The 65,895-nt window shown below is 46.2% G+C and overlaps 1 long non-coding RNA gene and 4 other non-coding genes across 5 annotated transcripts; 3 read left to right on the forward strand and 2 right to left on the reverse strand.

Moving 5' to 3' along the window:
- Nucleotides 1–10,196: 10,196 nt before the first annotated feature.
- Nucleotides 10,197–10,270, reverse strand: TRNAN-GUU (transfer RNA asparagine (anticodon GUU)). The gene has a single exon. It is a non-coding gene; the product is annotated as a tRNA-Asn (tRNA).
- A 29,626-nt stretch (nucleotides 10,271–39,896) lies between these two features.
- Nucleotides 39,897–39,968, reverse strand: TRNAH-GUG (transfer RNA histidin (anticodon GUG)). The gene has a single exon. It is a non-coding gene; the product is annotated as a tRNA-His (tRNA).
- Nucleotides 39,969–40,370: 402 nt separating this feature from the next.
- Nucleotides 40,371–44,202, forward strand: LOC131280874 (uncharacterized). Its single transcript, XR_009188527.2, has 2 exons — nucleotides 40,371–40,632; nucleotides 41,443–44,202. It is a non-coding gene; the product is annotated as an uncharacterized lncRNA (long non-coding RNA).
- On the forward strand, nucleotides 40,615–40,688 carry TRNAN-GUU (transfer RNA asparagine (anticodon GUU)). The gene has a single exon. It is a non-coding gene; the product is annotated as a tRNA-Asn (tRNA).
- A 4,123-nt stretch (nucleotides 44,203–48,325) lies between the features above and the next one.
- Nucleotides 48,326–48,487, forward strand: LOC111761145 (U1 spliceosomal RNA). The gene has a single exon (XR_002794597.2). It is a non-coding gene; the product is annotated as a U1 spliceosomal RNA (small nuclear RNA).
- Nucleotides 48,488–65,895: the final 17,408 nt, after the last annotated feature.

Below are 65,895 nucleotides of genomic sequence, written 5' to 3' on the forward strand. Positions count from 1 at the left end.
GGCAGTTGGCTTTCCCCCCTGCCCTCTGAGGTGTCTCCCTTGTCTGTTTCCTCATTGTTTTTACTCATTTGTGCTCATTGTATGATTGATGTTTTTGCTTGTTGTCTGCTCGTTGTCTACTCATTTTCTGCTTTATATGAGAGGTGGGCACCCAACTGCTTGAGTCATATCTGCTCTCTGCTTGTTGTATCTGCTCATTGTGTCTGCTCATTCATCAGCTCATAGCATCAGTTTGTCGCATCTGCTTATGTTCTTTAGCAGGCAACCAGAACCGTATCCAGGTCCTCCCATATAGGAGGCAGATATCCAACTGCTTGAGCCACATCCACTCCCGGGGAGTTGTGTTTTGACAATGGTGCTAGTCAAGTCAATGAGGAAAAAAATAGTCTCCAGCAGATGATGCTAAGACAACTGGAAATCCACATGCAAAAGAATGAATTTGGACCACCACCTCTCACCACATACACAATGTAACGAAAATGGATAAATGACCTACTTAAATATAAGAGCTAAAATCACAAAATTTGTAGAAGAAAACATAAGGGAGAATATCCAGGACTTGTCTTAGGCAATGGATTCTTAGATTGGGCATGAAAAACATGAGCCATGAAAGAGATAAACTGGATTTCATGAAAATTGAAAATGTGCATGAGAGGACATTATCAAGGAAGTGAAAAGACAACTTTAGAATGGAAGAAAATATTTGCAAACCGTATATATGACAAGGGAACTTCATAGCCAGAATATGTAAAGAACTCCTACAACTCAACAGAAAAAAGACAACTCAAATAAAACATGGGCAAAGGGCCTGAATAAACATTTCTCCAAAGAAGATATACAAATAGCCAGCGAGCACATGAAAAGGTGCTCAACAGGTGGCAGACTTTGCCCAGTGGTTAGGACTTCCGTCTACCACATGGGAGGTCCGCGGATAAAACCCCGGGCCTACTTGACCCGTGTGGAGCTGGCCCATGCGCAGTGCTGATGCGCGCAAGGAGTGCCCTGCCACGCAGGGGTGTCCCCCGTGTAGGGGAGCCCCACGCGCAAGGAGTGTGCCCCGTAAGGAGAGCCGCCCATGGCGAAAGAAAGTACAGCCTGCCCAGGAATGGCGCCACACACACGGAGAGCTGACACAACAAGATGACACAACAAAAAGAAACACAGATTCCCGTGCCGCTGACAACAACAGAAGCGGACAAAGAAGACTCAGCAAATAGACACAGAGAACAGACAACCAGGGTGGGGGGGGAGGGGGAGAGAAATAAATAAATAAATAAATCTTAAAAAAAAAAAGAGGCTCAACAGTGAGAGACCAGTTCACATCCACTGAGATAGCGTGGCAGTTTGATATTATTTATGAATTCCAAAAAGAGATATTGATTATGTTTGTAAATTGATCTGTTCCTCTGGGTATGATACTCTTTGATTTTATTAGATTCAGCTGTGATACCTTTGATTAAATTATGTTAAGATTAGGACTTTGATTCCACCATCTCAATAGGGCGACTCAATTTGAGTCCCTGCTCCCTTTGTGGGCTATATATATATACAAAGACTCTCACTCAAGGAGGACACAAAAGTAGATACACAGAACTTCTTATATTTTTAAATGTAATATTTTGCGTGATCTATGTATCTTTAAAAAAAAGACAATAAAAATTTGCTTAAAAAAAAAGTAGATGCACAGAGAAGATACACAGAGGAAGAGAGACAGCTCCATTGACACGGCAGAGGTCTGGGGAAGAGAGATGAGTCATTCACCTGATAGTTTACAGCTGACCTTTTGAAGTGAGCAGAGCAGCTGAGGCCAGAAAGAAATGAGTCCTGGGTAGAGAGACAAGCCCTATGCCAGCCTACAATAGAGGTCAGAAGAAGCTGGACACATGGAGCCTTAAGAGGGAAGAGCAAGGCTGAACCCTCGCAGATGTTACCTGCCGTCTTTCTTCAGTACGTGGCAACAGAGTTTGGTAAGGAAGTAACTTGAGTTTGACTCTTTAGAGCCTTATAACTGTAAGCTTTTACCCCAAATAAATACCCTTTATAAAAGCCAACAGATTTCTGATACTTTGCATCAGCACCCCTTTAGCTGACTAATACAGATGACTATTACCAGAAAAACAAAGTAAAAAGTATTGGTGAGGATGGGAGAAACTGGAACCTGCATGCATCATTGGTGGGAATGTAAGACAGTGCCACTGCTATTGGAAACAGTTTTGCGATTCCTGTAAAAAAGTGACATAGACTTATCGTGTGGCCCAGCAATTCCACTTCTATGTATATACCCAAAAGAATTGAAAGCAGAGATTCAAGTAGGTATTTGTATGCCAGTACTACTCCAGCATTATTCACATTCCAAGTGTCCATCAACAGATGAATAGATAAACAAAATGTGGCATAAGCATACAATGGTGGTGGGCGGGATGCTTTTACAAGCAGCAGGGGAGAAGTTCAACCACTACCTGGACTCCACTAAGCACTAAGAACCAAACCTTGCTTGATTACTCTGACTCATATTGCATACCAGGCTACACCTTATTGCCGCATAGATGACAGCCTACCATCCATCTGTTCAGTCTGTAGAGAACCTTCAGGCAGAGCTTTATTCAGATTTCCCTCAGAGCCCACTGGCCAGGTCAGCCCTGATATGCTATGGACAGGATTAGTTTGTTGTTCCCCCAGCACTGATTCCTGGCTGCTTGGTGGGCAGGCACGTACCTTGCTCACTTGAGCAGCAGAGCTACCCACGCAGGGAGAGATTCTTCTGGGAAGTGCAGCTGCCCTCCCTGCTCCTGCCTGGCTCTGTGTGCCAAGTGTCCTTACCCAAGGGAAAGTTAATGAAGCTCTCCTGTGGTGGGAAAGCAAAGGAAGCAGTTGGAAAATTGATCCAAGGTGAGAGAAAATTCCCTAGGAGCTTTCTAGAATTGTCTGGATAGGTGCTGTCAGTAGTGACTGTGCTGTGATGATTGTGCTTAGGCTTGTCTTGACCTGGCCTTGACTTGACTTGGTCCTGGCTCCAGGCTGAGCAAAAGCAGTCAGACATCCTGATGTGGTGCAGATTCAATGGTGGGATAGGAATTGAGCTTCTATTTCCAGGATTCCAGTGTAGTCCAAGGATACTACTGATTTTTTGAAAGCACTTTTATTGAGATACATTCACATACCATATAATCTATCCAAAGTGCATAATCGATGGATTTGAGTATAATCGCAATGTTGTATAATACATTCATCATCTCTAGAATTTTAGAACAATTTCATTACTCCAAAATGAAGGACTACACACCTCTTAGCATTCCCCTTTCAGCCCCACATATCCACTAATCTAATTTCATCTTTATAAATTGATTTATATTTGCTTTTTATAGAAATGGTTCATACAATATGTAGTACTCTGTGTCTGGTCTCCTTCACTTAATATGCTTTTTTTTTTTTGTCTGATATTAACATTTTGTAGTATTATCCTACATTTGTTCAGCTTCGAAGAAAAACGCTCTTATACATACAGTTTTACCCACATTCATGACACTGGCAGACAAGCATTTGGTTCTGTGAGAGAGGCACTCTTTTTAATAGAAAAGAAGCTACTACATGGTGTATAAAAAGCCCCTAATTAATAACCACAATGCTCAGCTGCAGTTTCACTGCGGGTGAGGTCGCAGCACACGTCGCTCCTGCAAGGGTTCACCAGCCGCTGGAGGGCCGGGCCCCGCTGGAAACGGGCAGTGCCAGCCCGCCGCGCTGCTCAGGCGCCGGCGCCCGCTGCTGCCCGCGGCCGGCGAGGCTGGCGTGAATTCGGGCATCGGCCCCGCCTCGTCCTTCCTGAGCGCCCGGGCATTTTCCGAGCTCGCCGCCGCCAGGCAAGCAGCGCGGCCTCCGCGTCGGGGCGCAAGGGCCGAGCTCCGGGGGAGCGCCCTGAGGCAGGGCCCGGGGAAGCCTCCGGCGGCCGCGCGGGAGCCGCCCCGGCCTCGACTCCCCGCCCTCGGTCCGCCCCCGAGCCCCCGCGCCCGCGGCCCCGCAGCCCCACCCTCGGCGCCTGCGCCCAATGCTCGGCTGCGCTCCCACTCCCACTATTGACGTTTTATTTTTTTCCTTCACTTCCAGAGAAACCCTTCAGAAAAGGGCTGTATGGAGATCTTGAACACGTGGGGACTGTTTCTGCCTGGTTTCTGTCTAGGAAACGTTCCTGTGAGAGGAACCAAGTGATTCTAAGGGAAAAAAACGGTGGATTAAATTTAAGGATGCTTCTCTGTCTTTAATGCTTTCCTTAATTCTGGGTAAAATTCCTCTCCTACTAACCTAGAGGTAAAAGGCAAGGAAATACAAGGGCAGGTTTCTGAAAGGGAAGAAGCACAACTGTCACTTGCAGAGGATATTGTCATCTCTGTAGTAAAACAAATGATCATAAGACATACCACAGAAAGAAGGAAAGGAAGGAGGAAGGAAGGAAGGAAGGAGAAAAGAAAAAGAAAAGAAAAACCTAGAGCACAACACGTGTGGCCTGGACATGGGTGCTGAACTAGGAGGTGATCCTGTGATGCAAGCAGTTAGTATTTGGTCTCATGGCCTGGTCTTCCGTCCAATGCAAGCGTGTAACCGAGGACTGACTTGGGGTGAATGTTGAACATTTTAAAACAGCCAAATGCCCTGAGATCTTCGGCCATGGCTATGAAACTGGTAGAAACATGAAGGCCTGATTCAAATATTAGACTTGAAATTTGTCCATAGAGAACATAGGAAAGTGGCAGGAGCCAGAGGCCTAAATCTGGGGGCAAGGTAGCAAAGAGACCTGGAAACTTAAGTGGCTGGAGAGGAATATCCTGTCAAGGCAAATGCAATGAAAGAGAAGGATAGTGGGGCTGGGGCTTTCCAGGGCTCCTGACTTGCAGGGAGCACTATCTCATGCCCCAGACCTGTGTAGGCGCTCCAGAGTCCAAGGGATGAAAACTTTCATTTAGTGCTTTGTTTTGGAGTTGAGAATCCTGACTGAGATGCGGGATCCTGAATGCAGGATGTTAAAATCCTGGTCCTGACTTCCAGGAGAAGACAATGGCCTTTAAGCATGGGCCTATGGCCTGCTGAGGTCTCATTTGGCTAAAGCATGCTCCTCATTCTTTTGGAAGATGGCTTCTGCTATGTAATGCAGAAGAATTTTGCATAGTACAAATTCTAAATTTGGGCACAGCAGAAAGTACTGTATTCAGAAAGGGATAGTGAGAAATGTCTGTTCACAGACTGGATAGAATCATCTTTTTTTTTTTTTTTTTTTCACTGAAAGACTTTAATAAACTCTTCTCTGATGGGTCTTGCTTGAAAATGTAAGAAATATAAGAGACTTCAGCTGTATCGTTGAACTCCAAATTTCACTGAGATAAGCAAACATTGCAGCCAGGTTTTGAGCACAGAATGCCTACTTTCCAAGGAGGCATGGTTACAAAGTGACAATTTCTGGCAATACAAAAAATTACTTTGAGGACAAATTTCACCTCTAATTTTCAGAGCTCCAGGAGAGAATCTTCATATTATATCAATGGAGATTTTGCTCATTAGGCCTTTATGTCATCTAATTTAAGTGATAAGGGCAAAGAGGATAAGATCAGTGATGGAATGACAAAAAAAATCTGACAGTATAGAGAATCTACCTGAAAATATTCACAAGGAAGCCTTGATTCTAGGGAGGTTATACCACCAAACATCTAGTTAATAGTCCAAGGGACTGACAACTCTGAGATCTTTGTGCCACAATCTGGTGCATGCTCTTGCTAGAACCTAGATTTGTGTCTCTTTCATCCTCTGCTCTCCCAAACTCCTCTAACTCTGTAAGCCTGGGAACCTCAGACACTGGAGAACGAAGTCATTTCATGTGATATATTTTTGGGCTTGGGGAACACCTCTTTGTTTAATGACTACAAAGGTAGAATTTCAGGCCAACTGCCTTCTCGTTGCTTGCACCTCATGTCTGTCACAATGGAAGCTTCTGTAAATTCCATCTGCAAACTCAGCAGAATCCAAAACCCAATGGAAAACTAATTCCCCTCTGTTTGAAATTTTTTGTCTTGTAGGTGTCTTCCAACCAACTTTCCCTGCTGTTTCCCCCAGTCCCAGACTGAATGCATGAACTAGGTTTTTTATCTTAACACCCAGAACTTCCTTTACAGACACCAGCAGTAATCTCATTTGCCATTTCATATTTCTCTATGAGGAAAATCAAGTATTTAAATGTCATCTTTTAAGCTTTCTTCTACCAAAATCCCTGAGAAGGAAAACAAATGAAATTCCTTGAGTTAAATTCTATCAATGAACAAGCTTGTGATAATGTAAACAATATCACAGTACCAGTGCATTTTCTGCACCCTGAAAGGGGTGACTACAGGCTTGGAGAAGGACATCCTCCAGGAGGGCAGGAATAAGTGGGAATAGAAAGATGGTGAGGAGAGTGGGACAGGGAACAGGCCTCCGAAGTGTTTCATGCCTTGGCTTCTTTAATGAAAAAAATACAACAACCCAGGTGTTTCCACTTCCTAGGCTGCTCAAGCAAATGCCACGAAATGGGTCTGATTAAACAATGAGAATGTATTCACTCACAGCTTGAGACTGGGAAGAAGTCTGATGGCGGTTCATATCAACACAAAAGAAAAGCAATGGAAATGTCATCTACATTGGTAAATATGTATTTCTTATTATTAAAATGTCTTTTAAAAACATTTGCACTTTTAAATGAAAATCAGCAACAATGAATTTCAGACTATACAACTAACATAAAGGTAAAATGCAAGCCATGCATAAAAACAGTAAGGCCTTATTGTTGACAGGGAAGAAATGTTGAAGACAGACTAGATAAATTAAAGATGGACACTCTAAACCCTAATGCAAACATTATAGCACAAAACAGAGTTTTGATTAAGCCAACAAGGGTGAGAAAACGGAATCATTAAAAAACTCGTAAACATTCTGATGGGGCCATTGCTCTTCCAGGCATGTTTTCAAACTGTATGGCCTTTCTGAGTAACTGGATGTTAACAAGACAACTCATTACTGTCCTGGCTTGTATCTCATGATTTTATTTTACAACCTTGAAGTGGGGTGTCCTTGCACATGTTGATTTTTTAAAAAGTTTTACTGAGATTTACTCACATACTGTACAATCTGTCCAAAGTGTGCAATCAATGGTTTTTAGTATAATCACAATGTTGTGCATTCATTACCACAAAAAATTTTTAGAATCATTTCATTACTCCAGAAAGAAAAACTCTACACCCCTTAGCAGTCACCTCTCAATCTCTTTCTCCAGCCCTACATAGCCACTAATCTAATTCTATCTTTATAAATTGATTTATATTTACATTTTATATAAATAGAATCATACAATATTTGTACTTTGTGTCTTGGTTCTTTCAGTTAGCATAATGTTGGGGTTTTCTTTTTCTTTTTTTAGCCTGATATTACATCTGGTAACATTAGCATACATAACATGTGTTCAGGTTCAAAGAAAAACCATCTTATATATGCAATATTACCCATATTCATATTTCACATGAGGTGTTACAACGTTATACAGTCCCATGTTACATTTTTTAAAAAATGTATTTTATTTATTTCCTTCCCTCCCCCCACCCCAGTTGTCTGTTCTCTGTGTCTATTTGCTGCGTGTTCTTCTTTGTCCGTTTCTGTTGTTGTCAGCCACACGGGACTCTCTGTTTCTTTTTGTTGCATCATTTTGTGTCAGCTCTCTGTGTGTGCCGTGCCATTCCTGGGCAGGCTGCACTTTCTTTTGCACTGGGTGGCTCTCCTTACGGGGCACACTCCTTGCATGTGGGGTTCCCCTATGCGGGGGACACCCCTGTGTGGCAGAGCACTCCTTGAGCACATCAGCACTGCACATGGGCCAGCCCCACACAGATCAAGGAGGCCCCAGGTTTGAACTTTGAACCTCCCATGTGGTAGACGGACGCCCTAACCACTGGGCCAAGTCCGCTTCCCCCATGTTGGGTTTTTTAGCTTTCCTTTTAGCAATATCCATGACCTTAGACTTTCTCTTTCAACCACTGTCATACCCTTATAATAGCACTGCTATTTACATCGTGTTGTGCTTTTGCCTTTTCTATTCACTTCCAAAGATTAACACCCCCCCCTTTTTTTTTTTTTTTACCAACTCTACACAAGTTAACCCCCAGCTTTCCATTCTCTAACCTCATTCTAATTTTCTGGTGACTCTAGTAATTAACTCCATGATTTTACACAATGTATTTAGTTCAGTATTTGTCCTTTATGTCTTCCTTACTTCATTCAACATAATGTCCGCCAGGTCCATCCATGTCGTCATATGCTTCACTACTTTGTTTCTTCTTACAGCTGCATAATGTTCTATCATGTGTATACATTATAGTTTATTCTTTCATTAGTTGATGGACACGTGGCTTGTTTCCACCATTTGGAAATCATCAATGATGCCATTGTGAACATCAGTGTGCAGATGTCTGTTTCTATCACTGTTCTCAGTTCTTCAGGGTATATACCCAATAGTGGTATTGCTGGGTCCTGTGTGTGGCAAATCTGTATTCAACTTCCTTAGGAACTGCTGAACAATCCTCCACAGTGGCTGTACCATTTTATATTCCCACCAAAAGTGAATAAGTGTTCCTTCTCACAACATCCTCTCCAGCACTTGTAGTTCTCTGTCTTTTTTTTTTTTTTAGGGCCAAGCCATTTTATTGAGGACTTCTAGGGGGTCGAGGAAGGGGTGGGGACCAGGTCCGACGTCGATGTTGGCAAATCGGCAGGGACCTCCTGACCTCCCAGTTTCGGAAAAGCTCTGTCTTTTTAATAGTGGCCATTCTAATAGGTGTGAAATGATTTCTCATTGTAGCTTTGATTTGCATTTCCCTAACTGCTAGTGATGTTGAACAGTTTTTCATGTGTTTGTTTTGCTATTTGTATTTCTTCTTTGGACAAATGTCTATTCAAGTCTTTTGCCAGTTTTAAAATCAGGTCGTTTGGCTTCTTGTTGCGTTGTAGTATCTCTTCATATGTCATGGATATTAAACCCTCATCAGATATGTGATTTCCAAATATTTTCTCCCATTGAGCTGGCTGCCTTTTCACCCTTTTGACAAAGTCCTTTGAGGTGCAAAACTGTTTAATTTTGAGGAGATGCCATCTATCTAATTCTTCTTTTGTTGTTCGAGCTTTGGGTGAGGTCCGAGCCGTATTAAAAAAAAGGCAGCCTCTTTGTATGAGTCCTTCAAGGAGCCATCACACAAGTCAAAACAACCAACCACAGGTCATTGAGAAGAAAAGTCTTCTTTCCTCCCTCTCGCACCAGGAATCCACACTGGGAACGAGGTGCTATCTTCAATACTGTTGCTCAATTCTCAAATGCCATTGATCGTGCTCCTGGAAGCCCCTGGCAGGTGGCTGGCAGTGCGCTCCTCGTTCCGTGCGCGGCAGGCGCCCAGCCTCGTCTTTGGCTCCGTAGGGGCGATTCTCACCTCTCTGAGGACGGCTTCCCAGGCCCGGAGCCCCGCGGCAAGCCTCCAGCCGGCACCGAGCAAGACCCGCCTAAAACAGGAACGCTGGCCCGGACTTGCGCTCGGGGCAAAGGAGAGGCCACCGGAAAGGAGGAGTAATGTTTTGATGATATTTTTTCATAATCGGTACAAATATTCCACAACAATGTACGATGATGGTGGAGGGGTGATGTATGGGAATTCCGCTTGTTATGCATGATTGTTTTGTAAGCTCACAACTTCTCTAATGTATAAATATATATTTATATAAAAATTCTCACACTCTTAAGTGCATATCAACTGTGAAGAAAATGTAGCAAAAGGAGACATCTTCCAAATTCAACTAGAATAAATGACTTGATACTTCCTGCTGAACAAAAAAGAGATGTAATACTATCAGACCAGAGAAGCGGTTCCTTGGTAAAAAGAAAGAAAAATAAAAAAAAGTAAATGAATAAAAATAAACTCTTAGTAAGAATACCACTACTCGACAAACATTTCCAGTTTCTCAAGAATACACCAAGGATTCCAGGAGAGCTATCAGCGTTCTATTGTTAGGTCACCTCCAGTTGAGGATTAGACAAATAGGAAAGGGGGTGGTGGGGAGTGTGGTTGTGGAAGGGAATATGCCAGGTCTCCGGATATGCCGTGAACAAGAGCCCGAAAACATCTTGCCTTCTAAAATTAGCTGCTCGTCCCTGGGTGGGCTCGAACCACCAACCTTTCGGTTAACAGCCGAACGCGCTCACCGATTGCGCCACAGAGACGCCTACACGCCGGCTTCCTCCTCGCAATGGCTCCCGAGCATTCACTAACCACTAGGCGGCGCCGCTTGTCTCTGCAGAACAAACGCACAGGCGCCAAGGCTTCGGGAATTGGACGGGTTGGGGCCACACGTGGGACACCCGGGCGCTGGGTGGCTCCGACGCTGCGACAGCCGCCGGCCCCTCCACTCCTCAGAAGCCAGAGCCCCCCGGGGGGGCCGGTGCCCGCGCCCCCCAGCCCCTCCCCGAGCCCGCGGGGGCCGTAGGGAGCTGCGCGTCCCGTGGGCGCCTGCGCGGCGCTTCCCGGGCTTCGCTCTTCCAGCCAACCGCCTGCGCCGCTCGATCCCGCCAGCGGAGCCCGCAGGGGCGGTGGGCGGGGGCGGAGGAGGCGGCGGGGCCCCCACGGCCAAGGGCGAGCGAGTGGGGGAGCGAGGGGAGGCGGGGCCGGGCAGCAGCCCTGGCAGCAGGCTGTGCAGAGGCGAGGCCGGCTCCCGAGGAGGGGAGCAGTGGGGAGGGAGGGACAGAGAGGAGATGAAAGAGAAGGATGGAGACCTGTAGCTGCCCAACAGCAAAGCAGCCCATCAGTTTGAATCTGTTCACGACAAAAGTCGGAAAAGAAGGGCACCCGGGGGTGCCGGTTCTGTGGCGCGCAGTGCTCGTACAGCGGTTAGTACTCTGCGTTGTGGCTGTAGCAACCTCCCTTCGAAACCGAGTCACAGTAGGGTTTGGTCCCTATTTTTTCCGCCAACCATCCAACTCATGCCTGTGCATTTAATCCCTCAACCAGCTGCTCCCTTTCTCCTGGAAATCCTCAATTAAAGTGAAACGCTGCCCATTCCTTTTGTCCCAGCAAAAGGTGCTCTGCCTCCTCGCCTTCTGCTCTGTCTACACCTTCCACCAATCAGACACTGGGGCCGTAGACCTTTTCTGCCTGAGACCGTTCACATACTTTGGCTCTTTCACGCGAAATGAGAAACGACTTTTCGTCCCTTTGGGAGAAAATCCAAACACCTTGCCATGATCTACACGTGTTTGTCTCCACCCTCGTACCCCAATTTTTACGCTAACAGGAAATTATTCAAGCACAATTCACACAGAGGAAAACGCACAAATCTTTAGTGCACAGCATGTTGAACTTCGACAATGTAATCATCACCAAGATCAAGTTAGAGAAAATTTCATCATCCCAGAAACGTTCGTAGAGGCCCTTTCCAGGCAATTGCCACCCTTCCCCGCTCACTTAATCACGGTTCTCAGGTCGCTCGCCCTAGATCAGCGTTGCCTCTTCTGGAAATTCACAGGAATGTACGTACGTTGCTTTGTATCTGCCCGTCCCCGCCCCTCCGCCCCCCATGGAACATTTTATTCTGGAGATATATCGGTGTCGTCGTGCTTATCACGACTTAAGTCTGGGGTTGTTGAGAGTATCTTTCTTAGTTGTGAATAATTACAGTAGGTGGATGACGTGGTAATTTCTAGTTGTGGCTATTGTGAAGACGGTCTCTAAATCTTCTTGTAGGACCGTTTGTGGACTAGTGCTTTCATTTCCCATGAGTGTATACAAGTTCGGGAATTGCTGGACCATGGGGTAGGTGTAATTTTATCTTTGCCAGAAGCTGGTTCTCTAGAACAGTTTCTCACCAGCAACGAGAGTTACCGTGGCTCCACATTCTTGTCAGCACTTAAGTGTTCTCTTTTAAATGTACGTGTCCCCTTTCTGGTGGGCGCAGAAGGTGTCTCACTGCCGTTTTAAATTTGTGTTTCCCTAATGAATAATGATGTTGAAAATATTTTCTTATACTTTTTGGTATTTTAGAAATCCTTCTCTATGAAGAAAGCCTATTCAAGTATTTCCCCACTTGTAATTGGCTTGTCTTTTTATTACTGAGGTCTAAATATTCTCTGTATATTCAAGTTTTGAGTCATGTTTCAGATCAGCTCATTGCAAATATCTATTCCTAGCCTGTGGCTAGTCTTTTCCCTACGGTGAAATCATTTATGGTGATTTTGCATGAGCAGAAACTTTTAACATTGTTGAAATCTTCCTCTTATTTTATAGATTTAAATTCTTAAATATCTTCAGCATAAGGCCTTTGTATTCTCTAAGAAATCTTTCTATCCCAGGAGTGTGCATGGATTAAGGTCTTCTCCTAAATTACCATCTAGGAACATAAGAGGTTTTGTTTTCATTTTCAAATCCTTTAAATCTCAACTTCATCTCCTGACCACAGCAAACTTGCCAGCTGCCCATGTCCTGGCCTCCCAGAGTTCTTCCTCATGAGGTAAAAACATTCTCAATAGTTACTTGCTCTGACCTTTGACAGCTACAGGCCCTGCGCTTTTCCACATCTCCTCCCTACCCTTCTCTCTCTCTCCTTCTCTCCCCTCTCTCTCCTGCTTTGCAGCTTGCAAGACTCAACAAAAATGGAAAAAGAGAACCAAAGAGACTATGTCCTGTCTAATAAGCCCTGGAGTATCAACAATTCATCAAGATAGTCTTAAAACTCTTGAGAGCTTTAACACATTTGATTTAGGTCTATGGTGGACCTCAAATTAACTTTTTTTCTGAAACTCAGATAAAATTTAATTCTCATACTACTTTACAAGACGTTATCTTGGTCCCTCTTTGTGGGCTTTTTCTCTTAATATGTTTAAATCAAAGTAATGCATGCACATAGTTTCAAAGTGATATAGTACTAAATGGAAAGCAGCAACTCCCCTCTCCAAATTCCACTTCCTGGATACAACCACTTTCAATTAATTTAGCTCTTTCCTCTGATATTCACTCCCATAAATCTAAATAATGTACTTAGGCTACTATTTCTTTTTTAATTAAAGTTTTTGAAAAGTAATACATTTACATGTTTCTCAAATAAAACATATAAAAAGATATGCAACAAAGACAGTATTGCTTTAATTCATTACAAATGTTTATGTAATTAATGGTGTTTTTTAGCAAATTTTTTGTCTTTTTAAAAAGCTAAATAGTTCACACAAATTAATGGTGTTATTAATTCAATATTAGCTTGAATGAACAACATGTTTATCTCTGTAAAATCGTTAATAGTTCATCTGATTTATGAACTAAACCAAATAAATCTTTCATTTCAAAAAAAAAAAAAGAGAGTGTCCCTTCTATTCTTGTTGCCTGTCCAGCTAGTTGCTATTAAACTCCACCTTTCTTGGGTAACCATCATTCTTACTTTTCTGCGTATACTTACATACAAGAAAATACAACGATGTATTTACTTTTTTCTTTTTTTTTAACACACAAAAGGTAATATAATAGCCTGTAGCACTGATAATAAAGTGGGTTATTTCACAATAACAAACAATCCAAACAACTTAGTGGCTTCTTTCTCACTGGCACTGCATGTCCATCCTGGGTTGGCCAGAGATATTATTTCACATCTTCCTCACCCAGGGTGCCAGGCCAACGGAGTCTCTATCATCTGGAGGGCCATGCTTGGAATGGCATGGACAGGGTACATTTTAGATCACTCTCTGGTCCCTAGACGCTTCCTCCCAGATGTGACACATATCACTTCTGCTCCTACTTCATTGACTAAATCATGCCACACAGACCTGACAGTTCAAAGGGAAGAGAAAAGTACAAAATATCCTGGGCCCAGGAGATGGAGAACCAGACATGCTGGGGAACAGCAAGGAAGGTCACCTCGTATACACATTGTTCTGCACTTGCTTTTGTCAGCAAGGAAAATGTTGAATTAAGCATGTCATCTTAGTGAACAGAGAGAAAATCCTTATTCTTTTCTTTAAGGCTGATGGACATTTGTATTATTTCCAGTATTTCCCTTACAAAAATGCTACAGTGAATAAACATTTACAGATGTTATTTTGCACACATGTGAATATATCTCTAGGATAAATTCCTATAAGTGGAACTGGTGAGTCACAGAGTGTACACTGATAATTTTGATAGGTCTGGCAAAGTTGCCCTTCATAGAGGTTAGGACAATTTACATTCTTGTCACCAGTGCATGAGGATGTCTAGTTTACCACCGCCTGCCAAGAGTATATCATCAAACTTATGGTTTTCACCAGTCTGATAGGTGAAAATAGTCTCATTTTAGTATTAAATTTCATTTTCCTCCTTATAGATAAAGTTGAGTTTTCTGCTACTTCTTATAATTCAGAGTTTCTATAATAATAAATGAGAATTTATTTCTCTAATACTATCCACATCCACTCAAATCTCTCACACACATCCTCTCCGTTCCATACAGTTATATCTTGGTTTGGGATTAGTTCATAACCAGTTTACATAGTGCCAGTTTATGTATTATAATAAGATTTCCTCTTATGTACTCTTTTTTTTCCCAGGATTAATAATTTCCTTGACTTTTTACTCACATATTTTTCTTCTACTTACTCTTAGAATGTTTTCCTGTTGTTCCATGGTCTCTGATACATCCCTATCAGTAGTTTCCCCAAATCACCGAATGTTGTGGTTAATTTATTGGTGGCTTTCCCCCCTGGAGACTACTTTGGAGGGCTGTCTGACTTTTACTCCATTCTGGACTATTTGGTCTCCAGACATGCTTCTTGGATTCCATATCTTCTTATTCTTGGATTTCTTTTTAAAGTATATCATTAATAACTTCCAGAAAATTCCATTTTCTGGTCTTTAATGTCTTTCTCCTAACATGAATTTTGATATTGGACCAGTATGGCATCCTAGAATAAATTCAATTTGCTTCCAAATTATAAGGACATTATTCCAAATTATAAGGATATTATTACTAATATCAAGTGATGCTGTGAAGAAATACGATTCCATTTTGATTTCTATTTGTGATAGAGGCCTCTATCTCTCCTCCAATATCTATTTTTATTTTCTTTTATTTATTAGGAAAATAACTCCTAACTTATAGCTCTAGACAATGCATTTTATGGGTATATGACTAAGTTTGCCAAGTAGAGTGTGAGTTGAAATTATGTTTTCTACTTCCAGATTTATACCTGAAGTAAACAATGCCCAATAACCATTCTTCCTTCCCTCTTCCCTCTGGGTAAGATGCAGACCTGATGGAGGGACCTAGGCTGCCATCTTGAACTCAGAATGAAAGCAGCATGTTGAGGATTCCAGCGCTGCCCTCCCTGCCCTGGACCTACCTCTGAACTGTGACATTTTCATTTTTTCATATATAATTCTTCTTTCCCATCTTTGTAAAATGACATCGATGAACTTGATGGGTTTGTGATGTGGGTTTGATGTTGTTTTTGTTTTAATTTTAGAATGCATATTTAAATAAAAGCAACCATTATAGTTCAGATATTCATGTGAACCTCCTAGACTCGTATTAGGTTCTACCAAATATGCATTTGGGAGCAAAATGGACCCAACATGGAGCAGTATACATAGGAAAGTGCAACCAAAATTAATGTGTGTGTGTGTTTGTGGAAGTCTCAATGACAGCTGTTTCCCCTTTTGTGGCGGTTTTCCTATTTCCTTCACATGAGATCCTTTCTTCCATTAAGGACAGTTGAAAACCAAAAAAAAAAAAAAAAAAAAAATCACTTTCATCCTGGGAATCCACAGACACCCTGGGTGCCAACTCGCTGGTAGCCTGGCCCTGGTCGTCTGCTTTGTGTACTTTGGCAGACAGAGACTGGGACTTGACTCACCTTCACCAGCCCAGGGAGGACCTGGTTCCAGAGGAGGGTGACCTCAGGGTAACTTTATATCCGGAAATCTGATAGGATTTTTTTTTTCGCCTTCCCTTTGATCTCTCTCCCACTAAGGCTTTCTCAACAGGAGAGAATTCTCCGTTTTTCTCTTGCTTCCGGACCCGTTGGAGGGTCCCTCTAGGACAGGACAGAGACGAGCAGATGGTTAGTTATCCCCTTTGTCATCGTCCCCCCCCCCCCCCCCCCCCCCCGCAGGGAAGTCGCCAAAGCTCAGGCTGACCCAGCAGGTATGGAACAGGGAGGGCAGCGTGTGCTGGCGCAAGGGAGGAAAGAGGAGGGAACCTCAGTCGAAGAACTTTCTCTCCGGTGCACCACCCTGTGCATCTTCCCTGTGCACTGCTCCTCCCACATGCCCGGGAAAGACGAGTAAAATGGCCCCCAAAGATTTTCTGCAGACCAAACGCGGGAAGGTGTGAGGTTCCAGAAAGGTCCCCTCCTTGAGGGGATCCAGCCCTCCGCGTCAGCTTCGAGGACAGGCTCGAAAGAGGTTGGTTTCCGGCAGAGAACCTCGAAAGAAAGTCTCACTGCAGAGATTCCCATGAGACCGCGATTAAAGTCTCAAACCCTAACGCCTGCCTGAGCTGCTGGGTGGCCAGCTGAAGGGATCCCTGAGTGTGCATCACCGCCGTCGCTGCGCGAGTTCAGATGGTACCGAGCCGTCAGAGGTTCTCAACCCGGGCAATTTAAAAAAAATTAATTTATTGAAATATATCACCCATGCACAAACATACATAAACAATAAGTGTATAGTAATAGTTGTGAACTTACAAAACAAACATATATAACATCATACAGGACTCTCATAACTCACCCTACCACCAACACCTTACATTGTTGTTAAACCTTTTTAACTAATGATTAAAGAGCATTGTCAAAATATTACTACTAACCAAAGTATTTTCTCCCAACCCTTCCTATTATTATCTTTATATCATTTATAGATGAACATATATAAACAATTAAATGTATAGTAAAAATTGTGAACTTAAAAGCAAACAAGCATAACATGGTACAGCGGCCCCATATATCAACCTTCCATCAACAGCTTGCATTGCCATGAGATGTTTGTTACAAATTATGAAAGAGTATTGTCAAAATCTTACTACTAATTGTAGTCCTTATCTTACATTTGGTGTGTTTTTCCCCCAACCCACCCTATTATTATTTTTTAAATATACTTTTTAAGACAGAAGTTGTAAACTTATGAAACAATCATGCACATGTGCAGAATTGCCAAACAACACCCCTCCATCAACACACCACACTGTGGTAGAACATTTGTTACAGATAAGATAATATCATCTGATTGTTACCACACCCATAGCACACATTGGGCTCATATTTTCCATAATGCCGCATTATCAACACAGTGCAACTTTGGCATAGATGCAAGAATATTATATTATTACTGCTAACCACAGTTCATAGATCATTCCAGTTGTATTTTTCCCATGCGTTCCCAATACCCTGCAGTAGTGATGTACATTTGCCCTAGGTCGTAAAGGACACTGGCATCTGTGCCATCAACCACAATTCTCCTCCACCTCCTGGTTTACTGTGCTATCCAGTTCCTAGATTATTCTCTAACATTCTGTCAATTGGCATTTACATACCTAGACTACCATTTTCAGCCACATCCCCACTTATAAACTAGCTATTACTATTTGTAACCATCCATTCTATACATTTGCACACTTTTACAGTAAAGCTATTTAAAACTTCTACATACATTAAACATCATTAGTCCATTTCAGTCCTCATCTCCTTTAAGAATCTACTACCTACCACCAGGTCTTGAAGATATTTTCCTAAAATTTCTTCCAGAAGTTTTATGGTTCTTGCTTTTATTTTTAGGTTTTTGATCCATTTTGAATTAATTTTTGGATAAGGTGTGAGATAGGGGTCCTTTTTCCTTCTTTTGGCTATGGATATCCAGTTCTTTCAGCTGGATGGACTGTTTTGTCTGAGCTGTGTGGGTTTTACAGGCTAGTAAAAAGTCACTTGACCATACATGTGAGGGTCTGTTTCTGAACCATCAATTTGGTTCCATTGGTCTATGTGTCTTTCTTTATGCCAGTACCATGCTGTTTTACCATTACAGCTAGGTAATATGATTTAAAGTCTGGAGATGAGGGTTTCTTTTCCTTTTTATGATGTTTCTGGCTATTCAGGACCCCTTACCCTCCAAATAAATTTGATAATCATATTTTCAGTTTTTTTAAAAACGTTGGTGGAATTTTTATCAGGGTAGCATTGAATCTGTATGTCAATTTGAGTAGAATTGACATCTTAATGATATTTAGTCTTCCAATCCATGAGCATGGAATATTCTTCCAATTATTTAGGACTTTTTAAAATTTCTTTTAACATTGGGTTGCAGTTTTCTGAATACAAGTGCTTTCATTGTTGGTTAAGTTTAGTTTATTCCCAATTATTTGAGTTTTATCTGTCATATTTTATTTTCACCACTCTTTTGACACTTCGTTACTGTTATTGATATAATCTTCATTTCTAGACTCCCTTCCAGGCTTCTCTCTCCTGTCTTTTCAGGCTCTAGCACACCCTTAATATTTCCTGAAAATCTGGTCTCTTGCTTAGAAATTCTCTGAGTTTCTGTTTGTCTGTGGATATTCTAATCTCCCCCTGATTTTTGAAAGACAGTCTTGCTGGATATAAAATTCTTGGCTGAAAATTTTTCTCTTGTAGCATCTTAAATATTTCAGACCACTGTTTGCTTGCCTCCATGGTTTCTGGTGGGAAATCAGCACTTAATCTTATTGGTTATCCCTTATATGTTATGCATTGCTTTTCTCTTGCTATTCTCAGAATTCTCTCTTGGTCTTTGCATTTGACATTCTGATTAGTATGTGTCTTGGAGTTGGTCTATTTGGATTTTTTTCAGATGGGAGTACATTGTGCATCTTGGACATGGATATCTATGTCCTTCAATAGGGTTGGGAAATTTTCTACCATTATTTCGCCAAATATTCCTTCTGCCCCTTTTCCCTTCTCTTCTTCTTCTGGGACACCCAACAAGGGGCAATTTTAAAGCCCCGTCACCAGAACATTTGGCAATGTGTGGAGACATTTTTGATTATCCTGAATTGGGTCTGGTGGATGTGCATTGTTAGTGGAACTTTCCCCTGGCATCGAGTTGGCAGAAGTCAAGAGATCTTGCTGAACATCCTGAGTTGCATGGGAGTGCCCACCAAAAAATAATGACTTACCCGATCCAAAAAATATCAATAGTGCCCAAGCTGAGAAACCCAGACCCCTGGTGTAGATCAGGGGTGCACACCTGACCGATGAGGAAACATGAATTGCTAATTGGACATGGAGTCAGAGGAAAACACCGGAGTCATGGAGAACACTGTTTCATGGACTGGTCACATGAAAGATGGAGTTTACATCAACTAAGGTGGGAAAGCGGGTTGCAGGGGAAGATCCAGAGTTAAGCTCAGGACCCAGAGGCCTTGCTGGAAGGAGTTTTCCAGGCAGGCAGCCTGCGTTTTTGCATCCGCCTGAGTTGTCGTTGTTGTTTTTTGTTTTATTTTGTTTCGAGGTTGAAGATGTCGAGGTCTCGGTGCTCTGCCCCCTTCTCTCCCTGGGTGCTCCCCTCCCCACTCCTCCCTTTAACCTCGCCTGTTGGCTGGGCTCCCACCACCACCTCTCCACATGCTGCCACCACGCTAAGGTCTGTCTGTAGGTCAGTTTTGAACTTCAGTTGGGAGATCTACTTTGCACCCTGACTCGTACCCTCACTGGGAGGATGCTGGCGTGGCAGAGCACTCAGTGCGTCCCATGCAGGCTGGTTTTTGGAGGAAGCAGAAAGAAAACAGTCTTCAGGGACTGTTACTGGAGGTGCCTGGGGGGCACAGCAGGGTAGGTAGGTGGACAGGGACTTCCCAGATCTCCATGCTCTCCTTTCTGCCAGAAGGGGAGTGACAAGGGAAGTTCAGAGTTAACATCCCTTGTCTCCCTGGCAGTCTGGTCCCTAGGATTAGGCACTTTCACCGCAGCTGCCTGGCTTCAATTCCCAGTCAGGGGATTCTTTGTAGCATACTCTCTTCTCACTCTGGAGTCTTCTTTTTACTCCTGGAGTTCTGCTGTGCTCCAAGGCCAGATGACAGTAGTCTCCACCACCACTTCCAAAGCTCCACAGAGGGACAGGGAGTACTTGTGGGCCACTTCTGGGCTGCACAAGGCTTTTCTTATGTCCATACCAATCATGGACGTAAGTGGCTTTAGACTGCTACTAAGCATCTTGGGCAGCAGCATGTATTTTTTCAAAGTGCGGGGAAAGTGAACAACAGGCAGGCCTGTGGAAGGAAGAACAGCACCGAATGTTTTACAAATTTTTGACTGAAGGCAAACCTCGGTCTGCTCTATTTGGGCTACATAAATTTTAATACAAGATTAAAGAGTGTTACTGGTTTAAAGGACCAGAGGACAAAGTTTGCGCAACCACCACAGTTTGAAAATCCAGGGATCTCAGCTAAGGAAAAGACACTGAAGTGAAGTTCCAAATTGTGGGTAAAACTGCCCAATTTCTGGCTGACTCCTGCACCATTCATGTACAGGCAGACTCCAAGTAGTCCAGCTGAAGATACATTTCACCTGCCACCCACGGGAGGGGAGACTGAGTTTGCAGTTTAACATCAACCAGGGTAATGGCTTACATTTTAAAATATCCAAACACTTTGTAATACATAACAATCCAGAGCCTCTCTGTGTATCATTCACAATATTGCTAATATGCTCCAAAATTACCTGCACAAATTACAAAATTACTGGACATGAAAGAAACTGGAAGGGTGACCCATGCTCAAGATAAGACAATCATGGGAGAGTGACACAGAGATTACCCAATTTTGGAACTAGAAGGTGAGAAAATTTAAGACATAAGTATGCCCACACTCATGGCTGAAAAGGAAACTATAACTGTCAAAAATGAAAAGATAGTAAATCTTATCAAGAAATAGAAGTAGTAAGTGAGTAGAGGACAAGATCTACACGCGCAAAGTGAAAGAAAAGTTCTCAAATTAAAAAAACTAAAAAAAAAGCATTCAAGGCATAGAATTCATTATATATGGAGGATGACAGATGGTCAATGAACCTGAAGATACAGAAAAAAGAATAGTCCTACCTGCTGGACAGAGAGAGAAAAAATGTAAAGAAATGAACAGAGCCTCGTGACCTGGGGGCAATATACAGGATTTTCACATATATTTATTGGAGTTCAAGAAAAAGAGGAACGAGAGAATGAGATAGGAAGTAGATAATCATTCAAATTAGGTGAAAACACACATTTACCATGCACACCCTTTAGTTGCTGGCTAGAACCTGTTAAAGTATGTCCTGTCTAAGGAGAGGGCACGACTGGCAGACAACTCCGCCACTTCCCCTCCACGCGGCGCGGCCCTCGGGGACCTCCCCCCAGCGCACCCCCGTCTCACCCTCGCAGGCTTCTCTTCAAAACGTGAACAAACCATTTACCAGCAAGAGGGCTGAGCGGAGCAGCCCACCTCCAGGGGACGCACGAAAGTCACGACCTGACTTGAGTCCTCCGTGTTCATGCAGTTCGGCGGGATGTGTGTGTCTGCGGGACCCTGGCGAGGAGCGCAGGGCGCGGGCGTGAAGGCGCCGCGGGCTGCTGACGCCGCGGAGCTGGGGAAGCTTGGGGACAGGCTGGATGGCCCTCGACAGCCGCTCCTGCGCGAGTGTGGAGGGAGACCAGGCAGGACCGCGGTGCCCTGAGAGGCGGCGCTGGGGTACTACAACCGGTCTTTACCAAAAGTCTCTTCCAGTCTCTTCTACATCTGGTCTTCGTTGCTCACCTGACCTCCTGGGATGAAAATTCCAGCGTGAGGAGAGACGGTGCGAGGGAGGGGATCTACAGTCTTTTCTTTGCTCTGGCCAGCGCCCCTTGCAGCGAGCTGCTGGAAGCCCCGCCTACCCTGGTGGGTGGTGGGTCCGCGCCCAGGCTTGGTCCGGAAGGACGTCTCCTCCCTGCTTTCTCCAAACCGCCAGGCAGCACTGATGAAACCTAGTCTTTTGACCGCTAATTGGAAACTACGAGTGTTTCTTGTGGTTGGTCAACATATCCTTTCATTTTCTGATCTCCGAATTTGAGTAGGACTCTCCTGATAAAGGCGGGGCGATCAATTTAACTCGCAGCTCTCAGCTTGCTCAGACCTTAGGGTTTCAGACCTTGACTCTCTGGTGGTGTGTTTGGGCCATTGTCTGCTTTCTTGGGCTGTGCCCCTAAAAACCAGGAAGTTCATGGCTGTCCTCCAGGCCCAGGAGTATGCCTGAGACCTCTCTGCATGGCTCCTGTCTCCAGGTGAGGACTGGCACCACTGAGCTTGGCTCACTCGGTGAGTTTCTGTTTCCCGGGCACAAGACCGTTGCCCTTTCCTCTCCTATAGGAGGAAGGAGAACTGTCCCCTTTAAGGTCCCATCCAGGAGGGATCCTAAAGAATCCTGACAGGATAGAAAGTTGCTGAAATCTCCTCTCTGGGTGGGAGGGGGAGGTGGGTGATAAATCAAATAGGGAGGGAAAGGAAAACCATATGTGGCTGAAATTCCTGGTCTAAAGCTATGTGCAGTCGGTTTGGTCTTGAGCTGGGCCCTCCATAGCTGGTGAAGGAAACTTAGCCCAGTTGTCCCCAGGTCTCCAGTGTGAGCAAAAGTCCAGGCCTTCTCCAGAGCAGGAGTCCATGAACTTCTGGTGTGAGAGAAGCACCTTAACCCCTGCACAAGAAAAGACACTGTTGTAGAAAAGGCACAATCTTCCCCAAACTTTGTTTTTAACATCACATCTACAGTAAGCCCTAGAGAGAAACCTCAAAGCCTTTCAGCAAAGGGAAACTCTTCTTCCCTTTGGAAGACCTCTCCAGGCACTGTCTTCTTTGAACCCCATTGTCCCCACCATGGCTTTGTTTAAATTCACTCTTCATTCCTTGTTAAGAAGAAAAATTTTAAAGAGACAAATAAAAGGAATGTCAGGAGTTGTCAAAAGTAAAGTAAAAATGCCCTGCAAATAGTATCTCAGGATCAATGGGCCAAATTAAAGCAATGGTGAAATCCACCTGGGCAGTTGCTGGGTCCTCCACCAAGAGGTGGCCATGATCTCTCTGGGCTTTCTACTGGGCCTCAAGGCTAGTCTTCAGAGGAATTAAAGAGAGGCCGCACAGGGCATGGCCTGGCCTGTGTTGGATATTACAGATGTTCAAACAGCCACGTGCCCTAAGACATTTGTCTTTGCTATTGGTACCAGCTAAAACATGAAGTTGCAATTAGGCATTGGACTTAAATTGAGTCAGACAGAACAAGTCAAGTAGGGGTGAGGGATGATCCAGGGAGGATAGCAAGATCCTGCTTAGTAACAGGATGGAAGGTGCTGAGGGTAAATGTACTTGGCAGCCCGGAGGAACAAGTAAGGGGTGTTGTTTTATTGATGGATTGAAATATCCAGGACAAGTGCCACACTGTTGGGGAGAGGCTGTGCTTGGATCTGATCATAGTGTAATGAGGTAGTTAGGGGTATTTGAAGCTGATAGGGAACTCACTGAGGCCTTGATCTTTAGTTTCCTAACTCAGAGATGCCTATCAATGCATGGATTTGTAAATTAGAGTTGTGATTTGGAAATGCAGGTGTGTAGTTAAGAAAAAGAAGTGGGAATACAGTAAATCTGGTTGTGGGAGAAGGTAATTGAATGTGAGATGGCCAGAGAAGGGAGTGTGTCTTGGGTGTTGAGCAGTGGCCAGGTAGTGCCAAAGCTGTGCAAAGTCAAAATGATGGTCAAGTTTCCTGTTGAGATCAACCTAGCCTGGCTTCTCAGCAAGAGCAGCATTACTGCCTATCTTCAATTCCTATCTTTCTGAGATGGGCAGAGTACTCCAGATTAATTTCTTCAGTTTCATTTCCCCAGAGAAAACTGGGGAAAGAAATCTCTTTATATTTCAATTTCATCCGAGGACCAATATGTTACTATTTCAACCAACAATAATGACAAGCGCCCCTAAGTGCTTCCCCTCCTTCCCAGAGTTTGCGCAGGGTCTTCTTCTCTTCCTTGGCGTACACTAGACATCCGGAGATGAAAAAGATTCCTGCGTTAGCAGAGACTGTGCTAAAACGAGTCCTGGCCGGGAATCGGAGCAGGGTCGCGGCGGTGAAAGGGCCGAATTCTAACCGCTGGACCACCAGCGAGAGGGCGAACCGCCTTTTGTCTCCCGGCGGCAGTAGAAACCAGTGCACCGAGATCTGGGGAGCCCCTCCCCACTTACCTACCCTGCAGCTGACCCGCGCCCCTCCGGGAATCCTCCCGAAAGGCTGTTTCCTTTCTGCTTTCTCCAGAAGCCCAGCCCCAACGCGACGGACTCAGCTCTCTGCGGGACCAGCGTCGTGCGGCTCAGGGTACAAGTCAGGGTGGGAAGCAGGACTGACCTAAGATACGCCTTTGCCGCCAAGGGGGGACACGTGGTGGGGGGCGCCAGGCCTGGGGACCAGGTGGAGGGGAGGAGGCTAGAAGGGGAGAGGCGCCAGGGAGCCCAGGAGGCTGAGAACCACAGGCCGGCTTCTCCCGCCTCCTAAAGGGCTCAGGCGGATGCCGTGATGGGGACAGGCTGGACGGAAACCTCCTTCCAGGAGCAAGGCCTCCGGGATCAACTGCACTCTGGCTCCTCTGCCTACAACCTGCCGCACCTGCAGTTTTCCCAGCTTCCGTGGTGGACGCCCCATCCTCGTCTCAGTCCCAGAAACGCAGAGCTCGCTTTGCTGCGGGGGTTTTCCTCGCAATTCGTGCTTCCTCGTGGGTCCGGCGTGGACACTGACCTACACCAGGCTTTCTCCTCCTGGGCACTAGTGATATTTACCTCGGGCAGTTCTTTGTGGAGACTCTCCCGTGTCTCTGCCAACTCGATGGCGGTAGAACGCCCGCCCACCACCACCCAAAAGCGCCCGCCACAGGACGACCAAAAAGGCCTCCAGACAATTCTTCTGACCTTTTCTGGAACTTCCCACCTCTTTCCGTTCAGCCTATGGGGATTCTGGAGGTGCCCAGGGCACCCAGAGCAGCAGATGAGGGGGCACGAGGAACAGTGTGCTGAGCCTGCCACTCCCTCCTCTTCTGCCTTTCTCACTCCCCGGCCCCTGCTGCCCTCCCGGCTCCTCCAGATCCCACCCGCGCAGAGTCTGGTCCTGGGGCAGCCCCTGCTCTGGTGACACCGGGCCGGGAGGCACACGTCGGGGCAACCATCTGGCCCCTTCTGTTCGTGAAGAACCTCAAAGGGTCCTGAGGCCATATGAAGACGGAAAGGTAGTGGGAGAGAGAGCAAAAAAGAACGAGAAAAAATCCTATGAGATTTCCAGATATGAAGTTATACAGTCTTACCCATTTTGCCTAAGGAAAAAGGGAATAAATATTTGTATGTATGTATATGTCTATTTATTTATTCGTGGTACCGGGAATCAAACCCAGGACTTCGAACATGGGAAGCAGGTGGTCAGACCACAGAGCTAAACTCACTCCCGGTTTATTTATTATTAATACATCTTATTTTGCAAGAAGAATATGCCAGAAAAAAAATGAAAATGTTTTCATCTAGGGATTCGGATTTAAGTTACAGCATTGTAGTGATACTTTTCTAAGTATTACTTTTTCATATAGTTTTAATTTTTGAACCATGTAGATGTTTCACCTATTCAAAAATGGAAGAAAAAGCAAACCCTAAAATTGACTTTAAAAAGCAGAAAAAAATAAACCTCACTATATCAAAATGAGAATACAACCACACAAACAATTAATTCAAGTAAAATTTGAAGGCAGTGTTCTGATTGTGCACACATAGTGTTGTATATCCTAAGGGCAGATGAATCTACAAAGAACTTTGAACTTTACTTTGTAGATTTTGGGTAGTCATATTGAGGTAATAATTTGGAAACAGATGTGTGTGTGTTACAGGATAAGCAAATGAGTAAATATACTGAAACTGTTTAAATTCAGAGTTATGAACACGGGAGCAGTGAGATAAAATTGTGGAATGGGGAAATTTGAGGACAAATATCATGGTATTAGATTGAATTTTAGGGGCCACTGTGAACTCTAGATCTACATACAATATTTTCTTGTTATGCCCACTGGATGGGCTGAGAAATAATGCTATCACCTAGTGCCTAGATCTTATTTTGTAAATATAATTTCTTACCAAAAGGAATCAGAATTCCTTGGAGAAATGGCTGATTTTGGATTTAGAGAAGGTAAAACTGTATTATTCAGGGTTATCCAGAGAAACAGAACTGGCAGGATTTATCTATATCTGTATCTATAGCTATATGTCTAATCTCTCTCTATATATAGAGAAGTGAATATGTCATTTATTTGAACAGCCTGAGCAACATATTACTTTTTTTTCTGGCAGAGAAAATACTACATGAAAATTATTGTAAGAGGATACCTTTAGAATGTGCTTTGATATGCATATATTTCAAGTTAGGTTAAAAAAGAATCTCAATTTAATAGTCTCTGTTTTCTACTCCATGATTGGGGGTGTGTGGAGGGATATTCTTATACAACCTGCACGTCTTTTTATTTGGGGAGACTTGAGTTGTTTGGACTCCCCCATAATTCATTTTATTCCCTTTCATTGTCCTCCCCATCTCCTATCTCATCACATTCCACCTCCAGACTTCCTATCCTTCTAGTTCTTCTTTCTTCTCTTCTTTCTTCCCTGCTCTCTCCCACTGCTCTTCCTTCCCCTGCACAGCAGTGCAGGCCACTATACCACTGGAATGGACTGCCAGAACCTGAGAGAAAGATGGAGGACTATTTTCTGCTAGTGGGAATAAGTTCCTCTCTGGCCAAGATTAAAAGGCCTTCATCTCTCCTGATATTAATGAGACTCAAAGAGGTGTGGTTTGCTAACTGTACTTGCAACAGTTAATTTACACTCAAACCCATGACTGACTAAAGAGCCATGCTTTCTATTTCTAGGTGAACCCAGTTTGGTATCTGTCTCTGACACTAGTGAACTTGGTGGTCTTAAAAATGCATTCAATTTCCCCCTTCCCCTGGCTTCTTATATTCAAAACTAGAGATTTATAAACCTCAGAACATCTCAACTGAAGAGGCCACACCTTTGGTGGGGCATAACAGAATCTCAGGAAAGGAGGGAAGCTTTTGTGGTTTGAAATACCATTATATTCAGTATAATAATTTTATGCTGAAGAATGAATTTTGTGAACACAATACTCTTACTGCATAGAGAGACTATCAGTGTTTTCTTGAGGATCCAAGCATAGACACTCCATCCTGTAGTTCTGCTCAGAGCTGCCTCACAGCAGTTTCATCTTTTCTAACTGAAATGTTTTCTTAGAGTGTGTGGAAGGATCTAATTTTATAAAATTAAACCAAATGTCTGATGGAGATCCTTTTTCCTCTTATTTTAGAGACTCCCTCCCCAGCATGCTTTAAAAATTTTGATGTAATTTCAGTAATTTATAGAGGAGTTATAATCGTAGTATGAAGAATTCCTCTATATCAGATTCATCAATTGTCCTTATTTCCCCCATTTCACTTGTTTTCTCATTTGCATGTGTCCTGGTGATGACCCTGTTTGAAGATGATGCAGATTGTGGTGGTCAGATCCCACCATCGCTCCCCAGGTGACAGTTTGCTCTCAGGAACCTCTTTCTGGAGTAAAATGATGGCCATTCTCAGCTCCCAAGAAGAAAGATACTTACCTTCAAACATACACAGATAAAAACATTCTGTGGTAAGGGGAGGACATTCTGCAGGGAAAGCACTTCCTCACCTCTCTCTATTTCCCTTAAAAAAAAAAAAAGCTTGGGGAGCAGATATAGCTCAGTGGTTGAGCTCCTGCTTCCTAAGTTGAGGGCCTGGGTTCAATCCTCAGTGCCTCCTTTTTAAAAAAATAGCTTTATTGAGCTGTCATAGACACACAATAAACTATACATATTTAAAACGTAATATTTGGTAAGTTTTGACATGTGTATACATTCATGAAACCATCAACACAATCAAGATAGTGAATACACCCATCACTGCCAGAAGTTACCTTCTGCTCCTCCGCAGTCCCTCTCCAACTTCCTCTTCTCAGGCAACCACTGATATGCTTTCTCTCATTACACATTAGTTTAGATTTTTTATAGTTTTATATAAATGGAGTAATACATTATGTATATTTTCTTTAGCTTTTTTCACTCTGCATATTTATTTTGAGATCCATCCATTTTATTGTATGTATCTATAGCTCATTCTTTTTAATTGTTAGTATTTCATTGTATGGATATACCACAAGTTGTCTATCCATTCACTCATTGAGGGACATTAGGGTTGTTTTCAGTTTTCTTGACTATTAAAATAAGGCTGCTATAAACACTCATGTACAAGATTTTGTGTGAATGTATGTTTTCTTTTCTCTACTTTGGAGTAGGTTGGATTCCAGCCATTATATTCAGTGTATAATTTAACTTTTTTAGACACTTCCAAACCATTTTCCAAAGTGGTTATGCCATTTTACATTCATATCAGCAGTATATGGAAATTCTACTTCATCTACAACCTTGTCAACATTTGATATGGTCAATCATTTTAATTTCAGCCAATCTAACAGGTGTGTCATGGTATTTCATTGTGGAGGGGAGAGATGAGTGGATTGGCATTGTGTCCTTTCTTGTGCCTGATAGCTCAGAGGTGCAACTCAGTGAGAAAGCATCTCTGATGATGCCTGGATTTGGACACTTTCACAGCCTCAGAAATGTAAGCTTTGAACCAAGTAAATCAAACTGTAAAAGCCAACCCATTTCTGGGTATATTGCTCCCAGCAACTTTTAGCAAACTAAAACACTCAGCATCCCCTATCCTTACCCCAGCCCCTAGGCACCTGTATTCTAGTTTCTGACTCTATAAATTTGCATGTTCTAATCATTTCATGTCAGTGAAGTCATACAATGTTAGTCCTTTTGTGTCTGCCTTATTTCACTCAAATGAGGTTTACAAAGTTCATCCATGTTGTTGCTGTTGCATGTATCAGAAATTTATGACTGAATTCCATTGTATGTATACCACAATTTGTTTATCCATTCATTGGTTGATGGGCGCTTAGTTTGCTTCCATCTTTTGGCAATTGTGAATAATTCTGCAGTGAACATTGGTATGAAAATATCTGTTTGAATCCCTGCTTTCAATTCTTTGAGGAATATACCTAGAAAAGGAACAATTTTCCCCCAAACTGCACCATTTTACATTCCCACCAACAATGAACAAGTGTTTCAATTTCTCTCCAACTCTTGTAGTTTTCCATTAAAAAAAATAGCCATTCTAATGGGTGTGAAATGGCATCTCACTGTAGTTTTTTTAAACAATCTATTTTATTGTCAACTATTAATAAGGCATTCAATTCATACAAAGTGTACAACCAATGATATTTGGTATAATCACATAGTTGTACATTCATCACGTCAATTATTCATTATTAGAGCATTTTCACTATTTCAATAATAATAATAATAGTAAACAAAAAACCCCAAACAATCAAGAAAATTCTTCACCTCTTAATAATTCTGTTTCCCCTGCTGTACATAGCTGCTATTTCTGGCTATTCTTACACAATTATAGATTTATTAATTAAGCCATTTTATTGAGATATATTCACATATTGTATAATCTATCTAAAGGATATAGTCAATGGTCTTTTAAAAAAATTTCTCTCCCTCCCCACCCCCCGTTGTCTGTTCTCTGTGTCTATTTGCTGCGTGTTCTTCTTTGTCTGCTTCTGTTGTTGTCATCGGTATGGGAATCTGTGTTTCTTTTTGTTGAGTCATCTTGCTGCGTCAGCTCTCCATGTGTGCGGCACCATTCTTGGTTAGGCTGAACTTTCTTTTGCACTGGGCGGCTCTCCTTACGGGGCGTACTCCTTGTGTGTGGGGCTCCCCTATGCGGGCGACACCCCTGTGTGGCAGAGCACTCCTTGAATGTGGGCCAGCTGCACACGGATCAAGGAGGCCTGCTGTTTGAACCGCGGACCTCCCATGTGGTAGGCAGATGCCCTATCCACTGGGCCAAGTCCGCTTCCCACTGGCACTTAATCTTATTGTGTTTCCCTTGTATGTGATGCTTTGCTTTTCTCTTTTTTTTTTTTTAAATATTTATTTATTATTATTATTATTTTTAAAAAATATTTATTTATTATTATTATTTTTTAATTACATTAAAAAAATATATGAGGTCCCATTCAACCCCACCGCCCCTGCCCCCCACTCCCCCCACAGCAACACTCTCTCCCATCATCGTGATACATCCATTGCACCTGGTAAGTTCATCTCTGAGCATCACTGCACCCCATAGTCAATGGTCCACATCATAGCCCAGACTCTCTCACGTTCCATCCAGTGGGACCTGGGGGGATCTACAGTGTCCCGTAATTGTCCGTGAAGCACTATCCAGGACAACTCCACGTCCCGAAAACGCCTCCACATCTCATCTCTTCCTCCCGTTCCCCACACCCAGCAGCCCCCATGGCTACCGTTCCCACACCCATTTCACATTTCCTCTGTGGACATTGGATTGGTTGTGTCCATTGCACACCTATGTCAAGTGAGGGCTTAGATTCCACATGGGTACTGGATGCACTCTTCCCGCTTCTAGTTGTAGACACTCTAGGCTCCATGTTGTGGTGGTTGACCTTCTTCAACTCCATGTTAGCTGAGTGGAGTAAGTCCAATAAGTCAAAGTGTAGGAGCTGAAGTCTGTTGAGGCTCTGGGCCTGGGTGTCATATTATCAGTCCAGAGATTCAAATCCCCTACATATATCTTAAACTCAGCACCAACTACAATTCCAATAAAGTAGCATGCAAGTCTTGTGAAAAGAGATCCCCTCTGAGTCCATTTCCATCACGCAGAAACACCAGCTCCAAAGAAGGGCCATCTGTCATGGCAGTGAACCCCTTCTGCCATGACCATAGAACCCGTGGGTCTCTTTATCCCTCAAAAGAACCAATACCTGGGGTTGTATCTACCTTATCTGTCTCTTAGACTCTGTTCAGTTGTACATAGGGGTATTCCTTCTGACAACCTCCAGACTCTTTTTTAGAGACTCACAGCCTTATAATCTCATTTCTCCTTTCCATTTCCCCCTTACATTAGGTCAAACCGCTTCCCGAAGTCATGTTATTATATGTAGACAGGTATATTCTGCTGTTCCACATTGAATCTTTAATTCAAGGTCATTTTCTAGTTGCTTCTTCAGCTGGTATGTGGTAGTGATCCCTCGGTGCCAGGGAGGCTCATCCCCGGGTGTCGTGTCCCACGCTGGGGGGAATGCATCACATCTACACGCTGAGTTTGGCTGTGAGAGTGGCCACATTTGAGTAACATGAAGGCTGTCAGGAGGAAAGCTTTGCTTTTCTCTTGCTGCTTTCAGAATCCTCTCTTTATCTCTGATACTTGTCATTCTGAATAGTAGATGTCGCAGGATAGGTCTATTCAGATTTATTCTGTTTGGGGTGTACTGTCCTTCTTGGATATTGATATTGATGTCCTTCATAAAGGTTGGGAAGTTTTCAGTCATTATTTCCTCCAATGTTCTTTTTTCCCCTTTTCCATTCTCTTCTCCTTCTGGGACACCAACAATGTGAATGTTTGTGCATTTCATACTGTCACTCAATTCCCTAAGACTCTGTTCCATTTTTTCCATTCTCTTCTCTTTCTGTTCTCCTGTCTTTTCCAGTTCAGATGTTCTGTCTTTGAAATCACTAATTCTGTCTTTAAGTTATTCAAATCTGTTCTTATGTGCCTCTAATGTATTGTTAATCTCATCCATCATGTCTTTCATTCCCATAAGGTCTATTACTTTTCTTTGCAGGCTTTCAAATTGTTCTTTATACTCTCCCCATGTCTTATTAATACCCTTTATGTCTTTAGTCATATTTTCTTTAAATTCTTTGAAGTGATTTAGAGAGTTGTATGATTTTCACTGGTTAATTGTATTAAATCCTGTACCTCTTTAGGATATTTGGTTTGTTTTTCTGGCTGGACCATCTCTTCCTGTTTCCTAGTGTGGCTTGTAATGTTTTGCTGAAGTCTGAATGTATTGGTAAATTTACTCTAATGGCTAATTTCTCTTGTGCTTATTTTTTCACAGTTCTTTGACATTTGGTTCCACTTATTCTGAGTCTTTAAATCTTTTTTTAAAAATTATTTATCTTCCCTACCCCCTTGTTGTTTGCACTTGCTGTGTCTGTTTATCTTCTTTGTTTCTTTAGGAGGCACCAGGAACTGAACCTGGTACCTCCCTCCAATGTGGGAGGGAGGTGCCTAATCACTTAAGCCACCTCTGTTTCCTGCTTTGTTGTGTCTCTTTATGTTTTTCCTCTTGTGTCTCTTGTTGTGTCATCTTGTTGTGTCAGGTCACTGTGCCTTCCCATCACACCAGCTTACTGTCCTATTTGTCCTCTTTAGGAGGCACCAGGAACCTCTGATCCCTGCTTTGTTGTGTCTCTCATTATGTTTTTCTTCTTGCATCTCTTGTTGCATCATCTTGTTTGTCAGCTTGCTGTGCCTGCTTATTGTGCCAGCTCACTGTCTTCTTTAGGAAGCACACAGGAACCGGACCTCCCATGTGGTAGGCAGAGGCCCAGTTGCCTGAGCCACATCTGCTTCCCTATTGTCAGTCTTTAAAATTGCACAGTTTTAAGTTTCCAAAATCATGCCAGGGACTTACTAGTGGTTACTTACTAGTGGATTTTCTCCCAGGGGTGAATACAGAGAGAGCCAGAAGTTTTTGTCCATGCAATTTCCAGACCAGCCAGGAGATGGCGCTTGTCAATGCACCTTTCCACGCAGGTGTTTCAGTCTCCACTCTCCTGTGTTCCTGTGTTGAATCTCTCCAGATTGGAGATTCAAAGCAGGCTCTACTGGTGGTATTCACAGAAGAAAACTCCCTGTCCTCCTTTCCTCCTCTAAACAGCTGACAGGGAGAAAGATGTCTGCTCTTCTCTCAGTTGGCTGCAGTGAATCAGGTGTTTTACTCCAGCTTGGAGTGGGGGAGGGGAGCCTTTCCTGGACCATGGGGCCTTGGTAACTTGTGTTTTTCATTTTGGCTTCTGGTATCTCTGTCACTCACCCTCCTGGGAGTTGTGTAGCACCGTCCTGGTCTGCTGACCCCAAAGCATGTCCCTCACACAGCTTTTGGCTATTCCTGTGTTGTTTTTGTGAGACCATTCATCTCTGCCTGTTAGTCCATTGCCATCTTCCCACAATCCTCCTCACTGTAGTTTTGACTTTCATTTCTCTAATGGCTAATGACGTTGAACATCTTTTCATATGTTTATAACTCTTCATCCCTCAACTCTTCTGTTAATATCTACTTTCATATTATTTGATTATTTGGTAGTATACCATGTGAATACCTTCACATTTATTTCTGTATATATTTTCTTATTTTTTTGTGTTTACCATGGGCTTAAATTTAACATCCTAAAGCTATAACAATCATATTTGATTTGATACCAGCTTAACTTTAATTGTATACCCATACACCATACCTGTTGTACCCCCCCATCCCCCCACATTTTTGTTATACCTATTACAAATTATATTTTTATACATTGTATGTCCCATGCCATGGATTTATCATGACTTTTATGCATTCGCATTTTTGGACCAGTGAGAAGTAAAAAGTAGAGATACATAGCAAAAAACACAAAACAGTATTACTGACTTTCATAACTACCTATATGGTTACCTCTCCTGGAGGTCTTTTTTTTCCTCCATCAATTCACTGTCTAATGTCCTTTTCTTTCAGTCTGAAGAAATCCCTTTAGCACTGTTTGGAGGGCAAGTCTAGAGGTGATAAACTCCTTCAGCTTTTGTTTTTTTGGAAATGTCTTGCTGTCTCTCTCATTATTAAAAAAAAAGCCTCACCAGATATAAAGTTCATGGTTGGTAATTGTTTTCTTTTAGCATTTAAAATATTTCATCTTCCTGCCTTCCTGCTTCCATAGTTTCAGGACATAATAAGGACATAATCGTATTAAGAATCTTTTGTACATAGCATGTTGCTTTTCTCTTGCAGCTTTCAGAACTCTCTCTTTGTCTTTGTCTTTCAACTGTTTGACTACTGTGTGTCTGGGCATGTTTCTCTTTCACTTTATCATTTATGGAATTCTTTGGCCTTCTTGAATGTGCACATTCATGTCTTTCATTAAATTTGAGAAGTTTTCTGCCTTTATTCCTTTTTAATTTTCTCATTAGATTTGTTAAAACGAATGGTCTTAAAATTCTGTGACAGATTTTTGGTCAAGTTGTTTCATTTATAAAGTACTGATTTTCAAAACATAACCAAACTTGCCACAAAAACAAATGGTCCCACAAAACATCCCTTTCCTTCTGAAGGTTTTACAATGCATTGTTATCATTAACCAGTCTTTTACTATTAAACTTAAATGGCCAATTGAGACAAACGGTTCTAAGACAGTCTTCCACCACTGATTAAGACAGGGGTGGCAGATGTTATAAATAATATTCATTAGCTTTCTGAGCTTTCTGGGGTGACTTGCTGACCTGCCAGCTGCATCAGCCTTCCTGACCACTGCCTTGATGATTCCCACAGCAACTATCTCATAGTAACAACAGCAAAATGGCCCAGAGGAGGATAGTCAGAAAAACTCTCAGTACACATAGGTTTGCCAAGAACAATATCAACGATGGCAGCACCACCAGATTTCAGGAATTTGGGGCTATCTTTCAACTTCTTACCAGAATGGCGAATCAATATCCTTCAGTTCAGCAAACTTGCAAGCAATGTGTGGTGTGTGACAGTCCAACATAGGTGCATAAACAGCACTGATTTGGTCTGAATGTTTTCTGGGGTAATCACCTGAGCAATGAAGCCCTGCTCACATTAGTGGATCACTTTTGCTGTGACCAGTCCGTCATGACGGACATCTTTTACAGAAACTTTCTTGACATTGAAGCCCACATTGTCCTCAGATGTTCATTCAAAGCTTCATGGTACATTTCAATAGACTTTATTTCAGTTGGAACATTGACAGGAGCAAAGGCGACCCCCATGACTGGTTTGAGAACACCAGTCTCCATATAGCCTACAGGGACTGTACCAATACCATGAACTTTATAGACAAACTGAAGAGGTAGATGAAAGGGTTTGTCATTTAGACTAGTAGGTGGCAGGATGCAATCCAGAGCTTCAAGTAGCATGGTTCCACTGGCATTGCCAGTCTTATGGGTGACTTTCCATTTGGCACTTGGGCTCAGCATGTTGTCACCATTCCAACAAGATGTTGGCACAAATGGTACTGTATCAGGATTGTAGCCAGCTTTCTCAATGTAGGTGCTGACTTCCTTAACTATTTCCTCACATATCTTCTGGGTGTTGGGTGGCTCAGTGTAATCCATTTTGTTAACACCAACAATTAGTTGTTTCACAGTCTGTGAACAAGCCAGAATGGCATGCTCAAGGGTCTGCCCATTCTTGTAGATACAAGCGTCAAATTTACCAACACCAGCTGCAATAATCAGGAAAGCACAGTCAACTTGAGATGTGCTGAGACTTAATAAAGTCTCTGTGTCCTGGGGCATTGATAATAGTCACATCATACTTGCTGGTCTCAAATTTGCAAGGGAGATATCAATGGTGATGCCATGCTCACATTCAGCTTTCAGTTTGCGGCGGCTTGCTCGGTCGGTAGAGGTGGGGTCTGGCTGCGGACGAGGGGTCGGTCCTGCTTGGGACGGGTGGTCGGTCCCACTTGGGACGAGGGGTCGGTCCGGCAGCAGACGAGGGATCGGTCTCACAAGGGGTTGCGCGGTTCGGCTGACGGGGTCGCCCGGCAAAGCCGGCGACGAAGGGGTTGCCCGGAGAAGCAGGCGACGAACTGGGGACAAGGGAGGCCAGGTCCTTGTCGGGGGCTCTCAGGACTGGAGGGCGCACGGCAGAAGAACTACCGCGGAGACAAGGTAAACACGCAAGTCCACTTTACTGAGGGAGAGGCAACAGTTTTATAGGGGCTGGGGAAGGCTGATTGGTCGAAGCCACGCCCTGTTCTGATTGGTTGCCGGCGAAAGGTCAGTGGGCGGTACTGGACGGGGGAGGGGTGGTGGTTAGGGATTGGCTGTCGCTGTTGCTGGGGGAAGGGGCAGGGTTTAGGGATTGGTGGCTGCTGTTGCTGGGGTAGAGGGCAGACTGGATTTTTCCGCCCACGCCTGGCTGTTGCTGCTGTCGGGGGAGGGGAAAAGGGCAGACTGGACTTTTCCGCCCTGCGCCTGCGCAGGGAGAAAGAAGAAGAAGGGTGCCGCCCCACAGGCATCGTGTGGCGCCATCCGGGAGGAGGGGCGGCCGCGGAAGCATGGCTGCGGAGAAGGGGAGACCCGAGGGCACTCTGCGCCCATGCCGAGCTCCCTTCAGGGGTGGCGGTGAGTCCGACCAGCCACCCTATTATGGGGGCAGCGGCTTGGCCTGCTGCGGCTGCTCCCCCGCCAGGCCAGCAAACCACACTTCAGCCCGAGGGGTGACTGCACAGTTTATACAAGATCCAGGCATACTTGAAGGACCTCTTTCTCAGCAGCCTCCTGCTCAATTTTTAGGAGGTTCTTTTGTCGATTCCACCACATTTGTAGACCAAATGGCCAGTAGCGGTGGACTTGCCTAAATCTACATGTCCAATAACAACAATGGGTCTTTTCCTTTCCCATTTGGCTTAAGATATAGCAATGGCTTTCATGACACCTGTGTTCTGGTGGCGAACCTGTTGTGATTCAGCCTGTCATTATTTCTTCAAATATCCCTTCTGCCCTGTTCTTCCTTTTTCTTCTCTGGTATTATATTGGTATGTTTGATGGTGTCCTCTTGGATTCTGTTCACTTCTTTTTTTTTATTCTTTTTACCTGTTCCTCAGCCTAAATCATTTCACTGTCTTATGTTCTTCCTTCTCCTAGCTCTAATCTACCTTTGAAATCCCCTAGGGAATGTTTCATTTTAGCTTTTGATTCTAATTCTGCCCCACAAGTAGCTGATCTATACCTGGGACCAAGGGTTGGAAGGGTTTATTTCTCCTGCACTAGATGACAGAACTGTCCAGGTTTTGTGCCTGTTCTCCAATGGTGGTTGATCATTACCTATTTGCCTCTGGTCTCTTCCCCTGCCCTAATATTTCCTGTGAGCACCTGACAGAGTCCTTTTGGAAAAGACTTGGTTTCAGAGATCCTAAATGTCACAATATTCCACTGTGGCCTTTAAGAAATGGTTAAATTTCAAATATTTTTTCCTTATTAACTGCACAACCCCCTACCCCCCAAGAAGCCTCCCTCTTCTGTCTGTGTCTCTGCTCATCTTCTTTAGGAGGAATATGGGAACCAAACCCGGACCTGTCCATGGGAGGCAGGTGTCCAACCACTTGAGCCACATCCTCTCCCTCCTTACCAGCCTTTATGGCTACCACCTTTCCTTTATATCATTTGCCAAAGGTGAAATTCATATGGATATCTCTCCTTGGAGAAGTTTATCACTCTTTGGATTTGAATTTTCTCAGTTCTCTGTTTGGCTCCCAAAAGACATGAAGTTGTAGATTTTCCAGCTTTTTCTTATGAAGTGGAAACACTATCTCTTGAGGCTTTTTACATCTTAAGCAGATGTGGAAATCCCCCCTTGCTTGTTTTTTGAAAACGTTGTCTTCTCATTTATTTCTGGGCTACACTATATAAAGTCTTTTAGCTAATGACAGTGTCTTATGGATAATAAGCACTTTGAAGATCCCTGAAAATTAGAGTAGGCCTATAGACTTGACATGGCAGTGAAACCTGAGTATAGACCTGTACTGAAATTTACAATTATTATCCAGAACTCTGTTGAGTTTTTGTAATGGGGGCTCTTTCTCTTCCATCACAGTACTAATCTTAATAAAAATTGGAGATTGGGGCTTTCTTAGCTTAGGTTTCCCAGAGGGTATTAAGATTGGCCAGATTCCAGTTTGTGCTCACATGTAGACAAACACACAAAGGAAGATACTGAGCATGGAAAAAGACAAATAAACATAGTATAACATGGATATTCTATTTAAAGTGTGCAATTATTGGCTTTTAGTATAATCACAGTGTTGTGCATTCATCACCACAAAAATTTTTAGAACAATTTCATTACTCCAAAAAGAAAGAATAGATAGAATGTATGGTATGTGAATATACCTCAATAAAAGCGCTTAAAAATATTACATGGACTCACAGTATCCTTTATCACCCTTAGAACAGGGTCTTATGGACAATAGGAATGGGTAATTGAAATACTTTTTAAAAAAGAAGGTAATGGGAAAATTTAAAGCATTGGCTTAACTGTTTATGTGATTGTGTATTCAGATTGAATTTTTGAAGAAATTTTCATTGTGGTAATATTTATACAACTAAAAAATTTCTCCATTCAATTCACTTTCAAATATACAATTCAGTGATACTATATTCACAATGTTGTGCTACCATTACCACAATCCACTACCAAAAGTTTTTTCAACCCCTTCCCAAAGAGAAGTTCTGTACCCATTAAACAATAACTCCTCTCCACCCACCCCATTCCAGATCCTGGTAATCAGTAATCTACTTTGTATCTCTATGAATTGTCACATTCTAGGTATTTTGTGTGAGATATGTAATATTTGTCTTTTTGTGCCTAGCTTATTTCACTCAACGTAAGGTCTTCAATGTTCACCTATGTTGTAGAATGAATAAGAAAGTCATTTTTTTTTATGAGCCTTTTTCACAATTGCTAAAACTAGAAATAATACAGGTGTCCATCAATTGTAGTGTGTTCACACGTTGGAATAACATTCATCCATAACTCTAAAATGAACCACTGATATACAGACAACATGGCTGCATCTGCAAAACCTTTTGTTGCAAGGGGGTTGGGGGTGGGGGGAAGCCGGATGCAAAAAGCAAATTCATTCAGTGAATTTCAGGAACAATCAAAGCTAATCTATGGAAATGCAAATCAGATTGGTGACAGCCTAAGTGGAGGTGGGGTGGGGATTGACTGGAAGGGACAAATTTTCCATAAAGGCTAATTTATCGAAATTCCTCTGGTTGTATACTTAAGACTGTATTTTTCTCCATGTGAATCATATTTAATAATTTTCTCTTAGCCCCAAAATTGGGAGCTTCGACCTTAGATTTTTTTTTTTTTTTTTTTTTTTTTAAGATTTATTTATTTATTTAATTCCCCCCCCTCCCCTGGTTGTCTGTTCTTGGTGTCTATTTTCTGCGTCTTGTTTCTTTGTCCGCTTCTGTTGTCAGCGGCACGGGAAGTGTGGGCGGCGCCATTCCTGGGCAGGCTGCTCTTTCTTTTCACGCTGGGCGGCTCTCCTCACGGGCGCACTCCTTGCGCGTGGGGCTCCCCCACGCGGGGGACACCCTTGCGTGGCACAGCACTCCTTGCGCACATGAGCGCTGCGCATGGCCAGCTCCACACGGATCAAGGAGGCCCCGGGTTTGAACCGCAGACCTCCCATATGGTAGACGGACGCCCTAACCACTGGGCCAAAGTCCGTTTCCCCGACCTTAGATTTTATTGTCTGATTTTTATTGTAATATTACCTGTGCGAACTTTGATTTTATCTCATTACTCATATCTAAAAAGGCCCCACTGATATTTGAAATATCTAAACCTAAGCATCAAGTATGAGCACGTCATGCCATTAGTAGAAACTGTGAACTACCGTGAGAAAGATGAAGCATTACATTTTTGGGGAAATTTCGGCGTAAATTTAACTTTTCCTTAATCCTGGGCCCCAGGTTGTGTGCAGCGGGGATTTCTTTTCCTACTTCCGCTCACAAAGATCTGGAGCCACAATCAAGCACTGCTGGTGTAGAGATTAAAAGTGAGCAGAGTCTGCCGTGACTCGGATTCGAACCGAGGTTGCTGCGGCCACAACGCAGAGTACTAACCACTATACGATCACGGCGCGCCACAATGCTGACGGCGACAAACACACTGCCTTTCCAACTTTTGACGAGAATGGATTCAATCTGTTGCGATGCTTTCCTGTTAGGCTGCTACAGGTCTCCATCCTTTTCTGTCATCTCCTCTCTGTCCCTCCCTCCCCACTGCTCCCCTCCTCGGGAGCCGGCCTCGCCTCTGCACAGCCTGCTGCCAGGGCTGCTGCCCGGCCTCGCCTCCCCTCGCTCCCCCACTCGCTCGCCCTTGGCCGTGGGGGCCCCGCCGCCTCCTCCGCCCCCGCCCACCGCCCCTGCGGGCTCCGCTGGCGGGATCGAGCGGCGCAGGCGGTTGGCTGGAAGAGCAAAGCCCGGGAAGCGCCGCGCAGGCGCCCTCGGGACGCGCAGCTCCCTACGGCCCCCGCGGGCTCGGGGAGGGGCTGGGGGGGCGCGGGCACCGGTCCCCCGGGGGGCTCTGGCTTCTGAGGACTGGAGGGGCCGGCGGCTGTCGCCGCGTCGGAGCCACCCAGCGCCCGGGTGTCCCACGTGTGGCCCCAACCCGTCCAATTCCCGAAGCCTTGGCGCCTGTGCGTTTGTTCTGCGGAGAAAAGCGGCACCGCCTGGTGGTTAGTGAATGCTCGGGAGTGAGAGCGAGGAAGAAGCCGGCTTGTAGACGTCTCTGTGGCGCAATCGGTGAGCGCGTTCGGCTGTTAACCGAAAGGTTGGTGGTTCGAGCCCACCCAGGGACGGTAACTGCCGGCTCATTTTAAAATGTGAGGTGCTTGCTCTCCATTCCGCAAGGCATAATCCCCTACACACCCATATTCCCTCTCCTCTGTGTCTAATCCTCAGCAGGAGGGTGCCTAAGCAAGACGTCTCCTCCCATGGGAGCCATTGATGACATAGTTGGTGTCTTCTTGGGAACCTTTCATTCTTACTAACTGTACATTGTTTTTTGTTTATTTTGTTTATTTGTTTTACCAAGGAACTACCGCTTCACTAGTCTGTATTATTCTTTTATTTTCTTCTTTCTTTTTTCATCAGGAAGTATCAAGCCATTTCTTGTAGATTGAACTGGGAGGTGTTTCCTTTTGTTTTCTTCACAGTGGACATGCACTTAAGAGTGGGGGAACTAAATATATATATTTTTTAATTTTCCCAAACCTCGTCGTACGTGGGAAGCAGGAGCTCAATCACTCGAGCTACATCCGTTCCCCTGTTTTTTTGTTTTTTTTTTTTTTAATTAGAGAAGTTGTGAGCTTACGAAACAGTCATGCAGAATTTCCTTACATCACCCCTCCGTCAACACCTTGCATTGTTCTGGAAGATTTGTTACCAATTATGAAAAACCTTAATCAAAACATTACTACTCCTTTCCAGTGGCAGCTCCTTAGCCCTGAGCATAAGGGCAGCTCTGGGTTCCCGTTTAGGGCTTGTCTTGCTCAGGGGCCTGCTCGAGGGGCCTGCTCAAGGTGAACTAAAACACATCTGTTAATTTTTCAGTTACCAAACGGATGAAAAAGGCTGGTGAGGTCTATGTACAACAACGTGTCCCTCCACCCTCCGAGAAGGAACAAGAAGTGATTCTGCAGCATCTCCAGAGCGCTGCCTCCTGGAGATGAGCTTCCCCTAAGGGCCACCGATCAGTTCCAGACTAGGCTCTTGAGGCCTTTGATGCACAGCACCTCAGAAATCTATTCAAGCAGGAGACAAGCTCCGGGCCCGAGTGTATTAGTCGGGGTTCTCTAGAGAAACAGAATCAACAGGAGATATCTGTAAATAGTGTGAGATTTTATAAGAGTCTCTCACAGGGACGGTGGGGATGCACGAGTCCAGGTTCTCCAGGCAGGCAGCAAACCAGGGGCTCCTATGAAATTCCAATGAAGGTTCTTGATGAGTTTCCAGGAAACGTTGGCTTTCCAAAGACCCAACTGAGACATTCTCTCTGAATACTGAAATCATTTTACTTTTTAAGGCATTCAAGTGATTGGATCAAGCGTCAGTCATTGCTGATGGCAATCTCCCTGGTTGATGTAGATGTAATCAGCCATCAGGAAACTCACTGATGATTAAAGCCCATAAATATCCTTGTATACCAATTAACCCAATGCTTGCTTGACCAAAAACTGGGCACAGTTACCTGGCTGAGTTGAAACATTAGCCTAACCATCAATGAGAAGTTTGGAGGAAGTGCTCTGGTCTGTTCTCTCTTCCACAGGGGGAAGAAAATCCCACCAGCAAACTGCTTCTCACACCATCTCCCAGTAAAAGAGTACTGCGGGCACCCCCCATCCCCCAGCATGACCCCCAGGCCTGGGTGGTCAGCTTACCTCTACCAAACTGTTTTAGATCTGTAAGCCTGGGGAACCCTCTGGAGACCTGAGGGTGAAAAAGACTAGCCTAAGTTCTAGCAAAAGCATGTTCCAGATTGTGGCAAAAAGACCTCAGAGTTGCCAGTCTATTGTATTTCCTTGCCTTTTACTTTTTGCTGACCTAGAGGGCTGGAGAGGTGACTGCTAACAGTTTGCTTTTTGGAGTAATGAGAATGTACCAAATGTTTCTGTGGTGATGAAAGCTCAACATTGTAAGAAGTCTAAAACCTTTGTTTGTGGTCTTTGGCTAGGTTTTATGGCATATGAATCTATCTAAATAAAACTACTTTTTAGAGGAAGACTACGGGAAGGGTCCAACAGGGACTGGTGGAAAGAAACTAGGGTAGAGAAGCCATTGGTGAAGGAAAAATATGCCTCCCTATATGTAAGAGGTAAGAAGGTCATGGCAGGTGGGCAGGATGACAGTAGCTGGTGTGAGACTCCTGGGAGAGGTGTGTTGGAGCGGCTAAGTTTGGTTTGTCTTTGGTGGAAGAGCAGCAGAGGACAGCAGGAGGGGGTGGTAGATGCCCTGGGGGGAGAAGCTGTGCGAGGTTGGAAGGGGACGGCAAGCACTTGCTATTGGAAAATGGCTATGTCTGTCCCTGCGTGGGTTTGAATCACCAACCTTTTGGTTAACAGCCAAACAGCTAACCGATTGCACCACAGAAACAGACAGAGCTGTGTCATGCTGCCAGTCTTTGATGATTCCAGACTCATTCCCTTTTCGCTGCTGAGTACTAGCCCGTGGCACCACGGATCACTGGTGCTTTGCGACTCTCCAGGAAATGGACATTTGGCCTGTTTCCATTCTTGCTTATTGTGACTAAAGCTACTTTCAACAATCATTCTATGAGCGCTTTTGTCGACAGAGATTTTCATTTGTCTGGGAGAAGTGAGCAACTGCTAGGTGAGCAATTCCTATGATCAAAGGGAGGTATATGCCTAACTTCATAAAAGCTCCCAGACTTTCCCAGGGTAGTTGGACCCGTTTGTATTCTCATGAACCGTGTGTGAGAGTTATGGTTGTTCACATCTTCACCAGGATTGGGTGATCTCAGCCTTCACCATGTGACCACTGGACTGGGAGTGGTGGTAACTCTATGTGCTGTCTTTTGTTTTCTTTTTTTGTTTGTTTTCTTTTGGTTTTGTTTGTTTGTTTTTTGTTTTTACCATTCTTTTTTTCATTATTCTAAGAGGAGCTTTAGGTTACATAAATGTTACGTAAATAATATCAGTGATTCCCATATGCCCCTTCCTTCCCCTCCCAGTCCATGTGGTTTTAACACCCATTTCCCTGACAACTGATAATACTGAGCACTCTGTGATGTGTCTTCTTATATAGGCCATGTGTGTATCTTTCCTTCAGAAGTATCTTCTGTCTTTGACCAAATTAAAGAATTTAGGGTCCAAGATATTTTTCTTCTCAGGTTGGGGGAGTTCATTATGTGCTCTAGATACAGGCTGATTTTCAGGTGGGTTTTGTGAGCACTTTCCCCTGTCTCTGGCTTGCCGGTACATTTACTTAATGGGGTCTGTAGCAGTTTGATATGGTTATGAATTCCAAATATAAATATGGAATTATGTTTGTAATCTGATGTGTACCTGGGCATGACTGTGTTTGATTATGGCATGGAGTCCTCACTCCTTGGTGGATGGGGACTCACAGACAAAAGGCATGGCAAAGAACAGAGTTGAGGGCTTTTGGTGTTGGGGTTTTGATGCTGGAGTTTGATGCTGAATCCTCAAGCTGGAGCCCCAGGAAAAAGAGGAACCCTGAACTCAGAGAGACGCAAGACCCTGGAAGGGAGGAACCCAGGAAGCCTGAACCCTCACAGACGTCAGCAGCCATCTTGCTCCAACACGTGAAAATAAACTTTGTTGAGAGAAGTAACTTATGCCTTATGGCCTGGTATCTGTAAGGTCCTACCCCAAATGAATATCTTCTATGAAAACCAACAATTTCTGGTATTTTGCATCAGCACCCCTTTGGCTGACTAATACAGGGTCTTTTGATAAGAAGGTATTTTTCATATTGATGAGACTCATACATCACTTCTTTCTTTCATACTTACACTTTCTGCATCCTGTTTAATAAACCTTACCTTCCACCGAGTCACCAAGATACTTTGAAAATGCTTTATGGCTTTAATGAGTGTGTTTTTTGGTCTATGCTGTACCTGAAACAAACTTTTGGGTGTAATGTGAGGAAGAAATAAAGGTTTACTATTCTTCCAATATCAATAACCGTTTGTTTCAGCACCAGTTTTTGCAACTATTTCCTTGCCCCATTAAATGGGTTTGTATGGAAAAGCACTAGACCCTATACCTGTGGATCCATTTCACGCTGCTCAGCTCAGTCCATTCCTTGACCTGCCTGGCCAATACTTCCAGGTCACACCCGGGTCTACTGTAGCTTATAGTATATGTTAAAGTGCAGTAATACAAGTCTACCGCTTTTCTTCTTCTCTTTCGTATGGCTCAATAACTTTTCAAATGTATGAATACCCACATAACCACCCTGCAGAGCAAGATACGCTGTCACTTGAGCCGCCTCTTCTCAGAGTAGCACATGTGCCCACACATGCACAGGTGGCCCCTCGGGGCCCGAAGGTCCCCTATTGTACCCTCCAGAGAGAAAAAATCTGCAGGTGTCTGCCGAGTTGATGAGGAGACAAAGTGCCTTCCAAACTCAGAACTGCCTCTGGGTATTTCCTGGGTGGGGGTCGGGGGGTTATCCAGCTCACTCTCCAGGACTTTCATCCTCAGAACAGTCTTTTTTTTAGTTACTACTAACTGTGAAATGTGCAAACATTTGTATTTCTGATGGTTAGGCTCATGTTTAAAAAATCCTCTTCTTTCAAGGGAGATAGAGTCATATGGAGGGTCCCTAATTCACGAAGCTGGTTGTTGGGTGAGAGGCTACAAAAGGGAGAATTAAGGAGAACTGAAGTTTTTGAAAGAAGATGCTGGAGAGCCTGAGAAATGGAGCAATGGAGGGGGCAGGCGGGACTGTGTGTGTGTGTGGGGTGAGAGTCGGCTCTACCCAGAATTCAAATTTCCTTTTGGCGGTGGATGTTAGATTTTGCAGAAAGAAAAGAGATGCACTTTAGTGGGAACAGCAGATATTTAAGTTCTTTTCTGACCTCTTTAGCTGTTTATGTATGGTTCTCCTTAACCATCTTTATACATAGGGCATAGGTGAGCTTGATATGTTGTTTTGTCCATTTGCTTTCTTTTGGAAAGCATATTTGCATCAAAACCACTCCTGTACTTCAAGCTTTCTGCTGTGAACCTCCCAGATTCCTGTTAGGTTCCACCAGCTGTGCACTGAAAGTAAAAGCAGCCCAAGCTAGTGGTGTGAGGATAGGAATCCTGGGAACTTGCAGGGAAAATTAAGCGGGGTACGTGTTTCCTATAGATTCAATGACATCTGCTTTCCCTTCTCCGGTGATTTCCAGGTTCCTTAACAGGCGATCCCTTTTTCCAGTGAGGGGCTGTTGTGGACTAAAAAGCTTTGCCTTCCCTCCATGGAATCCACAGAAATCCTGGGTAAGGAAGTTCAAGTGCTCCCACCTGGGAAGTCTGGGGATGGCCTAGGGGCTGGTAGCCGGGCGATGGCTGTCTGCTTTGTGTACTTGGCAGACTGGACCCTGGGACGGGACTACCTTCCTCAGCTACCTGAGAACCCAGTTCCAGAAGAGGTCAAATTCCTGGTCATTTTAGATCAGGGAATCTCCTAGGATCTCCTATTTCTTTTGCTCTCTCTCCTATTACACCTTCCCCAACAGGAGTGGAGTCTCCGTTCTCAGATGGCGTCAGGACCCTCTGAGGTTCCTCTGCGACAGGACTGGAGGGTTGATGGTTACTCCGACATGAACCTCCCTGCCGGGTGTCACCAGAGCAGGGGCTGCCCCAGGACCCAACTCTGGGGGGAGGGGAATCTGGAGGAGCCGGGAGGGCAGCAGGTGCCAGGGAGTGGGGAAAGGCAGAAGAGGAGGAAGCGGCAGGCTCAGCACACTGTTCCTCATGCCCCCTCATCTGCTGCTCTGGGTGCTCTGGGCACCTCCAGAATCTCCATAGGCTGAACGGAAAGAGGTGGGAACATCCAGAAAAGGTCAGAAGAATTGTCTGGAGGCCTTTTTGGTCGTCCTGTGGCGGGCGCTTGTGGGTGGTGGTGGGCGGGCGTTCTACCGCCATCGAGTCGGCAGAGACACGGGAGAGTCTCCACAAAGAACTGTCCAAGGTAAATATCACTAGTGCCCAGGAGGAGAAAGCCTGGTGTAGGTCAGTGTCCACGCGGGACCCACAAGGAAGCACGAATTGCTGACTCGCTGGATGTGGCATCTGAGGAAAACCCCCGGGGCAAAAAGAGCCCTGTGTTTCTGGCACTGAGGCGACGATGGCGCTTCCATCACCAAAGCTGGGAAACTGCATGTGCGGCAGGTTGTAGGCAGAGGAGGTGGAGTTCAGGTGACCCGGAGGCCCTGCTCCTGGAAGGAGCTTTCCGTCCAGCCTGTCTCCGTCATGGTTCTCAGCCTCCTGGTCTCCCTGGCGCCTCTCCCCTTCTCGCCTCCTGGTCCACAGGCCTGGCCCCCCACTACCGTGTGTCCACCTTTGGCTCCTGGCAAAGGCCAGCGCGAGGCCCTCGGCTCCTTGACTTGTGGTCCTGATGGGTCTTGCCGGCACCACCCTGGTCCGGCAGAGCGCTCAGTGCGTGGCGTGCGGGGGTGCCTTTTGGAGAAAGCAGGGAGGCCCTGAGTTTGGGAAGGTTTCCGGGAGGGGCCCTTTTCCGTGCCTGGGTGTCCTGGCTTTGCGTGGGGGAAGGAGCGCAGCAGATGTGCAGTCCATACCTCCCTGGTGGTCTAGTGGCTAGGATTCAGCGCTGCCACGGCCCGGGTTCAATTCCCCGCCAGGGAAAGCTTTTGCACTTGGATGGCATTGCTGGACCAATGATCCCGGTTGGATCCATCCCCACACGGCTGGCTGCTGTGCTCCAAGCGCCCAAGGCCAAGAGACTCGGCAACCACTCCCAAACTGCGGGGACGCACAAGGGCTTGTGGGCCGCTTCTCAGGCCTGTGTGAGTCTTCCCCTCAGTCCACACCGCTCACGGAGGAAGTGGCTGATTTAGAGAGTTACTCAACCTCTTTCCCCTGCCAGGCATGCAGCGATTCTAATCCCTAAGGCGTTGAACTCCAGCGGCTGTCCTCTGCAGCCACAGCCACAGCCGCCGCTCCAGGGGGCAGGACTACTTGAGTTGGGAATCGCCCAGACAGAGTCCAAGACAGGTCCCGGGCAGGTCCGGGAGGGCCCGGGGCACCGAATCTTAGCGATCCGGCCTCGCCTGCCAGTGGGGCGTAGCTCGGGCTCCTCGGCGCCGTTTGCTGGTCAAGTGTTTATTAGGCTTGTGAAGGAGGTGACGGGGCGCGACCCCCGCTGAGGGGGGCGGGAGGTGAGCGTGGGTGAGGTCCCCGAGGGCCGCCCGCCGTAAGTGAGGAGGTTCGGGGCCCCACGCGCGCAGCTTGGAGCCTGGAGGAAATGGGAAAGCGCCTTCAGCGCCAGGAGCAGAAGGCAGGGGCACAAATGAACCCCAGGACGTGCAGACGGCGCCCTGCGCCCCGGCCCCACCCACAAGCAGACGGCGGGGGTGGGTTCATCCCGAAAACGGCCCCTGCCCCAGCCGCCCCCGCCCACCTCGGTGCTGTGCAGGTTTCTCGTGGCCACGCAGTGTCGCCCAGCGGGCTGGAGACAGCGGATGGACAGGAGTCCAGGCAGTGTCCCTTGAGAGCCCCGCGGAGACGCAGGGAGGTGAGGCTGACTGCGGCCCCAGAGGCAGCTGTGCCGGATGCAGAGGAGCCACGTCCTGGCGGCCGGGCCACGGTCCCTGCTCCGGGCAGGGGAGTTCCCACGCCGTGGGCTGTGGCTGGCGCCCGGGGCTGGAACGACGTGGGGAGAGCGGCTTGGGAGGCAGCGGCGGGAAGAATGCGGTGGCGGCGTGCGGGCGCCCGCTGCCTGCGTGCTTACCTGGCAGGGGGGACACCACGGTCACAACGGTGGCTTTCCCAGAGCGAGGCTGGTCCACTGCACTGGGGACCTGCTGAGCCCTGCGATTTCCCCGCATCGGGGAAACTCAACTGTGCAGTTTGGGGTGGTGGGGGCTGCGTGGTGCTTTCCCGCGGGGTTTTGTGTTTCATGGCAGACTTGGCAAGCACAGCCAGGACACGGTCATAACGCTGGCAGCCTCTGGCTTCCACCTCCACCGCGCCTTCAGGCTGGCTTATCCGTGGACTCCTGGTGCCTCACTTGGCTTCCTCCTCCTCCTCCTCTTCTGTTCTGGTCTTCTTTCTGCCCCAGAAACCTCACTCCCACCACCCCAGAATCACCCCTTTTTTATGGTCTCCTGACACATAACAGAACCAAGGTACAGCAAGGTACAACAGTGACATTAATATCCAGTAATTGTCACCTAGTCTTACCATGGTTATCCCTGTTAGCCTCTGGGTCATTATTTTCTAATTCCTTTTTTTCACAATTGCATTCCTTTCCATGCCCGAAAATATTAAAACTGTTCAAACACCACTTTATTGGTGAATGATAAATTGCCTAGCGAATATTCACAGACATCTGTCCTTGGCACTTGTGTTCTTTCAGCCATCCTTTTGCCAACCAGTCAATGCATAACTTACACACATTCTGCCAACAAGCAACCTTGAGGGCAAATCTCCACAGCTGCTTCCCCTCAAGGTTAGGGAACCTGGACAGTGGACGCAACATCCTGGCTTCATTGAAACTCACTTCCTTTTGCCTGCACTTGCCTGTTTTCTCTGTGTGCTCCCAATGAGCAAAGCTAAAGTGGCTAGTGATGACAATATCAGGATCTCACCGTTGCTTGGGGAATGTGTGCGCTCCCATGGTACGCTAGCTTGTATACAGGATATTGTGCTTCTTGCCAGGGAAGAAGGAATCTGGCCTGGCCCCTCTTCTGGCCATAGCTCTCTCCCCTGGGTGAGGATAATGTGGAGGGACATGCCCACACGGAATCCATGCCCCTCTCCTCCCAAGACCCACCCACGCTACATAGAATGCCACAATGCCTTACCCAAGTTTCCTGTAGCCCACATGTACCATTTCCACAACCTGAGCATTTGAAGTGGGTGCCAAAGGTAACCTGGCTGTACTCCCACCTAGGACTGGGGCTGGAGTGGGGAGGTGTTCTGAAATGGCCTTGTGTGAAGAGACAGTCAGTGGATGGAGCTGGAGGTGCAGACAGTGCAGAGCACCAGCTGGTTGGAGCAGGACTCTGGCAAGTGGCACAGGAGGTTCAGACCACTCTCCCTTTTCCTCATGCAGCCTGTTCTTAGTCCAGGGATTCTAAATCCATCCTTTACCTCCGGGGTGTCATCCTGTAATTGTTTTCTAAGTAAGAGAATACAATGTCTTTTGGAGACGTTTTCTCTCTTTTAAAACTTGATAGAGAGCGTGAAAACATTTAGACTGGAGGTGCATGGCCAGCCTGCCAGGAACCTTCGCAGGTGCCAGGGCACAAAGTAAAAATGGAGTCCCCAAAGCTGCCTATGCCCTGAGGTTGATTGCTAACGTGGTTTATGAGGAATTCTGTTCAGTGGGCTTGAGGACAAAGAGGACTGAGTTCAAGTTCTTTCCCAGGCGATTTTGAGAAGTCCTTCAGGAGGTCCTCGCCCCAAGAAGCTGCTGCAGCAAATCCTGTGCCCTCGGGGAAAGTGTGATCCGATCTACTCCTATCCCTTCAAATTCCAGATTTCTTTGTAAAGAGCCGCCTAGACTTTCCAAACTGAATCTGGTGGAGGATTTTTTTTTTTAAAAACAGGTCACAAGAATTCATGGCCACAAGCTTGAGCTCTCATGGGTTTTCCCCTTCCAGTGAGGACATGAGATTGGTGTGGTGTTTCCTGACTGTCCTGACTGCCAAGGGACAGTAGAGGCAAATTCCAAAATAGCCTGGAGGAAGGAAAACAAAATCGTCTTCAGTCGACATGTAGAATTCAGTTCCCAAAATATAAGAAGGAACTCGCATGTCTTTGGAACCCTTTCCATGAATCCTTGTACCAAAGTAAAAAAGGTAATTGAAATTAGAATATATTCTGAACCGATCCAAGATAAAAACACTGCGCATATCGGTGCAGTCAAAAGAGTCCCTCGAGGGTGGTAAACCCCTTTGAATGAGAATCCTGGGAACTCCTGAACGAGTTAAGTCTCCCAATCCAAAGGCAGAAAAGGAATGAGATGGAGAAAAGCAGGTAGGAGCAGTAATTGAAGACAAATGCAGGATTTCAGAAGGTATAAATGAGCTGAGAAGAGAGCATGAGCCAAGTATTACTGGTTTTGTAGTGCCTTTTGTGCTTTTGAGTTGTAGGAGTGTTGGCAGAAGAGTGGGTTTGTGGGGCACCCACGGCTGGCAGTAAGAAGTGGAAAAGATGTGGCAGGCACTGGGTAATGGTTGAAAAGGAGGGTGAGGGAGGTATGAGGCCGGAAAGGAAATCGAAAACCACTCCTCCAGCTGGCAATGTGCACTGGCCAGGAATTGAACCCGGGTCCCTCAAGTGGGCACTGAACCACCAGTGCCATGTATAATGAGCCTTCTCTCTCAGCAACTGCCTTCACGAAGAATGGCTATTAACGACACTCAAGTTTTCCGAGGCAGTTTTCCACAGTGTTATTTTCAGAGGACAGAGTCAAAAGACCGAGCGACAATACCCAAAGCCAAAGCTTGCAAAGGACACTTGACTCAGGCAACAGGATAAAGTGACGACGGGCAAATGAAACTATCAGAACACCTCTTTTGTCAGTGCAAGTCTGAAAAAAGCCCTTTCCAACTGCATGACAGACTCCTGTCCAAGAACATGAGAAATTCATCCCGGCCCTGGTTGATGACCCCAAACCTTCAACTGTCAACCCCATGGTGCTACTCAGAGGGTCTGAGAAGGGACCTCCTTTGCTAGGTTTGGTAAATCCAATTCTCATTCGGGGAAGAAATAAGCAACAGAAGTAGAATGCCAAGAAAAAGGCCAGGATTACAAGAGACATAATGGAGAAACAAATTTGGTCAGTGGCGTTAGATCTCTCGAGGTGTTTTTGTGCCAAAGGAATGACTCGGTCTTGTCATCATGATGGCAGCAGTATGCATATGCTTTGCCAGGCATTCAAAGCACTTGGACAGATGTGTAATAGATCCTTAGTGTAAAAAGATTCACGAAGATGAAGCCTGCCCTCAGTTGCTGCAATCAGCTGCATGGTAGGTTGCCTTGAAGGGAAGGTAATGCAGAACTTTACAAAATAAAGGGACAGAGAGAAAGACACAGGAGAGGAGGTAAAGATGGGACCAGGGGACTCACAGCTTCTGAAATTGAGAGCCCCACCCTAGTTTCTGCATCATAATTATTAGGAACTCCAGAGCAGCTGTTCCTCAATAGCTCGGCAATGTTTACAGTAACAGGGAACAAGTGCAACAAATAGGGAACAGTTAAGCCAGTTTCCCACATTTCCCCCTTTTTGCTTTTGTAAAGCAAGGAAGGCAGATTCCGTGGTTTCTTGGTGCTTCATACCCCCAGGGGCTTGTTGTGTGCTTCTCAGGACGAAGTTCAAAAGAAACAAAGACCAATAAGCAACATTTCTCCCAGAATACCTCCTTCCCGACTTTCTCCCCAAGTTTAGTGACTAGTCCACTGGCAATTCCAGCCATCATTACGTTTTGTAATTTTTCTTCCAAGTTTAGAACAGCATTTTATACGTAATCCATAACTACAGCTGATTATACAGACTTTCAACTAGTGATGACTTTATTTCTCATGGACTTAAGATTTCCTACCAGCAAGGCTATATAGGCCATACTCAATCAAAAATGTCCTCACTTCCCCCAATTTGTGTAGTTTGAGGCATAGGCAATGACGACTTATTGTTACTTCCCCATTTGGGGCTGTGGCACGCTGGAAGTTTATCACATAATTTCAGTGCCTTCCTTGGTCCTGCTCTTAGCATCTTCACTGGACCTGGGGCCATACCTCAGTGCTGAATTTAAACTTAGTCCATCATTGTGAGGACTCTTTTTCCAGGCAGAAAGCAATAGCTGACCTGTTATAGGAGTCCTGTTGCAGTGTCTGTGGTAGTGAAAGCGTATCTTGCCCCTTCCAAGAGCAGGAGGGTGCTGATGTCACAGTCATTGAAGTGACATTAAGGCCACACGCTGTTGGTGAATAGCAAGCAGTGGGAACTGCTGTGCTAGGCACCACAAGGGCTGGTATTCACGATGTTCACTTTTCTGGTGGAGCCACTCTGCTTCATTCTCAGCTGTCACTTGTATGGCTCAGAGCTTCCTGAGGCATGTGCCTCAACAGTCCTGAGAGGGATGTTAGAGCAGGGGGCAGGGACATTACTGACATTTACCTGTCACTGCTGGCAGGCGTCCCAGATGTTCTTCTACAGATCTCTCCCCCATAGAGGGTAATTCACAACAGTCCCTTGTTTCTGTTCTGCTTTTAGTATCTGCAGTCCACCTCTGGATAGGGATGGCAGTCTTCAGAGTGACCAGACACTGTTGGGTTAGATCTTTCACTTGCAGCAGGGCTTCCTATGCTGCACACAATTGCTTTTTAATATAGTACTTTTGGCCTCTTCCCACAATTGTGACTAAAACCCAAGGGGTACTCAGTTAGAATATTGCCTTTGCCACAAACCCCACCCAGAGCCAGTATTGGTGCTGGCCACAGCCAATTCACAGGCTAAGTTAATATCCACCTTCCCCCTCCTCTTTTTTTATTTTTAAAAGCAGCCTGCTGGAGGCCGTCCTACTCCCATGAAGAACCTTTCCAAATTAACACATCTTACTGAGATACAAGTTTTTTAGTGTTCCAACAATATTGCAAATTCTATTAACATGAGAAAACATTGTACTTTATCAAATACAGACGATGTAGAGTTTTTGTCTTACCCGACCAAACAACATTTAATAATTTGATAGAGTAGCAGGGACCTTACAGCTTGTCCCACTTGTTTGCTTATTCCAGGCCCTTAAAATACCACTGTCTCTGATGTTTCTTAGTAGGGTCACTGCCACAGGTTTCTTCTATGCAGCCAGATTCATTGCCATCAGGTCACAGCAGAAAGCTGTGAAGAACTGCAAAAGTCCATGCACTACGGGCTCCTCTGAGTTAAGAACGCTAAGGCTCAGCGGCTCCGTGCCTTCCCTCTCAGCTTCACACACCATGATGGAACTCAGGACACCAGAATCAGATCCAAGCCCAGCCTCTCCAGAAAACTGCGCCACCATCTCGAGTGTTTCAATCCAATAAAACAACACCCCTTAGCTCTTCTTCCCCATGCCTAGTCCACTGGCCCAAAGCACCTCCATCCTGTCATGAAAGCAGGATCTTGCTTTCCTCTATGGATAAACTCTTACCCCTATTAGACTTGCTCTGTTTGACTTAAGTCCAAGACTTGAATTGCACCTTCACGTGTTAGTTAGTGCCCTAGCAGAGACTAGGTCTCAGGGAATGTGGCTGTGGAATGCGCCACACCTCAGGCAACTGCTGTTGAATTTGTTGGAAGAGCAGCCTGAGCCCTAGAGGAAGCGCAGAGTTCTCACCGCCCCACCTGCTGGAGGGCCCGGGAACAGCCCCTGCCCCTGTCACTCTTGCTCTCTTTCCCCCAGGGTCTGAGAGACTAGGAGAGGGCAGCTTTACTTTACCCTTTATATCTCCTGCAACTTCTTTTATTTGCCCTTTTAAAAATGTCCTGTTTCGCAGGAAATGGAGTGGGAATTTGCACAAGGATGTAAGGGCGGTTTCCCTACAGCGTGGGGAGGTCTCTAGAAAGGCCACACAGGCAAAGCCAAAAGGGAAGAGAGAGTTTGCTGTTGGCGGAAAGCCTTGCGTGTGTTTCTCTCCTTGAATCTCCTGTGGAGGTGAAGGGAAGCCACGTTTGGGGAGGGCTGTGCCTCTTCCTCCCACAGTTTCTTCTCTTGTGCCCTGGTCGCCGCGCTTCCCTCGCACCCGAAGTGCAAGGACGGCCGCTCCGAGCAAGGCGCCCGCGGCCGCGCAGTGGGGACGGGCTCACGGCGCCCCGCGTCGCGCGCTCGGGCTCGAACCAGGGACGTGGTGGCGCCTCCGCCCAGTTCCCTTCCCCGCACAGAGCGCCCCGCGGAAGGCCAGGCGGACTCGACGCCGCGCTAGAGCCGCCCCTCAGGGACACGCACTTGCCCTCCCTCCCCTTGAGGTGGCTCCCGCCCGCCTCCCCGGCACTAGAGAGGAGTTTCCTCAGTTTCCCCTCCCGTCGGGACCGTCAGGACGAGGGGCAGTTCTCCCCCCTCCCCACGGGCGGGAGGACGGCGGCGCCGCGGGGAGCAGCAGCTCGCAGGGAGCCGCCGTGGCGCCGCGCGGGGCGGGAAGCTGCCGGGGCGGGTGAAGGCCTGCGGGCTCCTGCCCCGCCCCGAGGAGCCGCGAGAGGGCGCGCGACACGCCCGGCCCGCAGCCCTGAGGCGCCGCTTCCTGCTTCTGCGGGACAGCCCCCCGCAGCCCGCGGCGGGCCTGAGGCGAGGCGGGCGCCTGAGCTGAGCGAGCGGGGGCCGCGGGGCAGTCCCCGTCCCCGCCTTTCTCAGGACCGTCCTCCGCTCGGGCGCCGAGACCCGCCCTGGAGGGACGCACTGGCGGCGGCGACGCTTCTCAGCAGAGACCCCCGCAGCGCCCCTCGGCCCGCAGAGGCGCAGGCCCTCAGGCTGGCGCGGCTCCTGCAGGAGCAGGAGGGGCCGTCCTTCCCCAGCAGCCCTGGGCGCCGGACGCTCGTCCCCGTCCCTCGCGCCGCCCTCCTCACGCTGGGAGCTTCCTTTGCTCCCACGAGGTCCCCGCGCGGCCAGGGCGGGAGGCGGAAGCGACGCCCCGAGGCCGGGAGAGGCGGGCGGGGCTCGTCAGGGGCGCCGGGGTCCTGCCTGCGCTCCCTCCTCACGCGGCAGGGGCGGCGGTCGAGGGCCGCAGCGTGTCCCCAAGTTCCCCGCGCGGCGTCGCAGCCCGCGGCGGCCTCAGCCCGCGCCCTGCGCTCCTCGCCGGGGTCCCGCAGACACACGCATCCCGCCCTTAATGCAGGACCACGCAGCCACCAGCCAGGCCGCGTCCTCGTGCGTCCCCTGGAGACGGGCTGCTCTGCTCAGCACGTTTTGAAGAGAAACCTGCGAGGGTGAGACGGGGGTGCGCTGGGGGGAGGCCCCCGAGGGCCGCTCCGCGTGGAGGGTAGTGGGGCGGTGGCCTGACCGTGGACCCTCTCCTTCCCCGAACATTCTTCACCAGGCTCTGCCCAGCAACTAAAGGGTACGCGTGGCAAATGTCTAGTTTTTCCATCCTATTGGGGTGAGTAGCTATATTTTTCTGCGCTTATTCTCTTCTCTCTTTCTTAAACTCAAAATAGGTAAACCTGGGAAATTCGATATTGCCTTCAGGTCCCGAGGCTCTTTTAAGTGTGTGTGTGTGTGTGTGTGTGTATGCATGCAAATATACACACATATATACATATTACTGCAACACAAACATTTCATGTTAATTTCATGTTTATAGTCCAGGGTATTAATTACATTCACAATTGTTTTTCTACACTCACCACAACTCATTACTAAATGCTTTTCCTCACCTCCAACAGGAAATCTGTACCAATTGAATACAAGCTTAGCCCTTTTAGTGAATTTGCTCTCAAGTGTTATTTTATTCTCTGATGTTATTTTGAAGGGAATTAATGCTTTTAACAAGTCGATTTTATTGTTACATACTAATAAAGGATCAATCCATGCAAGGAATACAAACAATGGTATTCAGTGTTATCACATATTTGTGCATTCATCACCCCAATTGTTCCCAGAGCACCCTCATTATTCCAATAACAATAATAAACAGAAACCAAACTAACAAAACTCATCATCTCTCAATCTCCCTGGGCCTCGCCTGCGCTACATAGCTTCAGTCCTCTTTCCTCCTCGCTAGTCGGCTTGCATGATACTGTGTAAAGCAGTCTTATGTACATATACACGCACTCCCCCCATGTTCATGTTTAACATGAGGGTTCACTGTCTCATCCAGTCCCATGTTACAGTTTGTAGCTTTCCTGCCAGCCTTAGACCAGGCCTTTCAGCCACTGTCAGACCCATCCACTAGCACTGCTAGTGACAAGTACCGTGATATGCTTTAGCCACTTCTAGTCATCTCCAAAGATTTACACACAACCGTTTCCCCCACCAGTTCTCCACAGATCAGTCTTTCCATCCTCTTCCCTCCTCCTATTTACGGGTGACTTGCATCCTAATTATACCCCCCATGAGTTGACACGATACATTCGGTTCATAATAGCACAATCGTACAGTATTTGTCCTTTTGCGTCTGGTGTGCTTGACTCAACATGACGTCCTCCAGGTTCACCCCTGTTGTCACAGGCTTCACGACTTCATTTCTTCTTCCTGCTGCAAAACAGTTCACCGTCTCTATCCACCACAAGTCGTTCACCCAATTCACCTGTTGATGGACAGCCGGGTTGTTTCCAACTTTTGGCAATCACGAATAAGGCCGCTATGAACACCAGCATGTGTTAATTATATTTTTATTCCCCCGGCCTTTGTCCTTCAGGTAGAGACTTCCTGTTATCCTCCAAATGTAGTGAATTCTAGGCAGTGAGTCCGTTTTTCTAAATTGACAACTTCCCTTTCACATTTAATATTATTGATTTTGTCTTCTCTTTATTATTTCTATTTCTTGAGGACATTTACAACCTCCGAATTTTGAAGGTGGTTCTATTTTCCCTTTAATCAGGAGCACAGTTACAAGTTTATCTGAGACATTTTTTGTCTCCACAGTCTATCAATTGGATCATCTCTGCGTCACTCTTCCCGAATTTCGATCGTGGGTCACCGTTCCCGTTTCTTTTAAGCGATTAACAGATGCAGATACATTTGAATTGTATTCTCGATATCTTGAAAGATGCCCGCCTGACTCTGGATTCTTAGGCATCACAACGAGTACTGGCTGTTTTTAAAGAGCAGGCTGTAATCCTGTGGATGATCAGCATCCCTTCTCGTTGGTTCTACCCTGGAGTGTATGGCAGGTGGAATATCAGCTGGAGGACTTTGTTTGCATAATTCCAGAGCTAGCCAGAAATCAGGGAGGGTTTTACCCAGATTTGGAACTTGGCTTCAGCTTCTCCTCTTTCTGATCTTTTCCCCGTCAACTTTACAACTGCAGTGACTGCCCACATTTTGTGCTTTGGTCCTTCACTCGAGTAAGGCAGTTTTGGTTTGGGTTTAAAATGTAGCTGTCCGCAATCAAACAACAGGTTGGTCTTGAGCCTAAAGTTTGTGGACTGGAAATCTCACTCAATGTTTCTCCCCCTGCATTTATCCTCCTGCTTTTTCTGAGTCGCCAGCAAAAGCAGGAGGTATAATTTAAAAATCTTTACTTTATCCATCTTATCTGGCTTCTTACCTAGTTGACTGCTTCTTTAGGAGCAGTGCTGTGAAAAGGGGCAGCATCCTTTTGGAGGCGCTTACCTCATTCTGTCAGTCATGGTATCCTGACACATGAGGCCAGAGCAGCAGCTGCGGTGGAAACTGTTGGTGGCTAGAAGCATTTCCCCCAAAGCTAGGATCCGCCCAATTCCCAAGCCTAAGGAAAAGGTAGTTGTTTCCACCTGGTTTCCAACTAGGGACCTATTGGGTGTGAGGCGACAGTGATAACCACTACACTACGGAAACCAAACAGCCACTAGTCTCAGATATCCATCCATGACAGTAGTCATGCCGAGGCGTCCAACTGGCAGGATTGGCAAGCTACCAAATGCAGCCTCCCTTCCAAATTCAAGCGACAGCAGCCAAGTGCTGGAAAAGGGCCTCGGCAACCACCCCCCATCCTTTCCCGAAAACCACACGCCTGCTCCCCACAGGCGCGGCCTCCCACTCTCACGCCCACTCCTCAGCCAAGGAGCCCGAGCCCCACTCTCTGGGTTCCGCCTCCCGAATCTCACTTCCTTTCCGAAAGAAGCGCCCACGGACACCCTTGGCCTTGACAGCCTCTCCAGCCCCTGCAGCTGCGGGAGCCGGCACCTTAGGCCCCTGCGCCTTTGGGCCGCTCCCACCGTCCCGGGGCTGCTGACGCCGCCCTCCCGGCTTCTGGAGCCCGCGGCCGGGGCTCTGCGCTCTGGACGGATGACCCGAGCCTCCAGGCCCCCCAGGAAGCCGCGCCCTCGCCCCAACGGCCCACGGGCCAGACCCGCTCGCCTGGGGGCAGCGCTCTCGCCTCGGCCTCTCGCCTGCGGCTCCTCCGCGGCCGAGGCAAGTCCTCCGGCGCCCCCCAAGTTCTCCTTCCTTCAGGGCGACTCCAGCGAAGTCCAGGCTTGAGACTGGCCGCCTTCAGGTTTTAGCCGCTGCCGAGCCAGAGACCTCCGCGGGCGGGACGACCCCGAGCCTCCCGCGCGTCCCCACGCCCTCGGCGGCCTGGACAAAGGTCCTCGGGAGACAGACAGGCCTCGAGGCAGACATGGAACCGCGGGAGGAAGGGGGGGCAGCTGGGCCCCCAGGCGCCCAAGTGGGCGGCCCCCCAAAGCTGCGGGGGGAGGAGGAGGGGGGCTTGGGGCGCTGCTCAGGCCGCGCCAGTCTTCCCTTCCGCCCACACCCCCAGGGCCCGCGGGGCTTTGGAGGGTCCCTGCGCCTCTTGCCGCGTCACACGGGCCCGCAGCGAGTCTCCTCCCTGTGGGGTGGCAGGAGGCGCACTGGCCGCCCCGGGAGCAGGTCTGGCTGCGCTGGAGTCCCTGAGGGGAGGCAGAGGCCGAGCCCGGGGGTCGTGACTCGCTTGGGAAAGGGGCGGTCGCTCCTGCTCCTCGGCTCCGGCTGCTGCTCGAGTGCTCATTAGGCTTTTGGGGGACGTGACCGGCGCGACACCCGCAACGTGCGAGGGAGGTGAGCGGCGGGTGGGGTCCCCAGGCTCCGCGCGGAGGCGTCTATACACGCAGGTGAGGAGGTCGGGGCACACGTGCAGCTCGCGAGCTGGGCAGACACGGAAAAGCGCCGTCAGGGCACGGGCAGGAGGCGGCGTCCAAAGGACACCAGGACACCCAGACGCCGCTCTGCGCCCCGCCCCCCCACAAGCCAGCAGGCACCCGGTGGGGGTTCACCCCCGTGGACACCCCACCCCGCCGCCGCCCACCAGGCGCTGCGCACCTCTTCTCTTCTCGTTTCCATGCGCTGTCACCAAGAGGTGTGCGATAAATATTGGGTGCGCTGACAGCCGCTGGGAGGGCGAGATCCAGGGAGGTGACGTTGCCTGAGGCGCCAGAGGCAGCCTGCGCGGGGCAGAGGAGCCAGCGAGTGGCCGCAGGGCTGCAGACCTGCTCGTGCTTCCAGGGGCAGAGTTGTCCCGGCCCTGGGCTGCGCTTGGCGCCCGGGGCTGGAATGACTTAGCGGAGAGCGGCTGGGAGGCTGGCGGCGGACGGGGCGCGGGAAGCAGGGTGGCCTTGCGTGGTGTGGAGTGAAATGGACGAGGCTGCCGCGTGCTGGCCCTGCTGCTTGCGGACTTACCTGGCAGGGAAGACACCCATGGGTGCTTTCCCAGGGCGAGGCTCATAGATTGCCCTGAGGATCTGCTGAGCCCTGCGATTGCCCCAGAGGGGGACACTGAGTGCAAAATTTGCGTTGGTGGAAGTTGAGGTTGCGCTTTCCCTGACCTTCCGTGTCTCCAGGCAGACTTGAAAACCTACTGCTGCCCTGGCTTTCCCTCCACGTGTGCAGGGAAGTGCTCCGACCAGGATTTGCTTCTCCGCTGCTCTCCTGATACAAAGGAACCTCGCCCTTTCCCCACGGTGTCACTTTCTCGGGCTCCAAAAACTCATTTATTGCCGACCAAAGCCTGAAGGCACCCGCTGCTTAGGTTGCCCTCCTTCTCGCCTCTCTTCCCTCCCCATCTCTTCCCCTCAGCGCAGCTCCTTGGGGCCTCGGCCTTCGCGGGCCTGGTCAACTCCTGTGGCTCAGCGGGGCCACCCCTCACCCAGCACCCCTCTAGCCGCAGCCTCTCCCACCCGTATCACCTTCCTTACCCCCGCCCTGTGAGGACCTTCAGCACAGAGTGGGGCTCGGATTCAAGCTTCCCACGCGAGGAGAGGCCTTTCCAGAGCCTCCTGGGGACCTGAAGGCGGGAGAGGTACCTCCTCCAGGCAGAAGGAAGCCAGGGGCCTGTGGTCGCAGGGAGGCTGGTGGGCCCCGAAGCTGCCCCCTCCGGGTTATCCACGTGCCTCTGACGCCTCACCTGGCTTCCTCATCCTTCCTTTCCCCCTTCTATCCTGCCTTACTCCGATTCCTGATTTCCTCTCTTTCTATCTGTGCCACAGCACTTCCCTCCCCCCACCCCAGCTCACACATTTCCTGGGGTTCTCCTCTGCCTTACAGAAGGTACAAAAATGAAATGAAAATGTGCTGAGTGAAAGAAACCAACCATTCACAAAGTACTACATAATGTGTGACTGCATTTATTCAAAATGTAAATATAAATGAATTTATAAAGGTGGAACTAGATTTGTGGATAGAGGGATGGAGAGGTGACTGCTAAGAGGGGTGGAATTTTGTCTTTTGGAGTAATGAGAATCTCCCAAATTTTTCTGTGGTGATGAAGTGTCAACACTTTGGTTAGACTAAAAGCCACTGGTTGTGGTCTTTGGCGAGATGGTATGGCATAGGAATCTATCTCAATAAAACTGCTTCTTATAGGAAGACTATGAGAAGAGTCAAATAGGGACAGGTGGAAATAAACTAGGGTAGAGATGCATTGGTGAAAGAAAAATATGCCTCCGTATATGTAAGAGGGTAGGAAGGATGGCAGCAGGTTGCAGGATGACAGTAGCTGTTGTTGGGAGTCTTGGGGGAGGGTGTTGGAGCAGTTAAGTTTGGCTGTCTTTGGTGTGGGAGCGACAGAAGCCAGCAGGTGGGGAGTGGTGGATGTCTTGGTGGGAGAAGCTATGCGAGGTGTAAGGGGACAGCAAGCACCTCCCACTGGAAAAGGCTGTGTCCTTCCCTAGGTGGGCTAGAACCACCAACCTTTCCATTAACAGCCTTAGGTGCTAACTGATTGCACCACAGAAACAGATGGTGGCCTGTCTTCCTTCCAGTCTTTGATGACTCACGACTCATTCCCTTTTGAGCACTGAGTACTAGCCCATGGCACCATGGACCACAACTGCTTTGTGACTCTCCAGGTAATGGACATTTGACTTCTTTCCAGTCTTGCCTTTTGTGACTAAAGGCTGCTTTCAACAATGGCTCCAAGAGCGCTTTTGTCGACAGAGATTTTCATTTGTCCGGGAGAAATGAGGAATTGCTAGGTGAGCAATTCTTATGATGAAAGAGAGATAAATGCCTAACTTCAAAAACTGCCCAAGCTTTCTCAAGATACTTGGACCCGTTTGCATTTCCCTGAACCATGTGTGAGAGTTGTGCTTGTTCCACATCTTCACCAGGCTTGGGTGGTCTCAGTCTTCATCATGTGAACCACTCGACTGAGAGTGGGGGTAACTCTACATGGTGTCTTTTGTTTTCTTTTTTTGGGAGGAGCGTTGTTTTGTTCTGGTTTGTTTGTTTTTTGGTTTTACCATTTCTATCAGTCAGCCAAAGGGGTGCTGATGCAAAATACCAGAAACTGGTTGGTTTTTATAAGGGTATTTATTTGGGGTAGAAGCTTACAGATACCAGGCCATAAAGCATAAGTTACTTCCCTCATAAAAGTCTATTTTTACGTGTTGGAGCAAGATGGCTGCCGACCTCTGCGGTTCAGGTTTCCTGGGTTCGCTGGGCTCAGATCTTGTTTTTTCACTAGGTCAGATGTAGACCATGAGGCTCTCTAGGCTTTGCCTCTCTCCACAAGGTTAGCTGTACATTATCAGGGAACGGCTCTGTCTCTTTCCCAAGGGCTCCAGTTAAAACTTCAGCATCAAATTCCAACGTCAAAACTCCAACATCAAGAACCCTCCACTCTGTCCTTTGCCATGACATATATCTGTCTGTTGAGTCCCCACTTCGGTTCCTGGTACCTCCTAAGAAGAAGATGAGTGTACCAATAAACAAGTAAAATAAAAATTTTAAAACAGAACAATAAGCTATGCTAAACAAGGCCATGTGCTAGTGGCATCAGGCCAAGACAGAGAAATGGACTGAGTTGTGGAGTTTGAAACTGATTCCCAAGTATATGGGCAGTGGGTTTTCCATAAAAGCAGTTTGATAGGGAAAGAAAATATTTTCAAGAAGTGGTTCAGGAACAAATGCACACAGCTATTGGAGAAATAAAAAACCTTTGTTTTACCTCACACTGCACACAAAAGTTAATTTGAGGATAAAGCTACAGAAGCAAGAAGTTGAAAGCAGTGAAACCAAAGCAAACAAGAGCAGCAGATGCTGCCATGTGCCAGAGGAGTCCAGGACCTCAGGAAGCTGGTCTTCAGGAAGACATCTTGATGATGCCGAGATTTGGACATTTTCACGGTGTCAAAACTAGTGAGGATTATGTCCCTCAACATGTCAGGAAACGATAGAATTTTCTCTTGCAAAATTAATCCACTCTAAAGAAAAGTTGTCAAGACATTGACATTTGAGAGTACTCTCATAAAGATGAACTGCTGGGAAGTGGATTTGGCTCAGGGATAGAGCATCCCCCTACCACATGGGAGGTCCAGGGTTCAAACCCAGGGCCTCCTGACCCATGTGGTGAGCTGGCCCATGTGCAGTGCTGAAGCGCACAGAGTGCCCTGCCACTCAGGGCTGTTCCCTGTGTAGGGGAGCTCCAAGTGAAAGGAGTATGCCCATAAGGAGAGCCACGCAGCGTGATAAAAGTGCAACCTTCCTAGGAGTGGTGCTGCAGGCATGGAGAGCTGACGCAGCAAGATGACGCAAGAAAAAGAGACACAAGTTCTTGGTGCCGCTGACATGACTACAAGGGGACACAAAATAACACACAGCAAATGGATACAAAGAGCAGACAACTGGGGGAGGGTGGGGAAAGGGGGAGAAATACAGAAAATAAATCTTAGAAAAAAAAAGAAAGAAGAACTGCTTGCCACCCAGTCACCATCTGTTGACAAATCCTGCCGTTCCACTTAGAGCACCTCTCTCTTAAAGATGAACATATTTAACAGATGGCTAAATATGAATGTTACCAAACATTAAAAGAAGACTCCAAAGTAAGACAAACAACAAAAACAGGATAAAGAGGGAACAAAAGAAATTTGAAGGGAAAAAATGCTATAATAAATATCTTCAGAGATATTCACAGAATAATGATAAAGAACTCTAGGAAAATGAGCACAGCACAGCTTTGATATATTTTTTAACGTGCCAAAAGAATTGAAAGATAAAATTGAGAAAGTGGGGAAAAGTTGGAAATGAGGAAAGAAAAGTCTTCAGGGACAGAGGCAAATGCTACCGAGAAAGTGGGTAGAAGCTAATTCTTGAAGAAATAATACAAGTACATCTCACAGAATTGAAAAACAAAACAATTTAGAGAAAAAGTGCACACTGAAGAAAAGAAGGACCCATGACAGGGCTATACTGAAAATTTTTCAGAACACTAGGGATAAAAGGAAGATCCTAATGCTGCATGTGAGAGAGAAAGAGACGAGAAACCATATACAAAATTATAGTATATCAAGAAAGAATCTTTGCAGCTTTAACAAAGAGATTTGAAAAGTGGAGTGGCACAACCAAGTTAGAAATTTATTCCTCATTTACGTTCAGAGGTAGGTCCAGGGCAGGGAGGGCAGCTCTGGAATCCTCAACATGCTGCTTTCCATTCTGAGTTCAAGATGGCAGCGTAGGTCCCTCCATCAGGTCTGCATCTCACCCAGAGGGAAGAGGGAGGGAAGAATGGTTATTGGGCGTTGTTTACTTTAGGTATAAATCTGGAAGTAGACAATATAATTTCAACTCACACTCTACTTGGCAAACTTAGTCACATGCCCATAAACCACTATAATGCTAGAGCGATAAGTTAGGAGTTATTTTCCTAATGGAAATAGGAAGAATGGATATTGGAGGACAGATAGAAGCCTCTCTCACAAATATAAATCAGGATGGAATTGTATTTCTTCACAGCATGTCTGGATATTTGTAGCCAATGGAATAATGTCTTCATAAATTGGAGGCAAATTTATTTTTACTCAAAATTGCCATTCTAGTCAAATGTCAAAAGTGATATTAGAAGAAAGACATCAAACACCAGAAACTAGAATTTTCTGGAAGTTATTAAATGATATACTCTAATAAGTAATCTAAGAAAAAGATGAGATGGGATCTAAGAAGCAGGGCTAGAGAATAAAGAGTCCAGAATGGTGTAAAAATCAGATGGCTCTCCAAAGAAGTCTCTGGGAAAAAATGTTATGAATAAATTAATACACTACATTTGATAATTTGGGGGAAAGTACTGACAGAGATGTACTGGAGACCACGGAACAAATGCAAACATTCTAAGAATTAATAAAAGAAAAATATTTGAGTAAAAAAGTCAAGGCAATTATCAATTCTAAAAAAAGAGAGTATATAAGAGGAAATTTATAATAAACAATCTGGCACTATATAAATTGATTATGAACTAACACCAAACCAAGATGTAAATGTATGGAATGGAGAGTTTGTGGGTAAGAAATTTGAGTAGATGTAGGTAGTATTAGAGAAATAAATTCTCATTTACTCTTATAGAAACTCTGAATTATAAAAATCAAAAAGTAGCAGAAAACTCAACTTTATCCATAGGAAGAGAAATGGAATTAAATACTAAAATGAGTCTATTTTCACCTATTAGACTGGAGAACAACCCTAAGTTTGATGATATGCTCTTGGCAGGTGGTGGTAAACCTGACATCCTCATAGATTGATGGCAAGGATGTAAATTGTCCTGACCTCTATGGAGAGCAACTTGGCCAGAGCTATAAATATTATCAGAGTTTATACTGTTTGAAGCGGAATTCCGCTTACAGTAATTTATCCTAGAGACACATTTACATGTGTGCAAGATAACAACTGTAAATGCTTATTCAGTGTAGCATTTTTTAAAGGAAATAATGGAAATAATACAAATGTCCATCAGCCTTAAAGACAAGAATAAGGATTTTCTCTCTGTTCACTAAGATGGCGTGCTTAATTCAATATTTTCTTTGCTGACAAAAGCAAGTGCAGAACAATGTGTATACGAGGTGACCTTCCTTGCTGTTCCCCAGCATGTCTGGTTCTCCATCTCTTGGGCCCAGGATATTTCATACTTTTCTCTTCCCTTTGAACTGTCAGGTCTGTGTGACATGATTTAGTCAATGAAATGGGAGCAGAAGTGATTTGTGTCACATCTGGGAGGAAGCGTCTAAGGACCAGAGAGTGATTTAAAATGTACCCTGCCCATGCCATTCCCAGCATGGCCCTCCAGATGATAGAGACTCTGTTTGCCTGGCACCCTGGGTGAGGAAGATGTGAAATAAAGTCTCTGGCCAACCCAGGATGGACATGCAGTGCCAGTAGAAACAAGCCACTGAATTGTTTTGATTGTTTGTTATTGTGAGATATCATCACGG

Source organism: Dasypus novemcinctus, chromosome 13 (genome assembly GCF_030445035.2).
Source record: "Dasypus novemcinctus isolate mDasNov1 chromosome 13, mDasNov1.1.hap2, whole genome shotgun sequence".
Taxonomy (NCBI): Eukaryota; Metazoa; Chordata; class Mammalia; order Cingulata; family Dasypodidae; genus Dasypus; species Dasypus novemcinctus.